The sequence below is a fragment of the Cornus florida genome, unplaced genomic scaffold (genome assembly GCF_030987335.1).
Source record: "Cornus florida cultivar Cherokee Brave unplaced genomic scaffold, ASM3098733v1 CherokeeBrave_3.0.0_Hap2_Chr05, whole genome shotgun sequence".
Classification (NCBI taxonomy): Eukaryota; Viridiplantae; Streptophyta; class Magnoliopsida; order Cornales; family Cornaceae; genus Cornus; species Cornus florida.
The window spans coordinates 59916027-59988115 of NW_026775575.1; the positions used below are offsets into that span (position 1 = coordinate 59916027).

A 72089-nucleotide genomic window follows, 5' to 3' on the forward strand; every position below is an offset into this window, starting at 1 on the left:
TGGCAACATATAAGTGGGAATTAAAAGAGATATACAGACCCAGAATAGTGTTTGGAAAGAAAAGTTCCATCGAAGCCAGGAATCTGTGTGACGAGTGCACTTTCAGGAGCAGATTGTGTTAACACAAAGGTGAATAAAATGTAAGTGAGTATGATTATGTGGATTGAATTACCAATCTTGGCCATGGTCAAAGGTTTCAGATTTTTCCTGAATCTTATGGAACTGTTAGAGAGAGAGACAGGAGGAGGCCTTTTTATAGTAATGGTACCACATGAGTGTTTTGGCGTGGGGCTAATTATTGAGTGGCAACCAATTTGACGTGTTGTCTTCCAAGGTAAGAGAGAGAGAACAAAGAGCTCCAATAAGGGGAGAGCAATGTGCTCAACTGACCACAAAGCGGCATTTGAGGAACTAAAGCTGAAATGCTGACTGGAGCATGTTAAGGTGACAATGCTGGGCACCAAAAGATGTTTGACGGCCCAATTATGACATGATCCAAAAATGGAACCTTTTGAAACTCTTTTCCATTTTAAATTTTGATGGTTGTTCATGGAGGGAGGATAGAGAGAGGTCAATAAAAAATAAAAATTATTGACGAATTAAACTCGTAGGTACGAATTTTACCTTATTGGCTTTGTTCGTCGTTTAATTCGTGTTTATACTTTACTACGATAATTTAATTATCTACCGTATTTTGTTTGACACAACCCATTCTCTTTTACACCATCAAAATAATACTATCTCAAGTATTGTAACTCTAACTATGTGGAGGTATTTCAAGAGTCAAATCATATTTAAATTATCCCAAGAGGTTTCAAGCAGTTACATTTTGTTTTTATTTTAGGCAACATAATTGATTATTTGAATTATAATTTTTTCATTAATTTTGTGATGAATTGATCATGTTATGGACCTATGATTATTAATTAATTGTATTTAAATAGTTTATTTCTTTTATTGTGATAGTATTAATTGGAATATATTTATTTTATTATTTGTTACATATTCTTTATTGTTCTTACAAATATATGATATATAAGAAAATAATAAGTTGTGTATAGGCGAATTTTTTGTCTCGAATTTTTAGTGCATATAACGTATTATACACATACGTATTTGTCTTCATATTTTTACGTTTCCCTTTTTAAAAAATATCAAATTATAGTTTTCGTAACCATATTTTTTTTGTATCATATTTTACTAACTATGGTGGTGATGGGTACAGAGAGGGGATTTTGGACCAAAATAATATATTTATTATTGTATTTGATAATTAATTTTGTTTATTGACTCTTTCACTCACATATTATTTAAATATTGTGGTATTTATAATATACTACGTAACAAATATAACTTGTTATTTATTAAATAATTCCCAAATCAAATTGAAAAGTAGTTAACAATGATTCATTAACCAAACGGTATAAAAAGTTTATCAAATATTATATCTTTTCATTTTTATACTAAGAAATATATATATATATATATATATTGTTTTTACTTGATACAGAATATTAAACTGATAAAGAAGTTGAACCCAAAGGATAAGATAAACTTCAAGGTTGTTGAAATTAACTATATCCTCCAAGATGGAGAAGGTAATGGAATGGAAATCAAAGTTGGACACTACTTTGAAGAACTAATCATTTCTTGATTTTGTACTTTACAGTGTTTCATTAGTAGTGCTTATTAGAGGATTAGAGATTTGTTAGTGGAAGCAACTTTTTCAAAATAAAAAGTCATCTGATTATTTACCATCTTATTACAAACTAACAGTTTCAATTTCAAAATACGAAAGTTTTAATTTTTCTTCAATTTTGTTTCAAGAAATCAATTTTATACAACCAAATATATCATAAAATTATATTCACCATCTTCAAAAAATAACAAAATTATTGCATAAATTTTATGAAATTGATAAGTGAACTTTGAAAGCGTACAAGACAATTTTGAAGTAAAAAAAAAAAAATACTCTCTTTGTCCCGAAATTCTTGAGTGTTTTGGGAATTCAATTTTTTTAGATTTTTAATATTTTTGTATTGTATTGATAAGAGTAAATTCTCAAATTTATTCTTGCTAAAAACAAAAACAGTATTTTGAAATTAGTGTACTTGTTTAATACTATATCTGTCCCAAAACGAAAGTCTCTTTTTGAATATTTGTGAGTTAAACTTCTCCAAAAGAGACATTTATTTTGGAACAAAGGAAGTAGTACGTATTAAAGTAAATGTCAAAAAGGTAGTTTAGGAATGTTATAAAAAATAAGTCCAATCTAAACCAGTCCTATCTATTTTTTTTTTAGGTAAAATATATATATATATATATATATATATATATATATATATATATATATTATTTTTCAATATTTATCAAATATTTAGGTCGAGTCCATCCGGTAAAGTGTATAAAATTTGTGAATAAATTATTTTTCTTAGGTTTTAATTTTTTTTCCGTATATATGTTACAACAATAAACACCCAAACATAAAAATATATATATATATATTTTTTAAAAAATATTTTACATCCAAACAAACTATGGTGAGAATTTTTTTTTTTTTTGGTAAAGTACAGTCACGCCCCCTGAGGTTTGGCAAAAGGACACTCAGAATAAACTTACATGTTTTTTGGATAGAGACACCCTCTGAAGGTTCAAAAATGGACAAAGACACCCTTTTACATGAAAAATTGACTAAATTACCCTTTTACCGTTTATGAGACTTTTTTAATTATACAATTTAATAAATTGGACCAGTCTACCCTCATAAATAATTTATGCATAAAAAAAAGTAAAAAAAAGACTTTATATTGTTCACTTTTTTTTTTTTAAACTTTATAAATGTCCCATCTTCTTAAAAATGTAGACGTCTAAAATGATTTTTTGATTCAATATATATATTTCAAATAAATTATATTTTGTTATTACTTCTTTTCTTTTTCTTTTTTATTTTTAAATTTAAATGCTTAATTCTTTCATCTAAAAAAATTAAACCAATCTATTTTCCTTAAAAATAAAAAAATATAGTACCAGTATAATTTTATGCATCTTAAATTATATATCAAATATTATGCATTTCCCAACATAAAAGAAAATAGGTACTAATATAACTTTATGCATCTTAACTTTATGCATGCCTTTATTTTTTTTTTTTCCCCTTTTGTTTTGTTATTATTTTTTCCCTTTGTTTTATTATTATTTTTTTTCCCTTTTATGTTGGGAAATGCATAATATTTGATATATAATTTAAGTTGCATAAAGTTATACTAGTACCATATTTTTTATTTTTAAGGAAAAGAGATTAGTTTAATTTTTTTTAGCTGAAAGAATTAAACATCTTAATTTAAAAATAAAAAAGAAAAAGAAAAGAAGTAATAACAAAATATAATTTATTTGAAATATACGTATTGGATCAAAAAATCATTTTAGACGTCTACATTTTTAAGAAGTTGGGACATTTATAAAGTAAATTAAAAAAAAAAAAAAAGTGAACAATATAAAGTTTTTTTTTTGTTGCTTTTTTTTTTTTAATGCATAAATTGTTCATGAGGGTAGATTGGTCCAATTTATTAAATTGTAAAGTTAAAAAAGTCTCCTAAATGGTCAAAGGGTAATTTGGTCAATTTTTCATGTAAAGGGGTGTCTTTGTCTATTTTTGAACCTTCAGGGGGTGTCTTTGTTCAAAAAACAGCTAAGTTTCATCTGAGTGTTCTTTTGTCAAACCTCAGATGATGTGATTGTACTTTATCTTCTTATTTTTTTTTTGACAAGTTGAAGTTTGACAGGTGGCATATTCTGACTGGAGGTTGGTGATAATTTGGTGACAGGGTGTTAGGTATCTCTGAAGAGTTTGGCTATTTTATGGTGCAAGTTTGAACAGGTGAGTGACCCCATTTGGCTATTTTATGGTGCAAGTTTGAACAGGTGAGTGACGCCAATCAACCGTTCAGTTACCTTGACGTAAAGGAGAAATTATATATATATATATATATAGAGAGAGAGAGAGAGAGAGAGAGAGAGAGAGAGAGAGACCTGCATCAGAGTCGGTTATAGGAAAGTTGAAACGTGAGGTCATGAACCGAAACTTGAAACAAACTAAAGTATACGAGGAAGAGCTAAGGTTTGAATGTTTGATGTCGAGTCACAAGTCCTACTTTTATTTCTTTGAAAGATAAATAAATTTATTTTATACTTTTAAAATTTATATATTGTCCAAGTGATGTTAATTAAAGATTAATCGGAGCGAATTAAGTTTGATACTTAATTCAATTCGTTTTAACGAATTAGATAAATCTTAATCTGTCTATTATTATTTTTTATAATTAATATTATTAATTTTTTTTAATCTTTTAACCATAACTCAATAAATAAAATATTAATTTATTAATATTAATTTATATATTTAAATAATTATTAATTACAGAGTCCATTAAATTATCATTAACTAATTAAATTAATTAATATATTATTTGAAAATATATATATATATATTTTACGGATTGAATTGGATTGGATTTTTAACAGACCAATTCATAAGCCGATCCGTAAATTACGGATTCAATTTTTTTGAATCCGCCACCAATTCGCAGGTGTAACAATCCGATCCGATTCGTGCATCGGATTAGATTCGCGGAGTATTTGCCCACCCCTTGTCAGAAGGGAATAAATTATTACTCCTACACATACCTACTTTACTCATTTGAAGATTCCAACCTTCACTATCCATTTTAAAAGGCAAAAAAAAACACCACTGAACCACAAGACACTCAGTAATTATTGCTCATACATGATTCATATTATACATTTGCTTAAAAAATAAAAAATTGTATTGTACGTCCAATTTTAGAATTCCTTTATTATCAAGTGACGTACAAATAGAACACAAACCAAAATAAACACTGAAAAATACTCGCATTCATTAAATTCATTTAAGTGTAACTCAAGTGAGTCCCACTTTAATACATTCAGTAGTTAAAAAAATATTTATTACGGATTAAATTGTTGTAGATAGATGAATCTATTGTACATTCAATTTTAGAATTCCTATGTTGTCGAGTGATATACAAATAAAATACAGACCAAAATAGGTGGTGGAAAGTCTCCTATAGATTGAAATCATTCAAATGTGACCACCTGAGTCCCACTTCACTATATGCAATAACAAAACAGATATTTATTAAATTGTTATGATAGAATTATTGTACATCCAATTTTAGAATTCTTATATTACCAAGTGATGTATAAATAGAATATAGCTGAAACGGGCGAGTACTTATTTATTTATTCAAAAGTTTAAGCGTATCGGATTATAGATCCGATGTGGAACAAGCTCCCCCTTATAACATTCTTCATTATCTGAACTCGCAACGAGTTCGGGTCACCTTGCCTATCCGGGGTAAAGACACGGACACCCTCTAAGTCGGGTGTTTGGCATGACATCTGATCAAGGACTAGGTCTAGTTCCAATACCAACTATAACGGACATACACTTATTCATTTACTCAAAAACTTAAATTATTAGTTAGTGTTACATACCAAGCCATTTATATGTAATCATTTTAAGTTTCATCCGAATTCCATACGGAGAAGATCCCTCTTGTAACAACAGCCCATTAACATAGATAGTGGAAAAACCTTACATCCATTGAATTCATTCAAGTGTGACCAAGGTGAGTCATACTTAAATACACATTCAATAGATGAAAGACTTTTGGGTGGGTTATAATTTTGTGATCTGTTTATTGATCACATTTGTATGCCTGCATTCTTAAAAAATACACTTGTTTGTCATATAACCTAAAAAAATTCAATAAAATGGTTAAGTTAAATGCTAAAGAATTTCTACTCGGCATAAATTACTAATGAACAAATCTACAAAAAGGTTTACTAATATAAATTATAACATAATCCGATATCTTATAATTTCGACCAATCAGAAGATACCATGTAATTAAACGTATCAATTGTATTCGCTTTTTAATTACATGACATCTTGTAATTAATTAATATCTAATAATTTCTCCCGTAATTGGTGAAGATGTAGTAACTTGTGCTCATTAGCCAAGAAAATACCCATTTGAAAGAATTTAGGCTGCATTTTTTGTCTGTAAATGTAATATAGCGTAAATTATTATTCTTATATATATATATTTATGGACGCATATTGTTATATAGGAATTATCTTTTTTAAAAAAAATATTAAATAGGTGATTGTATTTAAAAGGGAATAACAGAGTTATCATTTAATTTACTTTGAAATTGAAAAGAGTTCTTATTGAACAAAACCATTGGATATATATATATGGATATATCTAAACCTAGTTGTGTATTCAGTTTTTACCTACGTTGCTATCCCGATGATTATTACACGTTTGTTGTTGTGAAGCGAAGAAAAGCTCAAGTGGTGATTGCATTGCAGGCAAGTTAATTCTTGCTTATATCATGTATATAATTATGTGATTGATAGTAGGATGATTATCTATGAATTAATTATAGCACTCATGATGTTTTATTTTGGTTAGAGTAGTAGAAATTGTATATATAAGTATTGAATTTTGAAGTGACTTTTCTTAAATTGCAAAGCTGCTATTTGTTTCATCTGCAGTCTAGATCTTATATACAAAAATAGATTGTTTCTTTATTATGGGTTTTCCTGTAAAGAGGGGTGATGTTACTAGTTTGATTTATGAAATATGGTAAGAGGGCTAGTTGGTGGACTACTTAATATTATTTAGGCGAGAATCTGATTGATAAAGCATTATTTTGATGATATGAATTAACGATCTGGTGTAATTATATAATATAGTGATTAATGAAATCTGATCATTGTGTGTGGGTTATAGTTGAAGGTTGACCGAATATATATATATATATATATATATATATATATATCACATGACAGATTGTTTACATGGGTGAACTCATCATTCTATTCTAGGTAAAGGTGCAAGTTTTTGTTAAAGTTATGTATATATGTTTACATAGGCCAGTAGGTGTTGAAAAAGGTATAGGTACCTATATATGTTTACATAGGTCATTGAATAATTGCTCGTAATGATGATGCTAGCCATTAGGAGTCTTTGCCAAAATTTCTTGCACGTAAATGAGGTTGTTGATTGTTAGATAAATGGGTAATGATGTGGCAAACCCACTAAAGGACCATGTGATCAAATTAATTGTGTGTGTCACAGGAGTGTTTATATGAATTCTGTCTTTGGGTTAGTTTCGTTACAGAGGGTGGATTTGGGGTCACTTGTGTGTGTACAGACTACAGACAGAGTTATATATATTTTGTATGTTTGGTCAATTGGGTACTAAATGGTAAAAAATCGGCATAATAGGATAAGAATGGCAGAACAATTTGAATGATATTGAGGTTGAAATTTAGAGTATAGGTTTGCAATTTATTATGATTAGGACTATGAGTTAGTATTAATTAATTAATTATTAATTAAGGTGTTTGATTAACTCATGATATTATGAGTAGGAATTATTTAAATATATTCAGTGTTTAATTAATGTGATTAAACCAGTTAGAGCAGTAGTCTGGGACTTACCCAATGATGAGTTTGTTGAGCGCGGTCGAGTGAATTACTCTTTTGTTATGACCATTGGGCTAAAGGTGCCCTTAGTATGTGGATGTGGTTAGGAGCCATCTGGGTGAGTAGACGTACAACCCAGCCACATGTGTGTATTTGATAGTCAGAGACTATGCAATTTACACCATTTATTCGGAGTGGAGCCAGGGGCTCATGTGAGGTATTGGCATTAGAACGCCAACTGGTTAAGGGGAGCCAGGGGCTCATGTGAGGTAAGTGGAATTTTAGTAATTTAAATTCTAGATGGGTTACAAGTTCATAGTTTGAGTTAAATGTTATAGAATGACGATGATTAGTAGATATTTCGTAGTCACTTATATATGTATATATATACGGATTTTAAGTAAGGATTGACTAGCTGAACGATGATAGTGTTTAGCAATTTCTTATTGAGCTTGTGAGCTTACCCCTTTATCACTTTCAGGTGCACATGGTTTTAGCTTGCAAATGAGGCTCAATGGGAGATAGAGATTTTTCGGATTTTCCACATATTGATTTTATTATTGTTTCTTAGCAAACATTTTGTAATAAGATTTATTTTGTTGGTGGAATTTTTATTAGTTGGGGATGTAATAAATTTCCTTTGGATTAATGGATTTTTAAATAAAATGTATTCTTACTGATTTAATCATGGTTTTTGGTGGATGTTTGATGTGAGTCACGCACAAAATTTTAGTATAAGACAATAGTTCTTGTGCTAGAATTTTTGGGGATTAACTTGCCTCGTTACAGTAAAGCTTGGATTGACAAGTGTCAGCACATGGTTTGACCTAGAGAACAATCATTTTGTAAGCTTCAAAGAATTTAGGCTGCATTTTTTGTCTGTAAAGCTTGGATTGACAAGTGTCAGCACATGGTTTGACCTAGAGAACAATCATTTTGTAAGCTTCAATATTTTGGATGCGAATCTGCTCCGGTGCACCTCTCACTGGAGCAAATCCAGTGCAGATCCAAGGAAACCACCTCAGCCCATTTGCCACATCACCCACCTAATCAGCGTCTAGGCAGCAACTTAGTCAACAAAGTTACTTATGTACTCTTTTTTTTTTTACCACATGTACTAATACCCCATACAACATACACTTATACGTTATACGTTATACAATATATCATATACAATATTATTTTATTCCAATATACTTCACTTTTACCTTCTCAGAAAAATTACAAATTATATTAAATTCTTCATCTTCTCATTGGCATCATTTTTGCTCTGGTTGTTGTGCTTTCTTTTTCCTCCCTCGAATCTAGTATATTTTGTTCTGGTTCTTGTGGAAAGGTGAAATCGTTTCTCTTTGGTTTCCTTTTGTTTTGGTTCTTGTTATATCTTCTTATTGCATCTAAACTGTAGAGTAACCACCATAAACCCTAGATCGAAGAGAATATCATAATTTTGGGGATAGTCTCATGTGGATGAATATTTATGAGGGAATGGAAAATTGTTGCGTCTTTTGCTGTTCTGGGTCAAAAATCAAATCCATGACTCATGTCACTGTTTTGGTCTTCCCAATTTCATAAACGCCATGGCTGGACAGAGGTTTTTGTTTCTCCATTGATGAAAAAGCGAACTAATTAAATGCCATGGTGTTCTTCTGGATTTCATTTTCCTACAATCCAAACTCATAATTTTTTTTTTAATTTCCCCTGCTATTTTATGTAATTGAATCATGTTTCTTTATTTAATTGATTGATTTTTTGTTTTTCAAATATTTGTAAGAACCATGTTGATGGCTTCTCTGCCGGTTTGATTGACGAGTGCTACATGTTTGGTTTGAATGGAGCGTCACCAATATTGGACTACTTGATACTCTTTAGTATGCATTCATTACCTTTTGTATTTTAAATCAAAGATTGTATCTTTTATCAAATTTTAATATCTTCTAAAGTTGGTCTTATTACTTGTTGTTGGTGATAATTTTGGTGATTTATTCGAGGGTTTGAGATTGTGATGATGCATGATTTTTCAAAATGGTGTACAAAATTAGTGGGTTATGTGTTTTTTAATTGATTGTAAATGATTCTTGATCCAATAATGTTGTAGCATAATTTATTTATTTTTAATTGTGTTTGCTTTATTAAATTGGTTTATATAATTAGTTAGTGGGTTCATTGATCGGCTAATTGATTGTAGATTGTTCTTGATCAAGTAATGTCGATTGTAGTTAGTGGGTTCACTGGTAGGTTGTTTCAAATATGTTATGTTTAACAATGATTGAAATGATATAAAAGTGAAATCCCGTAAGCGAAGTGAAAAGTAAGAATGTCACAAATATTTTACATTTAATTCATGTTACTTATTTCATTCGATCAATATATATGTGAAGTGTAAAATTAATCGAAGTCAATGAAAAACTAAGCACATGTTTATAATAAGATTATAACGATTCAAAAGTACAATCACAAAATATATATATATATATATATATATATATATATATATTCAGTTAGTGTAAGAACACATTTATAACAAATATCACAAATTATTTCATTAAATATATATTTGAAATTCATAAAATGAACCAAAGTCAAAGGTAATGATTTTATAACTAACATCACAACTAAATTTCATATAGTGTAGAAACATATATATTTGTAACAAATATCACAACTAATTTCATTTAATGTACACGAGATTTGTAAATTTAATCAAAGTCAAAGGAAAACCAAGCACGTATTATTACTAACATTATAACGATTTCATAACTAACATCACAACTAAATTTTATATAGTGTAAGAACACATTTCTAATATAAATCATAACTTATTTCATTTAATATATATATTTATGAGATTCGTAAAATGAAACGAACTCAAGAAAAAACCAAGCATGTGTTTAGAATAATATCATAACGATTTCATAACTACCGTCACAACTAAATTTTATATAGTGTAGAAACATGTAACGACCCACTCCACCACATGGCATGATATTGTCCGCTTTGGGCCTGAGCCCGCACGGTTTTGCTCTTGGACTTTACCCCAAAAGGCTTCATACCAATTGGAGATGACACACTTACATATAAGCATTTTACCTTTCCTCTACCCAGGCGATGTGGGGCCGTGCACCCGTAGCTCACCAGTGTGGTAGCCTGATAGTGTCTCGCACCCGCCCACGGCACACTCGCCCACAAGGTCATCACAATCCACCCCCCTTGAGGCCCGACGTCCCCGTCGGCACACTTCCGGCTGGGTCAGGCTCTGATACCATTTGTAACGATCCGCTTCACCACAGGGCATGATATTGTCCGCCTTGGACCTGAGCCCGCACGGTTTTGCTCTTGGGCTTTAACCCAAAAGGCCTCATACCAATTGGAGATGACACACTTACATATAAGCATTTCACCTTTCCTCTACCGAGGCGATATGGGACTGTGCACCGGTAGCCCCCCTTGACTACGGGTGCACAGTCCCACATCGCCTGGGTAGAGGAAAGGTGAAATGCTTATATGTAAGTGTGTCATCTCCAATTGGTATGAGGCCTTTTGGGTTAAAGCCCAAGAGCAAAACTGTGCAGGCTCAGGCCCAAGGCGGACAATATCATGCCATGTGGTGAAGCGGGTCGTTACAAATAGTATCAGAGCCTGACCCAGCCGGAAGTGTGCCGACGGGGACGTCGGGCCTCCAAGGGGGTAGATTGTGATGACCCTGTGGGCGGGTGTGCCGTGGGCGGGTGCGCCGTGGGCGGGTGCGAGAGACACTGTCAGGTTATCACACTGGTGAGCTATAGGTGCACAAGTCCCACATCGCCTGGGTAAAGGGAATGTGAAGTGCTTATATGTAAATGTGTCATCTCCAATTGGTATGAGGCCTTTTGGAGTGAAATCCAAGAGCAAAACCGTGAGGGCTCAGGCCCAAAGCGGACAATATCATACCATGTGGTGGAGTGAATCGTTACAAAACATATTGGTAAAATATATCACAATTGTTGACCTAAATGTTTTGAACTAAAGGAAATATAACAACTTTGACGATTATAAATCATTAATAATGTTTAGCACTAATGTCTATATTAAGTGTTGTGCTAGATATGTTCATATTTTTAAGATTCGATTGTTTAAGTATTTTTTAATATATTTTGAAGTTCACTTCTATAGGATCATGCATATTATTCATATCTTACATTTTGATTCTTATGCAACCTAGAAAAATGTCACGATTCTCATTTATACATATGTAAATGACCTAATGAAACTTCAAGGCCAAAGAAACCTTTAAAATGTCTAAAATTAATTTCAGACCTCAACCAGTCGATTGGCTTGGATACTTGAAGCTCTTGAGTTTGAAACTGCTACCAACCGGCTGATAAATGTTGAAATTTGAGTCCAACGACTCTTTTTGCTTTAATGCACTCTCATCTACCTTTAAAAGAGAGAGTTTAGACTCTTTTTTTTTAATTGTTGTATTATAAAGTTCATAAATGATACATGTTATAATTTAGTTAGAAAATATCATATAATTGATATTTGGAACATGATATTTTTAAGTTGTGATGTCGTTATGAAGATATATTTGTTTAATATTATATTTGATTTATGTTACATATTTGATACAAGTCATATAAAAATAACAAATAATACATGTTAAGAGTAAGTTGGGATGTCGCATATAATTTTCGTTTCAAGCATGTTACATTTAAATTGTAATGTCCTAAAACAATGTTTATTTGATTCAATGCTTGATTCATATTACGTATTTAAAATAAGTTATATAAAATTAATACGTGATACATTTTACGAGTAAGTTGGGATATCATCTATAATGCACATTTGAAACATGTTATGCCAAAATTGTACGAGTAAGTTGGGATATCACATATAATTTGCCTTCAAAACATGGTACATTAAAGTTGTAATACTATTCTAAAAAATATTTGTTTGATCTCACACTTGATTTATATTCACGTAAAAGTAACATGTGATACATATTGCATATAAATTGAAATGTAGAATATAATTCGCATTTGAAACATATTACATTTTGTTTGTAATGTCATTCTGAAAATATATTTCTTTCATAGGATGTCCAAACAAGTCGCACTAGATAGTGTATTTGTTAACATGCTTATATCATACGTTTTTTTAAAGTTACTTTCCCTAGGGCAACATCCATAAAATTTTAGATATTAGTTATCGTTACGATCATAATACCTTCCCAAATTTTATTTAAATCACAATTCCATAATTAAATTGTAAAGCCACACATGAAACATCAAAATATTTATATATAGTATTTGAAGAAAATTTAACATTCATTGTCTAATATTAATATAATAACAATAATTGAGCAAGTCACTGATTATTTCAAATAAGCAAAATAAAATAATTCAATAAACAAATCACAATGCCAACGACTTTGGACCTAGCATCAAATGGGCAACTTTATGGACAACTTGTCCGTCTGTTTGTTTCTGCATTGGTAATTTCAATAGATTTCTCTGTAACAATTCCATCAAAATATCAGTATAACTTAATGCTCACAAAATTTTAGAACTCTTGGATAATTAAATTCAGTTCTCGTAAAAAATAGGGGATGTTGCACACAATAATACATTAAAGTGTCAAATGAAAATATAAATTCAGTTCTCATAGAAAATAGGGGATGTTGCACACAATAATGCATTAAAGCGTCAAATGAAAATATAAGCATATTGGCTCATCTTATCTTGGAAATCAAATAATGATTTAGTCACATACATGGAAATAAAAATCAGCATTACTATATGTAAAAGAATAAGAAATCACCCGATCTTTAACTTATTATACTTCTATTGAATAGCTATTAGCTCACATAAGGCTTCATTTTGTTCATCCTGGTAAAAGCAATTTTAAAAAGAGAAGGGACAAATAGTTCATCCTTATTGCATAAACTTTAATCCGAAATACATTAAGATATGAAATTTGTGTACATACAGATTCCTCTCGTCCCTTATCTAAGTTATCACAATATTCAACAAGTTCAATAAATAAATTAAATTAAAATTAATATTCAATGATGAGTCCTTCCTTCACTTATCAGATCTATTGTTTTCCTTAATCTCCAAAACCCTAGTTGCCTATAAATTTAACAACGTTTGGAAGCTCAAAACCTTCTGCCTCATGACCCATGAAAATTTTATTAGCATTATTACTTCTCAATTTTTTTGCACACCAGTTTCTACAAACAATAAGAATATTCTTACAAGTTCAAAAATTTCTTTAATTTCCAATTTATGAGATAAGAGATTATGTTAAGCGATAGATCCTTGGATGTAGAAATAGAAAGTCAAATATCAGTTGTAGCATATAAAAAATTATTTAATATTCTATTTTTCAGACCATCATTGAGAGAGAAGACAATATTAAATACGAGTTTGGTACCACCAAAATAATAGAAAGGAATGTCAAAACTCCATCATATCAAAATATAACATTTTCTAATATAATTACCACAAATAGATTTGTTGGGAAATGTCCAAGTTTTAAAAACTTTTCAAGGGATTTTGATTCATAGTTCTTAATTCATCACATAGAGACAAATTTTATACAAAAATAAAATATGATGTATCATTCAATTAATAGATTGAATACTTACATCAAAGGTCTGAGTAAACCTTTAAATCTTTCATCTAAAGTGAATGTTCTCACTTATTGTAAATCCCTTAGTAAGATGCCTTCTCCTTGGATCTTCATCTTATTGGTAATTGTTTTGACTTTAGGAATCACTCATAAGCTTCCATAAATGACCTTGGAAAACTAGGCTTGTGGGTGCCTCCATTAGATGAGAATATTAACCTTAATTTTCTAGAGAGAGAAAATAGATTCCTTTTTCCTTCTTTCAAAAAATAACCCCTAAAATATACATAAACCATGTATATATATAGGCAACATAAAAATAAAGAAAAGGAAACAATAAATCCTTCTTAATCTCTAATTCACATGTCTTAAATCTAATAGGATTCCAATATCAAGTTGGGCTAGAGTAAGAATCATTTGGACTTATTATTTTATTGGCTACAATGAATTAATAATTGGCTCAGTCCATGGACCCAATTTAATTAATTCATAAATTAATTTCTACTCCACTAAAAGAAATTAATTAAACTTCAATTAAATAATAAATAACCTCTAGGTCAATGTTGCACTTTGACCCCTCTATGCATAATTAGTTATCGGATAAATAAAGCTATCAATTCGACTACTTAATTAATATATTTATTTTGGTAACATTGATTATTTCTGGCTCGGTCACAATAAAACATTTGTTTGACAAAAATAATTATTTAAATAAATAAATATATAATAAATCATTTTGTCTAAAAATACACGAATGCCTTCGAATTTACTTTGTGATCAACCATAATCAATACAAAATAAATACAAGTAGCAATTATGCAAATATTGAAAATATAACCCTCTAACTATTAATTACACAACTACTCAAAGTGTCGGTCTAAGGATCCCGAAGTATCCGCTGAACAAATCAAAGTAATTATTAATTAACAAAAAGAGTTTATACTTTTCTCATGCTTAAGTCAAATGTCATGACGGTGATAGGAAACAATTACATACGACTGCTCTCGTAATATATCTCAACCTAACGCGGATCCAGTTCAAGTCTTAATTAATTATGAGTCCATCCATAATTACCGACTATAAACAATTTTTGATTACTATTTATATTCATGTATTAACCGCCATCACATATATATATAAATATCTCTTGTAATCAAGTGTGCACTATCAATTTTATAATGAATCGAAACATAATACATTGAATTCACCAATTGTATAAAACATAAATATTTCAGAAACGTCAGGAACATATGTCACTATAATCCAAATAAGAATTTGCTATGTCAGGGCAAATAAATCCCAACAACTCCCACTTACCCTCATAGCCAATTCAAATTGCATCTAACTTCAATGTTATCTAGGCGATGATCAAAACTATTAATCGATAACACCTTTATTAATAGATCAACAAAGTTGTGTTCCAATGCAATATTCTAGCCACGAGTACATTTTCTTACCGGACAATATCATGTAGGACATGATACTTTCCTCTCAGTGTACCTTGTTCCTCTATGGAACATTGGGTCATTGGTTTGGACTACTTCTGTACTATTGTTGCAATATAGCTCGATAGGCAGGCTAGTATGCTCCACAACCTCTAAATCAGTGAGATCAAACCAAAAGGCTTCCTTTGCTGCCTTTAAGGTTGCAATGTACTCCACCTTCAGGTTTGAGTCAGCAGTTGAAATCTGCTTAACAATCTACTAACTGATTTCCCCTCCATTGAGTGAACATACACTAAGTCATGATATTTTTCTGATTCTGATTTGAAAACAGATTTACAATTAGTCCTCTACTTCTGATTTGAAAACAGAACTATCATACCTGACTGGAACCACATCATCACATCCATAATTGAGTATAAGATCATTGGTTCTCCTAAGGTACTTTATGATATTTTTCACAACAGACCAGTTATCAAGTCCGAGTTTAGACTGATATCTACTGACTATTCCTACCATATAGCAGATGTCTTGTTTGGTATAGACCATGGCATATATGAGACTCCCATATGCCGAAGCATATTGTTCCAGTCTCATTTGCTTAATCTCCTCTGCTAGTCTTGGAAAACTACTTACTAGAGAGAACAATCCATATCAATCGAGCAATAACTCATTCTTTGAGTTATGCATACCAAACCTGGTCAAAACTTTATCAATGTAGGATTATTAAGATAAGCCTATTTTCCTTTTAACCTGATCTTGCAAAAACTTGATCCTAAGAATATAACTTACATCTTTAAAATCCTTTATTTCAAAATAATTGAACAACTACCTCTTTACTGATGACAAAATTTTCCATAACATTTTAAATGAGTAGGATGTCATCAATATATATAGAATTAGAAAAATAATGACATTCCCTTATACACTAAGAAATCTTCTGGTATCCTTTTGTAAATTAACTTGCCTTCCATAGGTATCACCCTACTAGAAATTTCTACAAGATCCCAGATTTTATTAGAATACATAGATTCCAACTCTGATTTCATAGCAACTTGCCAAAACGATCTGTATCCATATCAATTCACGCTTCCGTGTAGCTCATTGGGTCCAACTCTTATTTGATAGGGATATCTATAAAGGTATCACCTAAAACCATGATTCTGTCGGATTGGATGATAATCCTCCCACTACATCAATGTACCGATGCAGGAATCTGTGTATTAGATGATGCTGATGCACCAATAGGGAATTCATATATAATTCTTAATCTCTATAATAAGTGTGTTCATATGTGGTACATCTTGTACTCATACCATATTCTCTAACATTATTCTACTAGGTATATGATCCATAATATGATTCTCCTAAAGATAAACAGTGAGTGTAAACAATCAACTTTTATCATTGAGATCATAAAATAATCCATCCTAGTGTTTTTTAGAGTAGCTATCAAATCTATCATGCATATGATTTGTTTCCAACTTACTTGTCCATATCAAGCGCACATGTGCAAGACTACCCCATATGTGCATATGATTCAAACTAAGATTTAGTCAAAAACACAGCTCAAACGGTATCCTTGAGACAGACTAAGATGGAATGCAGTTCATAATGTGTATCGATATCATCAAGCTAAACTCTAAAATGAAAGAGATAATAAATCATAACTGATCATAGATCTAACCATGTTAAGCGGAATTCTATTATTCCTATTTGACACCTAAATCTATTTAGCGTCAATTGCGGAAAACTGGTACACAACACCCTTATTGATCATATAGTCTTTGCACTATCCCAAGAAATACTCATATCCACGATCAGATCGAAGTGCTTTGATAAGTTTACCAAATCTGTACTCCACATCAATCTTGACACTTTCGAAATATACCAAAAGTTTAAGACTCGTGTTACATCAGATAAATTTATCCAAAACGTGAGTAATCTTGCTTGGATGTTCATAAGACCATACGTGTCTGTGTGTACCGACTCCAATTATTCTTTATGTCTATTTTATTTGGCTGATTAAGCCCTTAGGGTTATCTATCATTCAATACAGGATTCACAAGTTGGTTTAGGCTCCCCTACCCACTAGGTTATAAACCTTCTCTGACTAATCTTTGAATCTCATTTTGACTGATTACAACCCAAAAATAGATACTAAAAATCAATGAGTCAGGAATAACAAATTTTCTCTTAACATTCAATCTAGAAGATGCAACATTAGTTTTTACATTCTGCAAATATTAAGAGCTCGTGGTTATAGTATACTGATCATCTTTCAATGCACTAGAAGCAATCGCACATCTAATCAATTTTATAAAACCAATTTTAGAAAACAACAACACAGTTTTTATAAACCAAAAGTGAAATAAGAATTAGATTGCGTCTAACATCTATGCATAAAAATAGTTCTCTAATACTAATATCCCCATACTCTCTAATTTCATATATAATTCTCCCACTGACTTAGCTACAACCTTGAAATCAGGTCAAGTACAAATATATATCCATATCATCGAGGCTTCTGGATTCCTGAAATCCTTACAACGAATTACAAACATATTTAGTGGCTCAAGAATCTATCCATCAGGAATTAATAGATACAACCAAATAACATGGCTTAATGATTAAATATATATTCCTATGTCACGTCATTATTTAGACAATTCGTCTTTTAGTGTCTTAGTTAGCGGCAAAAGAAACAGTTTCATTCGCCCTCAACATACACAACTTTATTCCCTTTAACCTTTTGAATACCCATGTTTTGTGCTAGCCTAGTCCTATTATCATCATTCTTCTCTCCTTTGCCCTTCCACTTGGGCCTAGAAGAAGATGGTATAGACTAGGTTAGATTGATAGGAATGCCTATACTTTTGATTATCCCTTTATCTATTACCAATTCTATAAGAATATCAGCGAGTGTGAACTCAAACTGGTTCCTTATTTGGTTCACTCTAAAAGAATTAAACGAGTTTGGTAACAAGGTAATAATCATGTCAACTTAAAATTTACCACCCAAGTCAGCCTTATTGAACTCCAGTTAAATTTTTAAATAATAAACAATCATTTTCAAAATACGATCTCTTACTGAAGTTTCTTAGACTATGTCAATGGTAATCAAGTTTGACACAGTACTAAGGCATAAACTCTATCTAATCTCACCAAAACATCTCATTGATTTTTAACATGATGCTTGAAGAAAATAAAATAATGCAAACGTTAGCTTTGGAGCGTATTCGAGATAAACTCTAGAATATTGCACCAAGTCCTATCATTTGCCTTATTTCACTTATTAAAAGCATTAATGTTCACTTGGGTATCTTAAAGTAAAAGGATTAGGTTTAGTAGTAGTAAATATATTTTGTACCACTACGTTGTAAATAAAATATCTAAGTTCCTTTTCCAATCAATATAAATGATGTCCAAATATATTGAATATGTAAGCAAGTAGATAAAATGGATTAGACATAATATCCTAATATAAATGCATTCATACAATATGCAATGTAAATTATTAATACTATCATGCATATTTAAAATTAAAATGAGTTTGTTAACCACATAGTATAATAAATCTCAATAGAATAAGATTTCATTATCACTATTGGTGAACATTCCCTTTTAATTAATGTGGGTTCCTCAACTCCGTAGCATAATAAATCACACAATCAATACGTCAATAACTTATCCTGATGGAGGAGTTCATTATTACTATTGTTGGGATTCATTTGCTATTAGATAAGCACTTCCATTAAAATAATAATATGTGGGTCCCTTAATGTGACGACCCTGATTTTTAGGCCAGTGTGTCCTGTGATGAACCGTAAGGATGATCCGATAACGGATCCGAATGCGGAAGCGAAAACAGAAAACAAGACTCTAAGAAGTCAAAGTGACCTTCCATGAGGTCGTGGAACTCAACAAGAACTGATGCGGAAGCAAAAGATCAAAAATATGACAAATAAGCCCCCAGGGGCAAAATAGTCATTTCTGAAAACTGTAGATTCGGGTGCCACTAAGCACACCGTTGGAAGGACAACGAAAAACTAATCAAGATGGACTCAAGAATCGCATGATTCGGAGTCCGGACGAAGGAGAAGGCAAAAAGAGTAAATTGGTAATTATCTAGGAAGAACCAGGTGCAACCGAGCACACCGTTGGAAAGACAGCGAAAAATTAGTTAAGTTCAAAAAAAAATTCACTTGAATCGGAGTCTGGACGAAGGAGAAAAGCCCAAAAGAAGAATTGACGTCGCGGCGGCCCGACGAGGGGCCACGACAGCCCCATGCGCACGCCTATGCGCGCGCCCACGCACGCCGTGCACGCGCTGGTGCACACATGGCTGGCAGTAACAGCCCATAAAGCTGTTGTGGGTTTGTTTTTCAGAAAAATCCGGAACATAGGGTGAATTTGGAGGACTAGATGAATTTTTTTGCAAAAACACAAAGAAGAAACCCCCCTCAAAATTGAGTTTTCTTTGTGACTTGTGAAAAAATTCAAAAAAAACACAACGTAAAATGCCCAACATGCCCTTCCAAGAAATCTGGTCCAGAGGGTCAAAAAAGCTGCTAAATAGAAAATTAAAAGCTGAACTTTGCGATCGATTTCCGGTACCAAAACGACATTTTCTGGAAAAACACGAAACCCCCCCTCCCCCCCCCTCCCCCCCCCCCCCCCCAAAATTACGTTTTCTATTTAACCATGTTGAAAGAAGGAAATAAAACCACCGTGAAAAGTCTATAATGCTCCTAAATCAGAATATGCAAAAAAAGTGCGAAATGAATTCACAAGAGGCTCAAAACACAAACGATAAGGTTTTGCCCGGAAACGACCATGCACACAAACGCAACTTACCTATTTGGACATGCTACAATGGTCTACGACTTAAAAATACCACCGATACAAAATTCGACCCCCCAACGGGCAAAAAGACAAAAATGGAACTTGGAATGAAAACTCGGAATCCAAAAATACAAAACGGGATCAAATGACCGTTTGGCCCTTGGCCACACTTCAAACATGATTTATGAGACCCTATAAAAGAATGAGAATGGAATTCCCACACCCGATGCAACCAAGGTGAAGCAATGACTTGCGATTTTTTAAGATTTTCACAATATTTCTTGAAGTTAAAAAGTACATAGAATACAATATAATGGTCATTGGCCTCCGGCCTCATCTCATACATATCAAATACATTGAAAGGAGTGTACTTAAGTACACATTATATACATGGAATCAAATATACATATTTTGACATATAAGTCTACAAAATGACATTTCATGCTAACATTTGCATGAAATGGAAACTTGAAAGCTACACGATATCCAAGGAATGCTAGGCGTCATGAACCAAGTCTTCGTACCTGAAATATGCCCCAGTATCGTAGGGGTGAGTAACATAAAGCTACTCGTAGGAGATGAGCATGCATCGACCTAGCATTTTACAAATTTATCACCTTAAGGTGAAACATGTTAAAGGGGTTCATGCGACCTAACGTCTATATCGAAATGAGACTCAGGGAGCATCCTAAGCTACCTTAGAGTGTTTCTAGCATAAATCACATCATCTATGCCATTTAAACAATATGGAAGCACGTTATACAAAGCAACAAGATATAGGGTCTTAAAGGTATTAACTTGCAATCTCGAATACAGAAACAACTAAAGTGATCATGTCACCTAACATCTATGTTCTAAATAAGTTTAAGGAATCATCCTTGGCCATGCTAAACAATCAAAACGCAATTTACAACTTCAATGCAATCTAACCACATAAAAGCATATTATACAAGGCAACAAAATACAATTTCTTAAAGCTATCAGCTTGAAATCTAAAGTACGAAAACAACAGAAGTGGGTCATGCCATCTAACGTCTAAGTTATAAATGAATCAATAGGATCAATCCTAAGCTTTATTAGAACGTCAAAACACGATTTTTAATATCGATGCAATTTAACTAACATTGGAACTTCTAATACAACGCATAAAGCACAATTTCGCAAAGTTAACATCCTGTAACTTAAAACGGAACGACAATTAAGAAACAACAAGTTACAACATCATCTAGTTATCAACTTGAAAATGAAATGCGAAATCAAACAAAGTGGATACTCAGACGTAACGCCGGATCAGACCGACAACATAGTTACTTTAGGGTTACTAGCCCATGGGTAACCTCCCTATGTGCGCACTACACCATATAGAGGAACTATCCCCCGTACTAGAACCACGTCCTAGCCATAATCAAACAACAACATCCCCAAGTTTTCAAAATCAATAAGTTGTGCAACAACGCATATATCAACAGGAATATGCAAGATAATCAACTATCTACCAAACACAACCAAATTTGGAAACCTATACAATACATGCTCTAAATTCACAACTAATATGATATGAGGAATGTCGAATCTTCAGTGTGCGATTCGTTACACGCTATGCGTGAAAGATGTAACACAAAGTGTAAAAATCATTACACAAGGCAACAATATATTTAATAAGGAAAACATATTCTCATGAATACAAACATAGCAACTACGTTATCCAATGTTCAAAACATAACCAAATGAATATACAACAAGTCTAAGTCCATAATTTGAATATAGAAACCACTTCTAAAACACAACTAGATCATGGAGCAAATTGATAGAATTTAAATAGATAAACACAATTAAATTCTCTAGATTTTTTATTCAATTTCAATTAACCTCAATTTAATACATGTTAAAGGGTATGGCAAGGTCATCACCTATATCCATTCTAAAACTCAATTAGGTTGTTAGAACAACAAAGTAGAACTTTGATTTAATCATGCTAATTTAAATCCCAAGGTTCTAAAACAATTTCAAATAGTCCCAAATTAATATATACTAGTAAACAAGTCATGGCCAATACAAACATCAAGTTAAGACCTTAATTAAGCTAATGGGACCACAAAATAGATTTTAATTAATTCTTTTAATTAAAATCTCTAGATTTTCAAACTTAACTAAATGCTCTCAAATTAACCTATGTTGGAAAACATGCCAAGGACTAATATAATATCACATTACAAGTTTATTTCATTCAATTTACGACCATGCGAATTAAACTTTCACTAAAGTTAAATATAAAACAAAAGTTGCAATTCTCATGCAATAAATCCCAATTTAATACATGTGAACAACCATACCAAAACTTAATTTTCTAGCATGCCACAATACAATTCCAAGTTGTATATCACCATGAGGATCAAATCTTAGACATGGAATTTAATTAAATAAAAGGCTTTAAAACCTAACCGAATATTCTAAATCAAATATACGTGAAGCTATATGGCATGTAAATCAAGAATATCAAGTCAGAATTCAAATATAGTGAATAGTGCACTCGAGGCATTAATTAATAATTACTAATTTTCAAAACACCTCCAATTGCTTTCAAATTCAACTATGTTGGAGAGCATGCTAAGGTCTAATTTAATATACTAACACATATCGATTTCAAACTAGTTAAGGCCATATGAATTAGTTTTTCACCTACGATAAATATTAAATAAAATCTTTAATACTTATTCAAATGTTCCAATTTTAATACACGACAATGAGCATATCAAGGGGCAATATAAAATCATGCTACATGTTTAAACCAAGTCATGAGCAACCGGGAAAATTAGATCCCGTACAAGAAAAATAAATAATAAAATCTCTAGATTTTATATTTAATCAAGCAAACAAGTAATATAAGCATCACAAGCATGCTATATAACAAGAATTTAAACCTAGAACATCTCTTACCTCAATTTGAGATGAAAACCTCAAAGGCCCACCGAAAAAAAAATGTTCCGAATCCGCCGAAACCGAAGGGTTTTGTCGGGGACAACACCGTGAACAAGAATCCGCAAGAAGCCCCATGAAAATCTCAACTTGACTCCAAACCTGAACTCAAAAAATCATCGAAAATGGATTCTAATAAGGGCAAAAGGTAGAGCATGTCGAGGGAAGCAATAAATGCTAAGGCCAAAGGATTTCTACCAAGGAAATCAAGTGGAGGAGAAGAAAGAGTGAAGGCAGCCCCTTGGGCTCTCATGGCTGCCAACCAAGAGGAGGAAGGTCTGAAAATCTGATTTTAAAAATTAGGGCAACCTATTTATAGAAATCTCAAAAAGTGCCCCGAAAGGGCCCCGCCGGGTCTGGAAAAGTGGATTTTGAGCAAACGCACTCAAACGACAAAACTCCATGAACAAAAAAGATTTAAAATGATAAAATATGAACAACGGAAGAAATGGCGTCAAAAACTGAGTCCTGATCAGAAAGTTATGCCCAAAACAAGTTTGATGAAAACCGGGGCTAGAAACCCTGAAACTGGAAAACATCGACCAGGAGAAAATTCCAAGAGTACACAACTCGACGAAATGTAAAAATGAATCCCGTACGAGGATTCAGGCTCAAAACAAGACATTTTGTAATAACTTTCATTAATTGCACAATGGCCCCTCCAAAAAGTGAAAACTGCACTTATGGCCTAGAATGAAAATATCTTCCAAAAATATTTTCTTAAAAATCCCTGAAATAAAATATCTTCAAAAGATATTTACGAAAAATACCCCAAGAAAAGAAAATAATTTCAAAGAACTTTGCATCCATGCCCCTATGGACATCGGGAGCAACCAGAGTACTTTCTTGCAAAAGTAAAGATACGTATTTCGTGGAAACCACTCAAGATGAAGGCACGTGAAGTCAAAAACCAACTCCGAGTATGAAAAGTGAGGTTGTGCCAAAAACTGACAAACGGAGATAAGACATAATAGGGAAAAGGACGAAATAGCGCATAGTGTCGAAAAACGAAAAATATGAAAATGACTCGGTCCTCAAAGGAAGTTGTCAATCCACGGAAAAGAGTCTTAGGAACCAATTTCGAGCACTCGAGATGACACTAAGTGACACGAAACAGAGCTCAAAAAAGAAAATTAAACGAAAAAAATTCATTCGTAAAATTTCAGGAAAAAAGAAAGGAAGGCAAATAACCGGGTCGTTACACTTAACCACTGCATGAAAAATCGGAAAACCAATACGCCAATAACTTATTCGGTTGGCGAAGTTCATTATTGCTATTGGCGGGCAAATCCTATCATTTTCATATATATTAAGACAATGCCTTGTCTATCATATGAAATAATTCCCGATTTCGTTTAGCCTTTCTAAAATCACCTAGTGTAGACCACTCCGTTGGGGAGCTAACACTATTGATTTTAGATTGAGTGTATAACGTTATTAAAGCTCTAATGAAAAATAAAACATTAAATATCTAGCCATTATAATCTAGACTCTTCAAATCATGCGTAGGGCCTTATTTTTGAAGATCTAATTGCAATGAACATTTAATATTTTTATTTTCATGAGACAACCATTCTTGTACTATTAAGACTCTTCAAATCATACGTGGGGCCTTATTTTTGAAGATCTAATTACAATAGTTATAATATCGAAGGCCATGGGGTAATGTATAAAAATCCCCGCTCCCACTCAATTTTTAATTACTCATAATTAGGGTTTTCAATTTATTCATTTACTTGATATAATGCATGCAAAACGCCTTGATCTTAATCCAATTAAATTAAAACTATATTTAGACTTTTAAATGATTTACTAATATTTAATTTGAAGCACACTTTAAAAATAATTTACAAAAATAATTTTTCATTTCCCAATAGGTGCCCTCAAATTAATTAGTAATCAAATCCAATTAATTTTCATAATTTAATTAATATAAATCAAGTCATTTAATTAAATATCATGGATCCAATGTATGAATAATAATTAATAAACAACTATCTATTCCATGCATCACATACATCAATAAATGATAGATAAAGCAAATAAAAATGGCCAATGGAATCAGCTTTTAACATTCAATTGCTCTAAGTATTGCGTGAGGGTCCTTCGTCGACTTGTAAACACCCGCAGGAGGTTGGTACGCGCCTGAAGAGGTAAAACAGCACATAAGACGTGTCCAGAGAGTCTGCATCACGTCCCCACGCGCTGGCACGCACTTGGGGAGTGCGCAAAGAGTCCTTACGCGCTCCCGCGCTCCCACGAGCTGGAGGGAGGTGGCGGCGCGCGTCACGCGCTCCCACGCGCCTGCACGCACACATGGGAGTTGCCAGCCCGTGTCACGTGCTAACACGCGCCTGTTGGCGCGTGCTGCATTGGATTGGGTGCTAATCAACGCGCACCGTAAGTGCGTTTCACTGGATCTTTTCCCTTGCCTATGCTGATCTAATGGTTACAGATCCGGTTGCATGGAATGTTGGTGCACCGCATTGCATCGGATCGGCAACCTTACTCCGGCGCCACCCTTCGCCGCCGACGGTGCTCTAACCACCGGAAAATCGCCCAAAAAATATTTAAAAACCCATAATATTAAATTAAGCCCAAAAAATTCCAGAAAAATTCTGAAACATTCCGGAAAAATTCCAGAAAATTCCTGAAACCTAATTTAACCCTTTTGGACCTTCTTGAAGCTTCATAACATCCTTTAATGAAGATTACATAGCTTTAAATAAATTTACAATTTGAAATACAATGGGAAAAATTAAATTACATCATTGAACTGTCAAACGGCTAAATCAAAGCCTTAATTACATTCATCCAAAGATAAAATTACATTCAATCAACCTATAAGCTTCATCCATGACCCAAACATACATCATCATTCATTCACAATTATACATACATGATCATGTATTAATATATATCAATATATTAAATCATACATCAACATACATTAATAAATTTATATTTATGCATATATAAATTGGATCCATGAATAATGATTTTGATAAAAAAAAATATGATCTCTAGTAATGAATCAAACCATGCTCTGATACCACTCAAGTCTTAATTAATTATGAGTCCATCCAGAATTACCGACTATGAACAATTTATGATTACTATTTATATTCATGTATTGATCGTCATCACATACATATATAAATATCTCTTGTAATGAAGTGGGCACTATCAATTCTATAATGAATGGAAGCATAATACATTGAATTCACTAATTGTATAAAACATAAATATTTCAGAAACGTCAGGAACGTATGTCACTATAATCCAAATAAGAATTTGTTATGCCAGGGCATATAAATCCTAACAAGATCATATATGAACTCAAAGAGGCTAAGAGCCTAAGATATGAATCCAATTAATGAGCTTAAAAATATAATTATTGGCTCATTTGAAATAAATTGCTTAAGATATTTTCATCCGAAAAAAATGACTGATAACTAAAAATATGAGAGCATAAGTTATTTGTCTAATGATACCTAATAGAATAAGGGGTTTTGAAAAAAAATTCATTAAAGATCTTGTATCAACTTGTTACACTCAAGTAACAATATATATATTGGTAAATGCCACAACCATAGCCCTATATTCCATGTCAAATTTATGTTCTTCTTGGCTTCGCCATTTTCGCTTAACACTCCTAGATGAGGATACCACATTCCCAACATTAATCAATGGGAATTTTACAGCATATGACTCCCACAAACCCCAATCCAATGAAGAATTTAAAGAAGACCTATTAGAGATTTTAGGCTCTTGTTGCTTTCCACTCCATAACCACCAAGACAAATAAGTAAATGCCACAACCATATCTCTCATAATCCAAAATTTTCAATGTACTTATGCTTTGATAATTTAAAAGAGACAAAATATTCCAAAGATGGATTCTATTTCTGCCAATTATGGGAACAACTAGATAAGAAAATTGATTAAGTAGATAGAAACAAATAGTAATAAAGGTTTAAACCTAAACAAACGAAGGATGATATTAGTGTCTATATTAAAAATATTCTTTGTTTTTCTCAGGTTCTTTGTTAGCAAACAAAGGAGTCATATAACATCTATTTTAAACATTAAGTGGATTGACCCTTCATATTTGATCCAGAAAATATAGATCAATAGCTTAAATATAATTGATATCACAAACTAAACTGAAAAAAAAAAAGAAAAAAAAACTAGAACCTGAAAAAGTGAATATATTAATAAATCTTCACATTTTTAAAAAATAAAAAAATAAAAATTGATCCAACATTGAAATGGAAACAATCTGTTTTCAAGCTCAAACTTTTTTAATGTTAGAGAAAATAAATTCCACCTTTAATTGTTCCGATCCAGGTATCAGAAAAAAAAGAAAAAAAAAAGGAAGAAAAAAAAAATCCTAGATTTTGCCTTCTCTCAGAAATTTGGAATATCAAAAGAAGATTTGAAACAATAAAAATAGTAAGGGTTCTAAAGAAGATTGCAAGAAGAAGTAAAAAGAAAATAATTTGTTTTCAAGCTCAAACTTTTTTAATGTTAGAGAAAAAAAAAATTCCACCTTTAATTGTTCCGATCCAGGTATTAGGGGAAAAAAAAAAAAAAAAAAAAAATCCTAGATTTTGCCTTCTCTCAAAAATTTGGAATATCAAAAGAAGATTTGAAACAATAAAAATAGTAAGGGTTCTAAAGAAGATTGCAAGAAGAAGTAAAAAGAAAATAATTTGAGCTTCATATGTATAAGGGATAGATATGAAGAGAAAAAAGAGGACCACACATCTTCACAAATGGCGAGTGAATTGTGGCTTCCACCGACTACAAAAGAAGATTGCAAGAAGAAATAAAAAGAAAATAATTTGAGCTTCATATGTATAAGCGATAGATATGAAGAGAAAAAAGAGGACCACACATCTTCACAAATGGCGAGTGAATTGTGGCTTCCACCGACTACAAAACGGACATTTTGGGGCTTGAGAGCTTTCATTGTGCAAATCCATTATTTTTCTTCACTGTTGTCTTTTCTGGACTGCAACTTCTCCAGAGCCCCTGAGAGGAACATAGGAAAGGAAGATAATATTAAACTAAAATCAATTTTTTCGCAAACAAAAAACCCAAATCCAAACCCTAAAAAGCTCCTTTACGACCCAACATATATAAAAGATCAAATCAATCCCAAAAAATTATAAAAAGGAAGGTAATATTCGAAAAAAAAAATGCTTAGATGTGCTATTCTTGTTCGTCAGATACAAAACCCTAAATCAAATTTTATAGTTAAGAGACAGAAGAAAGAGCTCACTTTTGTTTTGTTTGGAAGAGCTATTTGGAAGAAGATGATGATTCGGGGGAATTTCAAAATTGAATCTGAAATTTTCAAAAAGCACACCAACACATTAATAAGTCTTTACATGATGTGGGACCCAATAATTAAGTAAATAAAATAAATATACGATGTATAAATAAGTATGTACAGAATTGGTATAAGAAAAACTACAATAACTATTCATTTTACCACCTCTGCCACATCAGTCGTGGGGCCCACCATTGGACACTTTCCAGTGAGATGCAAATGAAGAGGATTTTTTTCCCAATACTTTTTCCCTCGGTCATTACCCAGTAGCCTACCAACGAGCGACTAACTTTCCTATCGGGTGGATCCATGTTTGAGCCTCTCACCTCGTAGTTTGCCAAAAAAAAAAGTTGATTTTAATTATGATTAACTCTTTTAATGACCTAGATCTAATTATTAGGTCAACTTGCTCAATTTATGATTAATTAAATTATATGATCAATTTAAACATCCACAATTACAAATATATGTAAAGTAAAACAAGTTAGAGTTAGAGAGATTGCACCAAAATTTTAGCGAGGAAACCCCAGTTGATAAAATACGTCAATTATTTGCATGAGAAAAACCTCGTGGACTATTTAGTCCAAAGTAAACCGATTCACTATGTTTGAAATAAAGTACACCGAACTTTGACTCTAGCTCACACCCTATCGTTCTACACGACACCAACCGGTGACGATTCTCTGGCTTTGCAACTTCCCGTCCAACCGCAACTTGACCTCAGGCTTACACTTGATATTTGTAAAAGAGTAGCAGGTAGATCAGACAGCACTCCTCGAATGCTCCAATCCTTTCAAAGTGTGATCGCTTTTACTTCTGTTCTTCAAGATCTGAACTTGATTGTAAAAGAAATAAATCCTGCTGATCATCTGGAATATCAGAATCTTCAATACAACTCCAATTCTGATGAGATAGAGAACAACACAACTAAATCACTCATGAATATATGTGTGCTCTCAAAAATAAATTCAGAATAATCAGATTTGATTTTCTGAATTTTTCTCTCTCTAAAAGGTTTTCTTAAAATATTGAATTGATTTTCCCTAAAGCCATCAATAAACCTAAAAAAATTTCGTACACAGGACTTGGAAAGAAGTTGGGATCAAAAAGGAAACAATTAGAACAGGAAACTGAAAGTTCTAATGCTGTCAAGACTCTTGCTACCTGTTCCCAAATTTGGTACCGGTTTAAGAAGGACTTCTGCTACCGGTTCCCAAATTTGGTACCGATTCAAGAAGGTCAGAAGCCTTTTCGACGCACTTTGGCTACCGGTTCCCAACTGTGATACCGGTTCAAAGTTGGTAGTGAACAAATCTTTTATGAACCAAAGTTTGCTATTGGTTCAAAGATTATCCTACCGGTTCCTACTAGGCAGAATTGAATATTTCAATTTTCTTCAGTCTTCTAAACTCCTTAAGCGTTCTCACTCACTCACATACCTTCCCAAAGCATTGTTCTCATCATCGCAGAGTGTAGCAACTCATGAACATTTGAACTTCTTCAAATCCGCATCCGATCTTCAATTTTTGAAATTTTGAACAGAAAAATTACAACTCAATTGGACTTGTTTTAACAACGAAATTAGCCAATTATAAAATTTATATCTTACATGTCCATGTTCGAGTCTCCCAAAAATGGGATAAGGACCTTTTTTTCATCAAGTTGAAGGCAATAAAGAAAATTGTAGCCAAGGCTTGAGGCTTACCAAATCTATTTAGACATTGGAAAATAAATGAGCATTAAAAAATAATAATAATAATAATAATCAGTTGGGAAAATGAACTAGACATTTTATTAGCTTTTTGTTCGACGAATATATATACCATTAGCTCAACCAGTTTCCATTCCAATGACTAGTGTCATACAAGTCATACAAGCATACCTCAAAGTCATGGCATACAATCTACGGATGCACAATAAAACAAGATGATACATATTGATTCAACATTGATACAATTTTCGTGGAGACAAATAGAGCCCATAGCTTTGAATATGTCAAAATCGCGTTCCATCAGTGATTTGAATTACAGTGCTTGCTGATGTTTAGTTGCTAAGTGGATGTCAAAATCGCGTTCCATCAGTGATTTGAATTACAGTGCTTGCTGATGTTTAGTTGCTAAGTGGATTCCTGATGAAAGTTCCAAAAAAAGCTATGATAAATGCAACCAAAACTGTTCTCCTTGCGTAAACAACAGACGGTGCATCAGAAAACTTGCTCTCTTAGCCTGGTCTCTGCAAGACAAAAAATAAATCGTATAAGAATTTGAATGAAAATTGAGATTAAACCCAATCCTAAAACCATTCACATTGGTTTTGATGGAAAATAGTAGCAGGCAAGTTTTCTTCATATACAATGTTTCATTCCCAATAAAGCATGGAACTTTTGTCTAGATTTCTTTGTCCAATGGAAAAATAAGAAAATGATGAATGCAAGTGAAAATTTCATTCTAAGGCTACGTTTGTTTGGATGTAAAATATATATATTTTTTATTTTCTGGTGTTTTGGTTGTCGTAAAATATTTACGAAGAAAAATAAAATAAAAACAAAACAAAAAAAACTTATCCCTCATTTTCGGCAAGTTATTTTACACACCACGCCCCAAAGGACTCGACCTCAACCTAGACCTTTGCCAAACACCTAAAAAGTAAAAATAAATCTTTTCCAAAAAATATATTTTACGTCGAAACAAACAAACGGAGCCTAAATCAATTTGATATATGAAAATTTTCAATCTCAACTATTTCCTGTCAAAACAAAAAGGAGTAATTTCTTGTTAATTGTAGCCGTGTAGGTGAACATCTTACTTCTGTAAGGATGAGAATGCACCACAATAGATGGCATTTTTGGGCTAAGGAAGCTCAGTTTCTGTCTGTGTTGGTTTGGTTCTTGTCTTTAGCAGTTAGTAGGCTTGTTGTTAGGTTTTGTTTTCTGCTGTAAGCTTGTTTCTGTCTGTATTTTCATCATTTTTTCTATTTCTTCTGTAAAATTTAATATCTTTTTAAAAAGATGAAGAAAAAGGTTAAAATGTTATCAAGAGATTACTCCATTATACTTTTTTGTCTCATAACCAACTCACTGATTGAGCAGGCACTACTTGGAACTGAAGTTTCTTGTCCTAAACAGTAGCCAAATAGGGTTTTCGTGTGCTCTACAAGCAGAAACAATCAAACACCAAGACCTTAGGAGGTGTTGGGAGCTAGAAGTTCACAAGCATTCCAAGTTGGTTCCTCCTTGGAACTTGAGCAAGGTATTGATCAACATTTGAATTCAGTCTGCAGGAAGAAAGAACCAATAAAACAAAGGATCATCCACACCATGCTCTATACCATCCCAAAACGTCACATAAGCCCCTATAGTAACAAATAACCCGCAGAACTAACAAAAATGATCTTTTTACCACTATTTTGTGACCTCCATGGTTTGATATTAATTTAAGGTTTAATATTCTGAACCCCCTATACTATCCAAAATCAATCATATAACCCCCCTACCATTTTCCCAATTCCGTTTTCTAATTCTATTATCTTTCTAACTATTCCTTAAATAATAATTTATCGTTTTCTAATTCTATTCTCTTTCTAATCTTTTATTTATTTTTAATACACCTATACTTATTATTATTCAAAGTACAAAGAGTTTCAGATCATTTATTTGTTTATTTATTATTTATAATGTATTTTAATAATATAAATTTACCCTTTTTCCTAATTCTATTGTCTTTTAACTCGAGAATACTTAGATAGAGAATATAATTAGGAAAAAGGTAAACTATTTTTATGAAGGGTTAGAAAGAGAATAGAATTAGGAAAAAGGTATATTTATATTATTAAAAAAATCATAAATAAAAAATAAATAAAAGAGCCAGAAAGATAATAAAATTAGAAAAAGATAAATTATTATTTAAGGAAGAGTTAGAAAGAGAATAGAATTAGGAAAAAGTAGATTTATATTATTAAAATAAATAAATAACAGGTCCGTCACGAAATGGGGATAAAATGATCACTTTTGTTAGTTCTGAGGGTTATTTGTTAATATATGAGGTAATGTAATCAAATTGGATAGTATAGAGGGGTTTAATGATTTTAACCCTTAAAAAGACATCTTGGTCATTAAGGGGCTAAAAAGGCATTTTGGTCATATAATATTTAAAAATTGGCAATGACAGGCATGTGCTAGTGTTCGGTTACTTTTTAACGCCAAACAAATGGAATTGGGGTAATATGATGGATTTGCGAAAACTAATGGAGTTTTTAGATAGTTTTCTTTAGTATAGATGGTTATATGATTGTTTTGGGATAATATAGGGGGTTTTATGATTTTACCCCTTACATCCTCAGTGTAATTCAATGATACATGGGAATTGCTATATCAAGGTCATTCTCCCATCAATGATTACATATACTCTCTTTTTTTTTTTAATTTTTTTTATTCACTAGTCATTAGACAGGAAAAGTAAAAATAAAAAAATAAATTACCATGCTTCTCTTTCCTTCTCTCTAAGTAGCCATTGAAATTCTTTCATATTGTCTTCCCTGCCAACCAACGGCTAGAAAAGTCCAATGCTTCACGCGGTTTGTATTCTGGGACGGTATGTCCAGAACCCTGCACCAAAGACATAAAATAGCATGCAAAACTCAATGCCGAGAAAGAGGAAAAAGAATAGGAGAAAGTATTAAGTGGCAGCATCCGCAGCCCTCTGTACCACATGTGGAATCCACATATACCACGGACTGTGGAAAGACAACATCCAAATAAATGAATAATTACAATATTTGTTATAAATGTGGTTAGGCTATGTTCGGTTGTATGAAATGTGGTTACAATATTTGAACTAATATTTTCTCCAATTCCAATTCCAAAGCTCCAATTCCATGCAGCCAAACACACCCTTAATTTATTTGAGACAGATTGACAAGGTAAGTGTACGGACCTTTACAGTGAGGAATGTGAGATTGTTATCATATCCTTGTATATACCTGAAGCCAAATAAGATATAGTTAGTGGGTGTCGTTCCATAATAATGAACTTTTCATGGAACAACATTTTGTTGAGGACTGTTAAAGACGGGAAGATATAAATTGGCTTGTTTGGAAAGTTCAGAAAATGTTCTTATAAATACCAAATAATGATTAAACAATAAAATTTATAGAATATTAACGCTTCTTCATGATTAACAAGAACAAGTTCCATAGTAGTAGTCTAGTAACGTACCCAGCAACTTGTCCATTGGAAATCCAAGGCCTCCATTCATCCACAATTTTGTATCCCATGGATCGTGTCCATGCTGCACTTCCAGTGTATGGAATACACATATCATGGTCCCCGCTGCAAGAAATGTAAAAATGCATGAAATTAACATAAAAAAAACTATCAAGGATAATCTAAGCCAAACACAGAAGTGCATAGCAGTAGTCGTAAGTAGCATATCATATAATAATGCTACCAATAAAGATGCATAGCAAATGAAGAACATAAGGTACCTCTGGGAGCAGACTGTTGTCTAAATTATATATATGTGTGTGTGTGTGTGTGTGAATTTCTCTTAGATTTTGATGTCATAATAGACATTTGATTGTTATGTTGAAATTGAATATGATATAAAAGAATATTAATATATTAAACTATATTCATAAGAAACAAAAAGTTGGAGAGAGAAGTATCACAAGCAGGTTGCTAGATTCACTAGTTTTCTCAATGCGGTCACTGTTTCACAATTGAAATCACTTTTTATTACTTATTTATTTATTTTTTGCACGTAGACTTTGAATAAATGGTTATATGTCCCTGATCTCTAGTTTTCAATGAACTACAGAACGTAGACCTAATGTAAATAAATGGTTCATGCTCTCATTATAGAACATAATATAGGCTCTAAATATTTTTAATGGAGAAAATTTTCTACAATTCTTAGTAGATTCTCTACAGCACCAACTCCAGATGAAACTACAGAGGAGCAGAGCTAAATGTGGCATATTGTTTGACTTGTGAACTTTTAACCATGAAAGCACTTCCATCATAAACTAAATCAGTTTTTTTTTTTTCCTTTCTATTTCCTTGAAAGTAATATACTCCAAATTAGGCAATGTAAAGAGAGACTAAAGTGAAAGCAATTTTGGAATCTTACAACCAAATCAAGCACCAAATTGTTGTAGGATTTTGAAATTGTTTCACTTCCCTATGAATCATTAAGGTTTACAACAAAATATACAATGATATAGCAAAAACAGTAGAGCAGTAAATAACATTATAGATGCTGATCTACCTGAAAATGAGTGCCCGATATCCTCGGGATGTGAGGTTCTTGTGATACTTGATCATGCTTCCAGAATCATGATGAAATAAAATTCTGCCTGTACATAACTCCCAACTGCCTGATACGTTTTCCTAATGTATCATAGGGATGGTAAAATCAAAGTTCTTAAAGCTTGTAGAAACTTATGTGCTGAAATATTACCTGTTCAGCATGAATTGCTTTCCGAACTGCTTCATTGTTCAGCCATGCAGTTGCAACTTCATCATCCTGCATGTTGAAATTCGAACACGAATCATAAGAATGCTAGTGACTGATTTCCATAAAGTGGAAAGTGGCCAAGCATCACTGGCCAGATAAAAATAAAGATAGCCCCAACCCACATAACAAATTACAAAGATGCCGTGTCAAGATAATGAAAACAGGGAACATGCATATGCAGAGTTTCAAAAACCGGTTCATTTTGCACTGAGACTAACCAGAAATCAATTGCTGGATTGCCATGAAAGTAGACCGTTGCTGAAGAAGAATGCATTTTTGTTCAAAGGACATAACAAAGTCATATGCAACACCTTTTTTGGCATTTTTCTTGCCCTTGTAGAGTGCTCTAGTCACACCAAATGTTTGTCACACCACTTGGTTCTACCAATGAGTGATATTAGATAGCTCACTTCCTAATTCCAATTATATATCTAATCACCATCCCATTTGAATCTAATTAACCAAGCTAAGCTTACTGTAAGGGCAGATTTCTTGATTGCTCAACATTGTTTACCACATTTTAAAATTCAACAAGGCTGACATTAGGCTCATATTTATATGCTCAGTTTGATCACTGTGCATGATTAGACAGCACCGCAAAAGAATCTCTGTTTGTAGTGTCTCATAAGCTTATATGAAAAAGGAGAAAAAAAAAAAAGTATGTCTAGTGATGGTAGGTATCCCTAGTGAAGCTAATGTTAAATGTTCAACCAAGATGAAAAAAGGAAATATGTCAAATTTTGAAAATGAATGTAATAGATCAAATGATTTTACTGTGGCAAATGCTGCAAAGATAATTTTCTTTTTTGGTAAGGAAAGCTGGCAGTGTGGACATACAGCTTCAAGCAAACTAAGTCACTGGAAATCACCTGAAATAAGTTCAAGAAGGATAGGAAGTTGAGTGACTTACAGTGCATGGAAGATTGTTACTGTTGAGAAGCTGTGGCCAAGTTGGGACAATTCCATCTCTTACGGAAGCTCTAAGAGGCCAGGCACGACCAAACATTCTTGTTCGTACAGGAAAAGGTCTTTCAGTCTCGCCTAATTTCCTGAAGCTAGATGGTAACCGCATGTAAACATTTTCAATGCCTCCCGTTTCTGGGCTATGATAGCATGGCTCTAAAATGTTGTATATATTTAAAGCTTCAATATCCTGAGTTTAGTCAGAATATAAAAGAAAATAAATCACATGTCTACACTATCTGAAAATTCTTTTATGCAATGGTAAAAAGCACAATCTTACTCTGTCAACTTTTGCAAGCTTGTTTTCACAATTGGTGCTGATTGGATTATAATAATGTCCTTGACACTCGGTAGTAACTTCCTGCAGTGTGTGGCATTAGCAGAGATGTGTTGTTGAGAAAGAAGAGAACAATGGCAATTCATAGCCTCCGATTCAACATTTAATATGAATCTGGTTGATTTTAAAATAAAGTCCCAAAATTTAAAAAATCCTTGAGTTCAGAGTCTGAAACTAACAGTGAACCTCCCCCTCCTCTCTTCTCTCTTGCAAACTAAAAATAAATAAATAAACCGACACACTTTGAAATCATTTTTAGTCTTGGCTTTTAGTTATGTTGGTTTCACTGAATTATTCTTGGACTAAGAATTAACACTGAACCAGCAAACAAAAAGCTGATCTCAAGTTTACGTAAAGGCACCCAAATGCAGCTAAATAAAGAAATTAAGTACCCCAAAGCTAAGTAAGGCCATCCTCAAAGTAATGTGTTACCATTACACTAAGCAATGGCCCAACTCTCAATAGCAATAAAGAAGGAGAAGAAGAAGAAAAAAGAGAGAGATATTGAAATAGGTGGAAGCCTCAGATGTAGTTAAAACTGGAATGGCCTTAAATGGAACAAAATGCTAAAATTGATAAACTCTGCGTTGTAATGTGACTTCAGAGCAGTACTTTCACTTATACATTGAAGACCTAATAGTAAGATCAATAGGCACAAATATACCCTTGATCAAAATGAGAAGCTCTCTACTCACCTCAAATAGGTCATCTGGGATAAGGCCCATTCCGTGCGCAAACGGAATAAATGAATTGCCATCAAACTCCAAATCTGTAGCTCCATTGCCCACCATGTAACCCTATATTCCATCTACTTAATTTGCAGCAAAAACTTTTGGTTATAAAAAAAGAAATCCTAGAGAAGACATACCTTGAATTTGAGAATGGGTTTTACGCCAGCATCAATTCCTGCGGAAGATCCAAAATTAGATCTTAGGTTCTCATCCCAACATAGAGTTTAGAAATTAAAAGATATACCTTTTGCTACTTCATAAGCCAGTGTCGGCACATATATTCCAGCATATGACTCTCCAGATAAAAAAAATGGATTGGAAAAGAACTCCGGATATAGCTCAAACCACTAGTTATATAACAACAGTTTGGAAAACATTTTAGGATACAAGAATGCATATATATATATATATATATATATATATATATATATATATATATATATAGGTGTGTAAACATATCTGTGCTCTTGATTTTATTTTATTTTTTTATATTAAATGATACCATGAGGAGAAATGTGTGTGAATCAGAAGCAGTCTTTAGGTCCCCAGTATCATAATCGGATTTATTTCCTGAATAAGAAAATCCAACGCCAGCCGGAGAGTCCAAATATATAATGTTGGAAACCTGAGAAGCAAATATCCATAAAGGAGCTGATTTCACACGATATGGGAAGATAATAGTCGAAAAACAATTATAATTAAATCCCACATATATGACATACATTGATGGAGAAAATAAGTCCTATATTTGTATAATCTTATACGAGATTAAATTAACTTATAACCTTGGACCAGCTGTACGGATTGAGATGCAGCCGAGGCATGCTTCCCCGTGGTTTTCCTAATTCAAAATTGAAGGGTCCTGCAAAATATGATTGAAGATTCTTGTATAAATTTGTGGGAATGGGGGGAAAATTTTCTTTCTCTTTTTTTCTTTAATTTTTTATATGATAACTGAGAAAAAAAAAAAAAAAAATCCAACCTTACAAGAAATAAATGTTCTCACAAAATGGATCATTTGTACCATTTCTAATTGCAAGAACACCAATAATGTTACATTACAGTAACTGGACAATAAAACTAAAACCAAAATGGAACCACTTTATTCAATTTTGCTTGACATAACATTTGAACCAGGAAACTGTTGAATTTGAATAGAATCACCAAAATGATAATCTTGGTATTTGATGAAGAAAGGTATATATATATATAGTATGTGTGTGTGTTTTATGTGATTCCAAAATGTCCCTTAATCCACTCACACAAATTCAAATCCCTCTGTGTTTGATCCTAATGATCCAACTAATCTCACAGGTACACAAGATACAAAAGAGAGCTTTAATCAAGGGTTTTATTTTATTTTTTATTTTATAAAAATCCAAAAAGAAAAAGAAAAAAAAAAAAAAAACATATGGGATTCACAAAATTATCATTGAATTCTTCAGTGCATAAACCAGGGGCCAGTTATTCATAATAAAAATTAAATTACAAAATCATTTTCATAATCTTGGAATATAAAGAAGAAAAGAGAGTTAATCAAATACCATGCTCATAGACGAATCCATCAAAGCTCGAGCACCCCGGTCCACCATTGAGCCAGAGGACCACAGGGTCCTCTGATGGATTCCTTTCAGACAACACAAAGTAATAAAACAGTTTCTTCCCATTGTTCTCATCTATGGTCACATACTTGCAAACCCATGTACAGAAATAAAACACAAAAAATCAAATAAATGAAAAACCCACAAAAAATCAAATAGAATTAGGTTAGAAAAACTAGAACTGACAACAAACAAGTGTAAAGATATTATATATATATATATATATATATACATACCCAGAATAGTGTTTGGAAGGGAAAGTGCCATTGAAACCAGGAATCTGTGTGATGAGTGCACTTTCAGGAGCAGATTGTGTTGACACAGAGCTGAATAGAATGTAAGTTAGTATGATTATTATGTGGATTGAGTTACCATTCTTGGCCATGGTCAGCGATTTCAGATTTCTTGAATCTTATGGGAACTGTGAGAGAGAGAGAGAGAGCTCCACTGACCACAAAGCGGCATTGGAGGAACTAAAGCTGAAATAACATAGAATATTAAGGTAATAGGCGACAGCAAAAGATTCTTGTCAGCGCCAAAACTGGGTCCTTTTGAAACTATTTTTATTTAGGCAAAAGTGCAAAAAAAAAAAAAAAACTATCCACTTTATTACAAATTCCTCCCTAAAATACTAAAGTATGCAAATACCACCTAGGACTCATCGGATCAATTTTTCTGGCGTGTGTAAAGTCACGCGTCTGGTGAAATTATGATAATGTCCAAACTGCCCTTTTTAATATATATATATATATATATTTATTTATTTATAAATTTATTTTTTTGTGATATTTATATGTTTAATGGTGTATTTTCCTCTCTCTATATATAGAGAGAGAGATTCAGTAGTATAGAAATATATATAGAATATAGATTCGGTAGTATATAGACATGGAATCTTTGATAATACAAAATAGGGTCTTCTTATTATTATTTCTCAAAATCATTCTACTGCCATTTTTCATCAAACCTGCTAGAATACTAGTTTGTGTCAGAAAAGATCAACCGGAATTGAACCAGTGAAATGATAATTAGATAAATGTAGGGTTACTAAAAAAGGCAACCAAGAACAGATTTGTGTAAGAATTGAACCGGTGAGATCGTTACTGGAGAGATCGAGAGATTGCAAGCTATGACAGTAGTGTAGAGACTCCGGAAATTCGCCGACGAGATGCATACCGCGAAGCCCGAGGTTGAAGAGACGGTTTTCAAAATCGTTCCAGCATGAAACTCCGATGAATTTACACAGAACGCGGACTGAATTGTTGGTGAAAGTCCATGAATTGAGCTTGCCATGAGGGTCAGTGAGAGAGTTCTTCACACCTTGCAAGCACTTCACATCGTCTTCGACGATGGAAACAGAGACAAAACAGAGAAATACAATGGAAATATAGCTGAATAATCTGAAAATTTTCATGAGATTGTTGTTGATCAGAGATGTGAGATTGGTTTTGTTTTGTTAGGGCTTAGGGTTTTAAAATTCAAATTTGTGTGTGTATAAATGAAATTTAATTATCAAAATTTAGACATATAATGCAATGCATCACTCTTCCTTCACAGTCAATCCAAGCCATTTCATTCAGACATATAATTATCAAAAAAATAAATAAATTTGTATATATATAAACTGTGAAGCCTTGGTCGCTGTTCTCAAGGCCGAGTCATCCACAGCCGAACCAGCCGCCACCAACTGCAGAACTCACCGCTGTTCCACGCTCTCTACCGCGAGCCGTCCCATCATCTCTGTTGCCGCCGTCGGGAATCCTCTAACGTCGCTCTCACCACCACCCTCTGCTGCTGCCCAAAGCCCACAAACGCTGTCGACATATTTTCTAGCCGTCTTCCTCAACTCGCCGTCCCGAGCACATCCTTACTCGTTGCGGTGGGTTATACAAAGCTCTCTACACCGCAGAGTCCTCCAATCTCACCGATATTCCCACCTCGACAAAAAATAATTTCATTGTCACCGGCAGTCCACTTTTTTCATTCATGATCTCGTGATTGCCGTTCATGGTGATGATTTTCCCACCACTCCTCTCGGTTTCGTACTTCAATTTCTGGATGAAGTAGAGGATCTTGATCTCATCTCCACCACGGTCGAGCATGTCACCGACAAGTGTCAGGGCTTGCTTTGATTTGTGGAGGTTGCCATGGAGGTCGTTGATTAGGCCGGCGAGTGTCAGGGCTTGCTTTGATTCAAAATTTAGGGCAACTTAAGTTAGTGGGGGGTATAATTGGTATTTTACAATTAGTTTTTTTTTTTTTAAGGGTTAAATGCAAAAAAAACCCCTGAACTATTAGTAAATTTGTAACTAACTCCCCTGAACTACCAAAATTGCAAAAAAAACCCCTAGATTATACAATTTTTTTGCCGATCACCATCCGGCCACTACCCGTCCAAAAATGGGCATGTGAGAATTACGCGATAGACAAACTAAATTTTTTGGACAATAATGCCCTTCCATATATGAAAATACCAAATTGTCCTTCTGTGCGGATGATTTAGGTATGAATTTGTTAGTCTTTTTCCGTTCACATTTTTTCACGATTCCAATTTGATTTTCTTAATCTGTTCCATCACCATCAAAACAAACAAATATATATATATATATATAAACACACATATATATAAACAGTAGGAGCTGGATCCGTATGAATCAACAACCTTCTCCAATCTGATTTTCACGATGCTGATTGCGGAAGTGGGGAAAGTCGTGTGTGGAGGTGATGGTGGTGTTGGGGCGGCGGCGGCGGCGGCGGCGGCGGCGGCGGCTATGGTCAAAGAAGAAGACGTCGATCACCATGGACGGCGACGATTCCCGACCGACTGCCACAAATTCCCCGCCGCTGCTGCTGACGACGACTTCATCGTCGAACACTGCCTCCACTTCAGCCGCAGTTCTTCTACATGCCGATTCAATCCATCACCGCTGCCGCCACTTTAGCCCATCGCCGTCACCAAATCGGAACCAAGTTCTGGGAAGTGGTGTGCGTAGAGCACATGATGTGGACAGCGTTTGATCCGGACCATACGACCAGGTCTTCCTCCCTGACAACTTCGTCTTCAGCTAGTCCGGTGCCGGCAACAATTGGGCCAAGCTCATCGAATCCGGCCGAGCTCAACAATTGGACTGTACAGACCGGGATTCTCTCGCCACAGCCGCCGGATCCGTATCGCCGGTTCACTGCCGCCGTTCATCCAAAGCGTCCTAAGAAATATTCTGCTCGGCGGCATATGAAGTGTCCTAGTTGTGTTAAAATGTTTTGGCAAAAAAAAAAGTGAAAATTACATATACATGGAGTCAAAGTTTCATATTTACTTAGAGACTGAGTCAAAGTTCCATATTTCTCTAAAATGGATTGCTGAGGTGGCACATGGTTTTTTACTATTTAGAAAATTATGGTGCCTAAAATGCCCTTTCCTGACAAAAAAGTAGTACTTTTAGTGTAAAAAAGTAGTACCTTCAGTTTAAAAAAGTAGTACCTTCGGAGAAAAAGTAGTACCTTCGCGGGTGTTTAAAAAACATGGTACCTGGACGCCAAAAAGTAGTACCTTCAGTTCAAAAAAGTAGTACCTTCGAAGAAAAAGTAGTACCTTCGTGGAAGGGTATTTTAGGCACCACAATTTTTAAACAGTAAAAAATCATGTGCCACCTCAGCAATCCATTTTAGAGAAATATGGAACTTTGACTCAGCCTCTAAGTAAATATAGAACTTTGACTCCATTTATATGTAATTTTCCCAAAAAAAAAAGTAAGAAGGGTATAAAACAACGTAGTGTATTATTATAAGGGCAAACTGGTCTTTTAAATTTTTCGGCTCAGAAGCTGACGTCATGGGGTAAATTGCAACAAAATCATAATTTAGGGAGTTTTTTGTAGTTTAGGAGGGTTTGTTGCAAAACTCTAATAGTCTAGGGGAGTTTTTTGCATTTAACCCTTTTTTATATAATGAAATAAGTATGGTTATTTCGGTCATGGAAAGCTAATCCAGTGAGTTCCGTGCGAGGGGAGGGTATTTGCACACTTCGATACTTTAGGGTGCGATTTGCAACAAAATGGATAGTCCATAGATTTTTTTGCACTTTTACCTTTATTTATTTAAATAAAAATTTACTTTGGACCAAAAAAATCCACCGAACTACTTAGAATCAGAACCAGAACTGTTAGACCCTCAATCGTAAAAGACTAGAACAGTTTAATTATGAAATAGAGTTTTAGGACTTCAAAACCTCCCCAAAACAAAATATATATTGTAACAAGATACGGTTAAAGGTCTCTCCATGCCACAGTAGTTTGGTAACTCACTGTTAATATTTGAATCTAATACTGAATGTGAAAATGACAGTTCCAAGCCACAGTAGTTTGGTAACTTACTGTTAATATTTGAATCTTGTTATAGAGATATATATATATATATAGTGGGGCCCAAAACTATATTACTATATATATATATATATATATATATATATATATATGCAAATTGTAGGCATGCAACTTGAAAAAGTAATGATAGCAGCAAAATTGTATTGACGAAGGAATCAAATGTAATTGGTGCACATGACTGTCTTAATCGGCATCATCTCCTATAAAACCCACAACTATATTTTATGCATATTGTAGACATGCAACTTGAAAAAGTAAAGATGGCACCAAAATTGTATTGACGAAGGAAGCAAGTGTAATTGACACACATGACTAAATTAGTCGACATCATCTCCTATAAATAGGAGTGATGCTGTATTTTATCAAATGACTTGAAGGAAGAGAATTGAATCAAAACAGCTTCCTCTCTCTTCCCTGTTTGTAGTTTTTCTTTTACTTTTATGACAAATCTAATATTGAGTGTAAAAATGAGAGTAAAAATTTTACAACATATAATATTGAATGAACACCATTAGGTTGTGTACCTTACTTATAAACACTGTTAATATTAGAATGTAATATAATTTTGCATAATGGGAGTACAAAAAAGTTCTCCTCGAGGCTCACACTTATTTTCCTTAATTTCTTATATATACAATATATATATATGTGTGTGTGTGTATATATGTGTGGTTTAAGGTTTGGTTTGATTTGGTCCTAATGGACTTAAAACCAGAGCCGAATCGTAAATTAATGGTTCCTTATTTTGGAATCGAAATCGAATAGTAGATTTGATTCGTACCAATTTTTTGATTTTTTTATTATGCACCTCAAGGAGATACCATTTAATTTAATACTCGATAGTGTAAATCTTTTAAATTTTAGATACAATTACAGATCATATCACTCATTTACACTGGTACACCCACTCGAAAAGCTGAGTGTTCTGCCACCACTATGTAATTTATTAGTAGTGCTTATTAGAGGATTTTTCAATAGTGTTTGTTAATTTATTAGTAGTGCTTATTAGAGGATTTTTCAATAGTGTTTGTTAGTGGATGCAACATTTTTAAAATAAACAGTCAACTGATAAATTATTATTTTCTTACAAAGTAAATTAAGTAATATATAAAAAAAAAAAAAAGCACTAAAATTATACTCAGCATCTTCTAAAAATGCCAAAATTGTAGCACAAATTTGATGAAATTGGTAAGTGAACTTTTTGTCTGAATGTAAGACAATTTTGAAGTGAAAAAATGTGATCATAAAGTCCATAACTTTGATCTAAACCCCCAAAAATAACTATTTATTATAATTTCAAAAATAATATCAACAGAAAATATTTTGAGAAATCGAGTTACCCCATATATCATTCTTGTTTGGAAAAGATAAATGAGAGAAGAAAAAAACTACTTTATACAAAAGTACTATCATGCCCTAATGTTAATAATATAAGACCCAAATGTCTTTTAAAATTTCTTCTTAAAAATATTAAAGTTATTTTTGGTATTATGAAAGTTTTACATAAGTTGGTACTTGTTCTCTTCAAATCTTTTCACTTTTGAAAGAATAGCAAATGAGATTTGGAAAGTTGAACTATACCTCCAAATATTTCCTTGTCCTTTCTCCCAAACCAAACATGAAAATGATTATCCATCAGTTTCTTTTATTTTCCTTCCAAATCCAAGAGCTGAGCTATGAGTCACCACAGTTCCACGGGAAAAACAAATGGTGGGAAATGCTATACGTTATGCTCTAATCAATTTTATTGTTAATTGAACTCATTAGAAGGGCCGCTCTTACTGAACTCAATATATTGTTAATTGAACTCATTAGCCAAGATAATACACACTGAAAGAAATTTGTTTTTATTTATTTATTTCCAAAAGTCAACAAACACGCACACCCATAACCACAACATGTCTCTAGCAATGGCAGAACTGGAAGTCCCAACATTTTCTTTAAGGTGGAGAGACCATCATACCTAGGGATGGCAAAAATCCCCACTTTGACGGGACCCGTCTCGTCCCACCCCGTTTGGGACAATTTTGAAGAACCAATTATGTATTAAGGGACGGAAATGAGGGCTACTTTGAAAAATTCAACGAGTTTTGAGAGCGATTTCAGGGAAGGGCTACCCCACCCTACCCGAATATATTATAAATTTATTAAATTACCTTTACATATTATGATAGATTGCTAAAATATATTAAGTATATATACACACACATGAGGAAACCATAACCCTCGTTTTGTTTCACATCGTAAGTCTAGTGAAAAAAAGAGAGGCACAAGTAGGGATGGCAAAATCCTTACCCCGGTGAGAGCCTGCCCCATTTGGAGCGGTTCTGGAGAACCAATTATGTAAATGAGGACGGAGATGAGGGCTGCTTTGAAAAATCCGACAGGCTTTGGGAAATTTACAGGGGTGAAAAAATTAAACAGGAATGAGGATGGAGAATGAGATCCTCACCCCCAAACCACCTATTGTCATCCCTAATCATACCAACCGAACTAGTGGCCGGGGGTGCCACCAAAAGAGTTAAAGCTACATTTTTAATCACAAATGTAGATTTTGGATTAATAAGTGCCTAGACATGGATTAGACTTTGAGAGCAATTATTTTGTGGATATATAATTGTCCTTGTGGAGTGCTCTTCCTTTGGCATGATAGCATGAATAAGCCAAATTCATCATCCTCCAATTCTGTACAGGCTGACATATAAAGGATAAAATGAAAATTTTATGTTCTTTCTTCATGTTGCTCAAAATTACCAAAATATATTTAGACATAGGAAAATGGATGAGCATTTAAAAAGTATAAATTTCAATCAGTTGGAAAAATGAACCAGACATAGGCTGCTGAGTCCCATATGATGAGATTTAAGGCCTCTATTTATTAGCTTTTAGCTCAAACATTTTCCATTCCAATGACTTCTGTCATACAAGTATACTTCATAGTCATGGCATGCAACAATGAGATTACATATTGATACATAATAAAACAAGATGATACATATTGATTTAACATCGATACAATTTCCATGGAGACGAATAGAGCCCATATCTTCGAATTTCTGCTATTTTTGCTTCGAACTACGTCACAAGCGCATTCCTTTAGTGATTTGAATTACAGTGCTTGCTCATGTTTGGTTGTGAAGTGGTTACCTGATGAAAGTTCCAAAGAAAGCTATGATAAATGCAGCCAAAACTGTTCTACTTGCGTAAACAACAGACGGTGCATCAGAAAACCTGACTCTCTGAGCCTGATCCCTGCAATAAAAAATAAATCATATAAGAATTTGGAATGAGAATTAAGATTAAAAACCCAATCCTACAACCCATTCACATTGATTTTGATAGAAAATAATAACAGGCAAGTTTTCCTCAGATACCCATCATACCCTGTTTCATTCCCAATAAAGCATGGAGATTTGACAATTTGACTAGAGGTTTTAGTCCATTGAAACAATAAGAAATTGAGGAATGCAAGTGAAATTTTCATTCTAAATCAATTTGATATATGGAAATTTTGAATCTAGAAATTTCTGTCAACTATTTCTGGTCAAAACAAAGAGGAGTAATTTCAGGTTAATTGTAGCTGTGTTGGTGAACATCTTACTTCTGTAAGGAGGACAGTACACCGCAATAGATGGCATTATCAGGCAAAGGAAGCTCAGTTTTCTCTCTGATCTCTGGATTTACCACACTCACATAAGCTTCTTGACCCAAGTACCACGAGTTGAGGTTCTGTGCACGGAGGTTCCAAATCCCAGCATTGTCAAGAGAAACTAAAATTGCTGTCCAAGATCCAGGAAACACCTGTAAGCAAATGAGAACTGAAGTTGGTGGTTAAGGCACCATCAAGACACGGTACTCAGAAGCTTCGTAACAGACATGAACAGTAAAATAGCAATGTAATCGCCAATCCAGGGCATAGTTGTTGAAAAAAGGTTACAAACATACTCCGCCCTCTAACACACAAGCAGAAAAAATACAAAGGAAAAACAAATCATAAAATAAACAACAAACCAAGACAGAAAGCCAGACTAAAGGTACATCAGAAGAATAGTACTTTGTGGTTGAAGTACAGCAACTCCTCAATGAAAATAAAGAAAAACGCGCATTCAGTAGAAAATTCTACCATCAAACTCATCCTTAGAGCACTTTCTGTCTCCTTTTACGTAATTCCTTGCATACAAACACTAGGAGAGCGGAGAAGAGAGAGAGAGAGAGAGAGAGAGAGAGAAGGGTGATTAGGGCCATTCCCCCCTCCACATTCTTGGATTATTGTTACTCCTGTACTTGTTAGTTACTTAAAAGATCTGGGAGTTTAGAAGTAATATGTGGCTCCGCCAAAGTTTCAAACCAAGAGTTTTCAATGCCTCAGATAACCTCAAAGTCGGCTATAAATATTTCAAATGAGCCCAATGTAAACTCTTAATGTTTCCGAAATGAACCCGGCATAAACTTTTCATGGTATCAAAATGAACCCTGCATCAACTTTTCACAATTTTATAATGCCCTCTACAACGAATTTATTGGATTTCTTAAATTAACCCGCTGTGAACTTTCCATATTTAAAAAATGACCTCTATTTGACCTCTGGTACAAAATGTTGTGAATTTCATATAGAACCCAGGAATCTCTTCCAATATTTTCTTAAAAAAAAATTTATAATTGCATTCATATCGTCAAACATTTGATACAATAAATTAAAAGACTTTTTTACCATAAAAAACAAAAAATTATATCTAATTTTGTGCCTTTCTTATCTTAAAATTTTGAACTTCTATAATATAAAAAAACTAAGATAGACCTTACAAATGGCATAAATACTTATAATATGTGGATTTATTAAGTTCGAATTCTATTTAATTTAAGTACTGATTTTGGAGCTTTCAATAAATTTATAATAACTCTTTGATTTGTTGGAATATTGTGAGGCTTCTTTATCAAGCTGCTTGGCTAGATATACTACTTTTTGAGATGCGTCCAGCACACTAGACGTATTTCTCTCATCTAATTGGAAAATCTTCCTTTTGCTATTGATGAAAAGTGCATTGGAGGCTTTCCGATACACACACACACACACACACACACATATATTAATTTAACCAGCTTCTTCATTCAAAAGCCCCATGAATTCAAATTTTGGAAAAGAATAACCTGAGTAGTGCAACGAGCAACCCCATCCCATTTGTTGTAAGTGCCTCTGCTGTTCTCGGTCCATACACCAACGTCCATGCTACAATCCAAAATGGAAATTACTTAACATTCTTCCGGTTTCTCAAATTCCATGGATTTGGAATAGAGAGAGACATCAATATATTAAAACTTAGAGCTTACCCCACAACAAAGAATGCATAGCCATCCATGTGGTAGCTCTGAACAGTCGTATCATTGTTTTGAAATATGATTTCCATAAAACCTCTGTAAGTACCATTAATTATAGATGTGTCAACTTTTGCTCGCTCGTTCATCAGTCTATTTGGGAAATCAAGCTTGTAAACCCCTGGAATGTTAAACTGCTGGGCAAGCTTCAGGGGTGTTGAAGGTGTGAAGTATGAAATACCATTAAGGGTAGTACGCCATTTTCCATCAATAAGCTCTGCAGGCCTATTGAGAATCACATATACTTCGGTCACGGTAATGTCACCATATCTGAAAGATCCCTGTGGGTTTGGACGAGCAGCGCCAGCAGAAACGTTCCATCTACAGATTATAATGCCATCACAAGAATGTGACATAGTCAGCCCAGCATTTACTAAAAACATCAACATTAGCCAAATAAACAATTACAACTACATGACAATCATGGGAAACAAAAAGATTTAAAAAAAAAAGAGTATTAAAACCTTCCCTCTGAAGCTTTCTTGTAGCATTATTAACATCCTCTCTAACAGAAATTATAAACTTCAGCAGTTAAAAATACTAGATATCCTGGTTTTAAGATTTAACATTCAAATCATTGTTGTCAATTTTATAATTGCTAAGGCGACGAGATTCGTATTGGAGGATTGTATATTATTCTACATCAAAATCTATGTAGAGGCCAGCAATACTCTGAGGAAAACTTGGTTATTTATTTATTTATTTAGTTTTCCAGGTAAGTGAAAACTTCTGATTATCCAATAGGAATACTGGTTTACTACAACCTTATGGATCTTGCTTGATTCATTGAGAAATATGTGTCAGATCCGTCAGGGGGATCTGGAAGAGGACCTAAAGCAGGCCCCTGAGAATTGGAGTAGTGCAAGATAGCAACTCCTGTAGCTCTAGCCCAGGCAGATGAATTGACAAATCGTGAACTGGCAACGATGTAATAATCACTGCTAGCACTTTGATCCATTGTCACCAAGAATGAGTATGACTGACCAACATGAATATCCATGTTTGTGTAGTTCTGCTGAACTGTGTATGATCCTTCAGTTTCAACAAGAAGCAAGTTATGATTTTGGATTCTAAAATTCAAGCTAGTAGAGATGCCAACATTGTGTACACGGAGGCGGTATGTTTTTCCTGTTCCACATGAGACACAAACCCATAGTCATCAATGCATGTGCAATACAAAAAACTGAGTAAATGTATTTTATATTATAAAAACAATATGGCCATAATGTAAATGCTTTTAGGAAGGATACGTTAGAAGCTCCTTGTGATTTTCTTCTTAAAAATTTATTGACAAGAGGAGTTCTGGAAATCCATAAATATAAAATGCTATTCATGCTAAATTTAAATTGATTAATATCACTAAACACCATACATGCCGGCCAAAAGGTTACCTGGTTCAACATTTATCGTTGGGTAAGCAATACCATCAGGAACAAGTGTCTCATCATAGCGATAAGGACCTATTCCATTCAAGAGGACACCGTCAGGAGCTCCAAGGTCAACTCCACTTTCAATATCTTTCCTAAGTTCCTGTTACTCCCACAATCATTGGTCAATACCCTAAACGAACAAGAACATGTATAGTATTAACCAAAAGCAGAGAGCAAAGAGCATCTACACAGACCTTATGGCTCTTTGTGTACCAATCACTAATAAAGATCGTGATATCTCCATCTGGTGTTCCAAATGGTACTGGTATGACGTCTCTGTTATTTATGATGATTCCCCCATATCCGCCTGCAGCTCTCTGGAGGCTTAGGGAGGGAAAGTAAAAGAAACTCCCTATTTGATCTTTAACCTGAAACTGATATGTCCAATTCCAACCAGCAGGGATAGGACAGTTTGTTCCTGAGACACCATCCTGCCACGAGTTCTTCCTATGCTGTATGCCATTCCTGCAATTAGATTAGCATGATCAATATCATTATTGTCATCACTTGCTATTGTATTGACCTTTCTTTTGTCTTGATAGAATCATACCATGTGAGAAGCAATGGTTCGTCAAGATTATTTTTGACATTGACAACAACATTCCAATTTGTAGTAACGTTAAGAATGGGTCCCGGAAACTGCCCTTCAATTCCAATCACCTAAAATAGATATAACTCATTATCACTTGACGGCACAAAATTCATCAGTAAAGTAAAATCAAAGAAAAACGAAGCATGATATTAAGGCAATAAAATAGATCAAAAACTTTAAGGATGTAACAAGAAAGGATAAGTAAATAAAAAGATAAAAAGAATAGTCAGTAAAAAGGACAGAAAAAAATCTTATATAAGTAGATGGGTATAGAGCCATTTTTCATAATAAAAGCACATTTTAACAGGTATAACTCTACAATAACACAAATTAGAATAGAAAATCAAACATTGGTATAAAGAAAGATTTTCATTTCACCCAGGGCTTGTAGTCTAGTGGCACTTCCTCATCATCCAGAGTAGAAAGTGGAGGGTCAAGTCCACAAAGGAGCAAAGTGGGTGCGTGAGTTTCAAATAATAATAATAATAAATAAATAAATAAAAATCAAGTAACCTTCAAATGTTACACAAAGTGCAAGACATGAAAAAATGGTTGTTTGAGCAGTGCTTTTAAAGTCTTGGCAAATGGCGAAGCTGGTCTTAGCAAAACAGATTATGCATTAAAGTCAAGTTATCTATGTAACTATGTCATTGATAATATGCTGATGGGGTAAGGACTGAAATCCTAAGCTCTGATAATGAGTTAGCGCAAGGTCCGTAATCAAGACCTTGATGGGAATGAATAGGTTTTGAATTCTAACTAACTAACTGAAAAATCAAATTTAAATTAAAACTAAATATCAAATATCATTCAATCTATCATGCCAATCATAACAACCATTCAATTAAAAAATAAAAAATAAAAGCAACATAAAGCATGCACAACGGACACCAAAATTTTTACTTGGAAACCCAAATGAGAAAAACCACGAGACCTTGCCTAGTCAAATTAAATTTACTACACTAGGTTAACAGTTCAATAACCCCGAAACTCCTAGTTACCTCTTGATACAGACTGATCCACCAAACTCAAGCTTAGTTTCCAGGCAAACAGTCCAGAACAGACTTTGCTCGTCATGAATCTACTTCTTCAATAGAAATTTGGATCTCCAAACTAGTTGTCCACCCCAATCACAGTTGATTGACTTTTGTGTGGTGTTGAGCTCTTCAATTCAGCTCTGTAACAATTCTATTGTCAATACTTATATATGACACTCACCAATCTAATGCAATATGATTGATGAATGCTTAAACAAAAATATATATTGCCTCAATTATGCTTAAAATCAATCTAGCTTATGTATCTCTCTGCGTATCTAGATTCTCTGAAATAATAGGGTATTCATAGACTAAACAAAGTTGTAAAGAGAACAAGGGTTTTTGTATTTTAATCCTAAAAGAATACTACTGTTTCAGACAGCTCGATTGATCGACATACAACCGGTAGCCTTCGATTGATCAATCGATCGATCGAAGTGCCCTGTGCTCTATACTTGGAAAACTTTCAGAATTAGCAACTTCTCAAAAACACTTGTGCAGATCAATTAGGATTTTCAAAAATCAAAACATGCAATCATGAAACCCTAATATATGAATGCATGAACCCTAATATTGGAGAGTGCATATGTGTCTCAAATTACCTTTGTACCCTTGGCTTTGGAGATTACACTTTTGCCCTTGGTTGAAACTTGAATTCCTACTGTGACCATGACAAAGAGGTAACTAAATTGACACTAACTTTCTTTTTGAAATTCTAGCTAAATAAAAATATAGACTCTAGTGTTGTTTAACAAAATATGTCAACCTAAGTCTTATTAACCTAATAATACAAGTGAAAAAATAGGCACAAGTTTTGAGCTTAAATTGTGAAACTGATAATCCAATATCTCTGTGAATTTGAATGGTTCTTATGAGTCATTCATGCAACATATTATATCATGCGTTCATGTTATGTGCTTTATGACCACATGACAAGTCATACCAATCTCCCAAGAGGAGGATGACCTACACTAGCATCTCAGTACGTGCATTGGTCTACAATTCCAGCAAAATTAATTAAAAAGAAAAAGAATGTATTTACCTACTTCAAACAACTTTTCTATTAAGCTCATAATATTATAATGTATGCGATCTCAAATCACATAGTATAGCAGAGAAACACATGCCATAATGGATGTTAATCAAACTTCTTTAATTACAATTAGGATCAAACTTCTTCTAGTACTACAATTAGGATCAAACTTCTTCTAGTCGCATATCTTTTATCTATTATTTTTTCTAGCTCTTAAATCTTTGCCGCTTGTTGAGGTTAATCCTCCTTTGTGATGATTCATTTGAAAAATAAGGAGTAATTTCTCCACAGATTCTATATCTATCTATATGAAGAAGAAATGAGGGGATTCTTATTTGTGCAAATGGTACTTCGAACTTGGAACGAGCATGAAGAAGTTAATGATAATTCTTTATCTTTTGAGTAGTTTAGCAGGATGGATCAGGTGTTGTATGTTCTTTAATGGTCACAATTCTAACTGAATCTTTTAACTTGTTAAGAAAGAAGAAAAAACTTATAAGGATATGGCAGATATTGAACCAGTGGCAGCCAACTCCACTTACTTGTATCTGACAAAAACCCAGTATACCAACATTCAACATAAAAAAGGTATGTCAGAGATCTGACAAGACCATAAGGCTCTTGGACAAGCTACATCTGTGTTTTGTAGACTACAAGTGGAATGGCATGATCACCTTTGCCTCAGCTGTTGCTTTACTGAAGATTTATGGCATTAAGTTTAGGAGAAATGTGGCCTAATCTGAAAAGCTGGTACTTGGGATAAGTTACTGACATGGTTGAGCATAAAACTTAAAGGTAAGTCATTTCAGCAGAAGATCCATTACACTGTCAGTCAAGTTTGGTTAGTCCAAACCTCAAAACTCTCAAAGTCACACAAGCTAAGCACAAAAGCCATTAAAGATCCAAGTGCAACTATGAGTTAATTCAGCATAATCTTCCTTGAAAATAATAATAATAATCCCTTTCTATTCATCTACTGATTCAGACTACTAACAAGAAAATGTCTATTAGTACTGCCAATCATACAATTTGAAGGTACCACAACAGGGGAAAAAGCAGCTACTAGAAGGGTTACATTTCATAAGATGATTCGGCACCTCTAAGCCCCAGTTCTTGGAACAAAGTATAATTTGAACACATTTTAGAAGAATATCATGACGCATTGATTTTTAATATTCAAATTTAATATTCCTTATACCCCTAAAAAAAAAATTGCACCTTTACCAATAGGAAGAACAAATCTCATCTCCATATAACGAACATGGAGTCCCCCAACCCACAAACATTGAAAAAAAGCATAATTTAGTTCATTATATATAATATTCTATTCATACAACAGAAACAATTGCAGAGAATTTATACACTATAAATTCATTATAATATATATATATATATATATATATATATATATATATATATATATAACAAGAAGATAGAATTGGAAAGAGTAGAAAGAACCTGCTGTTTAACTCCAAGGGGAGAGGCTGTGATGTATGAGACAGTCCAATCATAGAATACAAACGGGTCTCCCCCTAAAGCCCCAGTAAACAAGCAGAGAAGGAAACAGCAAGAAATGGGTATGCCGGAGGGCATTGGATTGGATACTATTCGCTACAACTGCAAGTGAGTTCTCACTTCTCAATTATGATTCTTCTCTCTCAGCCACCGACACCTTACAGTTTATTTTTTCTTCGATTTCTTTTGTTTTTATTTATTTTTGAGTATTTTTATGGATATGAATGTCAAATTATCAATAATTGAGAAAGAGTGAAAAAGGATATTTGGGGATCTGTGCTCTTTCGGCAGTGCTCTGTGTGTGTGTGTGTGTGTGTGTGTGTGTGTGTGTGTGTGTGGTGCTGTGCTGTGCTGTGCTGTGAGAACGCTAGAAGGTGGCCATGGAGGACAGCTTGGGTGCCTGACCGTCTGAGACTCCTCCCGTTTTGGGCCCCATTTTTCTATTGGAGCCACCTTCTGGCTTTCAAATTCTGCAAACTTTTTGTGCATAAAGGTTGCAACTTGCACAAGAGAGACTAGTTGTAAGCAAAATTACCTCCAATTTCACGGTAACTAGTTTTCTCTTTTTGAAATAAGTGGCTGTAAGAATACCGCGTAAATTAAAATCACTGAGTAACTAATTTTTCAACGCACCACTAGAAGGTGTATTCCAAATACATAAAAACTTTAAACATTATATTTAAAATACGATATGACTTATTTTAATAGAGAAAGTGGGTCCGGTTTAATATTATTTAACTCTCAATTTTATATTTTACGTCTTCTTTCTCCCTTTTCTTGTTCTATGGTATTTTATTTTAGGGGTTCTAGTGAAATTCTTTTGATTATCATCAAATTTGTTCCATTTGTCTGAATAATTATTTATTCATTCCAAATTCATATTGTCTACGTAGTTTAAATTGAATTTTTCTGATAACAGTCAATTTTCTTCACTTTGTCTAAAATTTGTTAGTTTATTGATTTATAATTTATTGTTCTAGAATTGAAGAAAAAGATAAGTTTGTGTTGGTGTTCTTCTCTCCGTCTTTTCGTGTTTGTTCATAGTCTTTTTCCTACTCAATTACTTACTGCAATTATTCTCTTTAGTAAAATTTTGTTAGGATTTTACATATAACATAAGCATGAAATAAAGTACGTACTGTTTTGGATACAAACTACGTATTGCTTTGGATGTTAAATAGATTATAATTTGAAGTAGTGTTTCTCCAATTAAAGTAAATAACTATAATTCAAAAAGTATGAAACATTTTTCCTCCAAAATTATACAGGTTTATCCTCTCCAAAATAGTGGATCATCCGGTGATTATAATTTGAACTAGTATTTCTCTGATTAGAGTCAATGACTATCATCCATTAGCAGTATGATGTTTCTCTGATTAAAGTCAATAACTATCATCAAGTAGGATTATGTTAGGATGTCGCGTACAACTTATATTTACTTAAATTACAAACTGTTTGGATGTTAATTACAAATAATCCATTAGGATTATGTTGAATATTGCGTATAACTTATATTGACTTAAATTACAAACGGTTTGAGATCTGCTTGGGATGTTACGTAGTACACAAATAATTAAACAAAAAAATCATACCAGTCCAGATATTGCTTTGTTAATTTGGAATAAAATGACCTAGTATATGAAGAAAATGAATGAGAAATTTATAGAAACAAGTGAATAGAGATCTACTATTCGTTTTGGAAACAAAAATCAAAATATGTTTATTTCCTAGGCATTGCTTTGTTAATTTAGAATAAAATGACTTAATATACTAAGAAAGGGAAAGAAAAATTTATGGAAACAAACGAATAGAGAAGTAAATCTGTAATTCGTTTTGGAAACAAATAAAAATATGTTTATTTCCTATGCCTGCAGTGGCTTCCATAATAACCGATGATAGCTTCCATGACAACCATATATAAATAAAATACAAAATTTTAACCTTTCATAATTTTTACTATTCATTTATTATACTGGAGGAACTGGATGCACTATGCTATCCGGCTAGTTGTTAGTTATAGTGGTTTTTATTTTTATTTGTTTTTTAAGTGGTATTTATTTATTTATTTTAAGTGTTGTTGGAGCTCAAACTAGACTATCAAAATTGAGTGCAATCTCAACTCAAACTCATATAATAGCATGTATACTGGTTCAGCTTCACTCATGATTTAAAACTCAAACTCAAGCTTATATTATAATATAGGAAACATAAAAAAATAATAATGTAATATTTTATTATATATATATATAAAAGTAATCATATTTATTCATTATGTCCACCTCCTAATCATGAAAGAACTAATTAGGAATTTAGAATTAATTTTTTTTATTTTAAATTTTATATTATTATTTGTATTAGTGCATAATTTATTTTAAATTGTATTGAATTTTATTCTTTTAATAAAAATAACTACAAAGTCACGTAGTCGTATTTTGGAAATATTTTGACCGTGTCCAACAAAAAAAAAAAAAATCAAATATTCAAATTTCAAAATACTTTTAGTCATATATGACATGTGTTAGGATCATCTCAAGTATCTGACCCAGCTACAACACTGTTAGGTGGAGTGTCAACACTTCCTAGCTTATTAGTCTTGCATTTTTTATTTGTTGGTAATTGTGGAAAGGGCGCAATAACTGAAATATATTTAATGGGGTCAAATGGAATCCGGTTCTAATACCAAGATTATTGGGTCAGACATCTCAATTGTTCTCAGATTGGGTTGGATTGCTCGGTTTCATTTTTCCTTGTCCATCATTCAATTAATATATCCTTCTTTTAAAATAAAAAATTTGTTTGCCACAGTGGCAAGTTATGAATTGTTTTAGATTAATTTTTTAGTAAATAAGTTTACTTAAGTGAAAAAATGAGTTTAAGTTAAGCTTTTATTGAGTTGACCCGAGCTACTTCAATTGTAGTAAGTAAACTTAAAATTTTTTGTGAAAAAAAAAAAAAAAAAAAAAACCTTAAAGTCCTTTTTGTTCAGAAAAATAATGTAGTAATAATTCTTCTTCTATTGTTTTTTTTTTATTTATTATCTCCTTGAATTTGCAGTAAAAAGTTTACCTGAAAGTATTTTTACAGTAAAAATAATTACTTCTGCAACTAAGGAAAAACATTACCTGCATTTAGGTGGGCTAACCTTGGTTCTTTTGGGCCCTTATTGGGCTTGTAGTTGGTGTGTCCCATATGTTTTCTTGATTTTGCTGCCTTGGGCCTATTGGCTTGCCCCCAAATATACTTGTAATTATTTTTATTTTGCTTTTATTTATACTTTAAAAAAAAACATTACCTGCAAATCTGCAATCAACTAGCATCTCTTGTGAATTGTGAAAAAAAAAAATAAATAAAAAAAAATAAAAAATAAAAAAATAAAAAATCTATAAAAGATTAGTTCAAAATTGGTGATAGAAAACCTTAATTCGAACACTTCGTACACAAAGACCATGGGGGACCCACTTATTGAGTACGAGCTCAGAGGAGCTTTGTGAGAGGTTCAATAGGACAAATTATTAGATACTCTTGAATCATTTGATATTTAGTGAATCAGTTGAATTCAGATTGTTATTAATATTTATTTGTGATATATTAATACACTTAAGGTAACAAAATTTGACATGATTTTTTAACACGATACGAATACAACACTAATTAAGCGGGTTTGGATTGATTTTAAACAAGTTCGGATCATAAACAAGTGAATATAATTAATCCGTTTATTTAATCGTGTCATGTTTGGGTTGATGGTTTAATCCGTGTAACTTGTTTATACCCGTTTAACTATACGATTATAAACAAATTTCTATTTAAGTTTCAAAATAACATCTAAACTTATTCTACTATCTTATTATTTATTTTTTTGTAGATTAGGAATTATTTAGTAATATGGTTGGATTGAAACTTATTATTTTATAATATTTATTGTTTGATTGAGCATTATTAATAATTTAAATAATATAATGTTTCGTTCGTTTAATAAATAGGTTGGATTAGTGTAAAGGATTTCTGACATAATTATTAGACGCATCGTATTCGAATTGAGCTGTTTAGTAAAATACTCTTAAATCAACACGACATAATTACAACCGGCAAACATCCCCTTATTCACTCTTGCGAGCCTGAATTCTTAGAAACCTTTTGCCACAGTTCTGAGTACTCCAAGCCTTCTGTGTACGCTTCTATAACATCATTCTTGTACAACTAATTTTGGCAGAAATGAAGTTGATAATAAGCAAGTTACCATGACTTGCTCAAGCATTGTTAGTCGAAACTTGAAAGGCAGCCAAGTTTATTCTTTAATTTTACTCTTAAGCTTGTTTGCTTAATCATTCAGGGTTTAAGCAACATGGTCGCCCATTGATAACAACCCTAATTAAACTCATGGAAAATTGAGGTAATTAAAATTTGAATAACTACAATGATTTAATTCCTCAAGAAAAAACTTATCCAAGAAAAAGAACTATAATTAAAAATTGGGCTAAATTCATAACACCCCCTTTTTGTTTCCAAAAACATCATATAATCCCCTCAATTATCAAACAACCTCCTAAATTAACAAAAGCTATCAACAAAGTTGATATCTTTTCGTAATGAAACCGTTAAGTTATTGTAAAATGACAATAATGTCCTTGATATTATATTAATATTTTATTAATTTGAAATTATAGTGTGAGAAGGACAATTTCGTCATTACGAATTACAAAGTTATTTTGGTCAACAAAATGGTGCACTTGTTGCACGTGATTGTCACGTGATACGACCTTATTAGTTTTAGACAAAAAACTAAAGGGGAGGGGGTGATATGATATCATTAGTTTTAGATAGGAAACTAAAAGAGTAGGGGTGATATGATAGACATTTTTAAAATATCAAGAGGTAATATGATAATTTATTTAATTGAGGGGCGTTAATTGATAGTTTTTAAAAATAAGAGGGAAGTGTTATGATTTTAATCCTTAAAAATTAAGTAACTATAATGAACTCTTAGTTTTAGAACCCTCCCATAAACTACTACTTGACACGTGAAGTTCTCTTGTCCCATGTGCATCAAAAAATTAGTAAATTTTTTTTTGTTTTTTTTTTTTGGAACGGTACAGGTAGATATTCTTATATTGTTTTCATTGATTTAAAAGCCAAGTTAATTACTTACAGTATTTTTCTGTGTTTCATACTATGTATGAAAATGTTTGCATTATGTCAGCATTGGGCCAAGGTTCCTATCTGTTGCCAATGAAGCCTTTTGCTTTCATGGGGTTTCACTTTCCGCATTTCACTCTGTCCCATTATCATCTATAGTTATCCATTAATTTTGTGTTCCTACTTTGGTTTTAAGATTTGATGTTTGAGCTGTCTCCCATGTGAATTTTTTTAAAAAAACGATATCAAATTAAGGTATCGTATTTCTTTTGTGATTGATTAAATCATATATATAGTCGCTACAAGATACGCGTCATTTCACGAATGAGATTGAATAAAGTTGCGTTAATACAAAGTTATATATCTATCATTCTGTCACGATCAAAAAATTCAGAACACAACAATTACATTAATAATCTCAATTACATCAAAATTCTTTTAAGATCATACAATGCAGCCTCAATGATATATAAATCAACAACTAAAATACACAATCAAAGGAAAAAAATAATAATAATAAAAAATAAAAAAAACTTCAATTTGACAAAATAGATCTACCGCACAAGCTCATTTGCTTAAGTTGCACCTAACAATCGTCGAACCTCTTCGGTACCTGAAATTGGGAGTGGTGAGACAAGGGTGTCCCAATAAATTATGCACATGACATGAAATAACAAGCAAATGGTCTCAATAGACGCGCATAATAATCATAAATCTAATTTTCAAAAAAATTCAATTTACCTCATTTCGATGAAAATTGAATTTTACATGAATTGTTTTGTAACTAATGCGCATATTTCATTGTAAGAAAATTGCTATCCCATTTTCCATTCAACTTCTTTCGTTTTCATATCGTGGAGTATAATAGCATATAATGTATTCAAGATTTTTTATGCTGGAATGTTGTTAATTGATACATCATATTTACCATTTCTAGTATAATGTAAATATTTCCTTCATACTTATAAAGCTAATAAATTCTTTTAAATGAAATTTAAGTTGATTTGTCATTATCATACAGAACCAATTAAATAATTCAATAAAGGATTTTGTTCAAAGACTTAATCATGCATTTAAATGAAACATTTGAATTTATAGCTAAATAAACTCAGAGACCAACAAAGAATTTCCTAACTAGGGTCCACTCTTGCATGTGTCTTGTCCCTAAGTCCAACATTTTCTTGGGTCCCACCAATTTCTCTTAATCATTTGTCACCTTATGATTGGTGTGACCTTTTCTTTTGGATTTTGAATTCCTCTACCATTTATAAAAAAGTTTGTTGTACATTAAATACAATTTTATCTTTATCTCCCAAAAAAAAAAAAAAAATTTTAAAAATTGTTTTTAAGATATGAGAAAATTGACAAAATACCAAAAAAAAAAAAAAAAAAAGAAAAAAAAACCTATATATTCTATGTCTAAACTTTGGCAAAATAAGAGCAACTATATATAATGTGTGTATATATAGTAAGAAGGAAAAATATGTATGTGCAGTTAATTATTATTATTTTTCTCTCTTCTAGGCTAAGTTTCTTTGAAATTATTATAAATGTAGAGTATACATTTTTATTTCATGATTATGAACTTCACGCGATAATAAACAACAACAACAACTAATCAATATGAATTTATGTACGGACATCTAATGAGACCAATCTAATAAGACCATTGATGTAAATCCAAAGCTAAATAAATAAATAATCCGTGTCTCTCTTCTATGTGTACCTCTTACTTTTTAGTTATGAGTGTTGATTATTTAGTTAATATGAGTGGTTTTGTTTTATTAACGTTGTAGTGTGAAACATCTTTTTTATATTTCAATCATTTTTAGTATATGTTTATGTATTGTTAATAATAATGTTTTCTTCCATCTTTCAACGTAGGGACTAAGAAAAGAAACATGAATTTTGCTTCATCATAGTGCCTTTAATGGGGACACAATTCAAACACTGTCAATACACAAAGTTTGCTTGTAATATTGGCTATGAAATTTTGATTTGTAGTGCCAAAATTACGGGCAATTATGTCATTTGGGATATGTAATTTGATAAAGGCCCCTAGAATTATTCGCATTGTGTGAAAATGAAATGCAAGAATTCAAAGTTTTTATTCTCACCACATTCACAAGGAATTTATGAATTGTGAAAACGAAATGAGACAACCGATAACTCTCATCCGTGTTGATTATACATTCAATCATAATTAGGTCTGTCAACGGATCAAATCGATCAAATTCATGTTTGATTTGTAAGTAAACAGATTATCGGATCATTAACGGATTCTCGGGCTGGATGTCCCAATCCATATCCTATTTAATTCGGACTCGAATCAATTCAAATTTGGATTTTAATTATTTGAATTAAAATCATACTTACTAACATGTATAATTATAAAGTTATAAAGTTAGATGAAACAGAGAATTGTTAATATACTGAATGTTACATGGTATAACTATGCAACCAAATAAATATAACAATAAATAATTAATATATATAAATTTAGTAGTATATAACTAATTAATATATATAACATTGTTATATATATATATATATATATATATATAATCCAATCGGATTATTATCAGATTGGATTACTTATAATTCATATCTCATTTGTTAAGGTAACATATTATCGTATTGTGTTTTTTGGATTATTGGATTATCAGATTGGATAATTATTATTGAATTATCGGAATTTTTTTTTCTTCTAATTCATATCTAAATAACCAGGGATTCAAATCGAATACCAATCTATTGATAAGTCTAATCAGAAGTGTGAAGAGAGAATGCGAAAAACAGAAACTCCCATATGTGCTGAATCCCATTTAATCGACTGTAATATTATTATTCTTTGATAAAACAATATTTAAAAGAAAATTTTCAATTCTAACTCAAGTTGACAGACACAAAACAAGTTGTGGAACCTACGAGGCTACAACTTAAAAGAAGAAAATTCCAAAAATTAGCAAAAATACACAAAACAATTGCTTATCAAAGTTGCCAACAATCTATACACTTGCATCACTCATAGAATAAATTATGCCAAGACAAAATCATAATTATGTTATCACGCCAGCCTCACTCTCGCCATCTTCACATGCTTTCTCTCTCTACAATTATATATATATATATATATATATATATATATATATGTATGTATATAAGTATACTACTATTAGTATATACTTATATAGTAATGTATATATTTGCAGGCTTGCAGCTACATTCATCGTTGGACCATTTATCCTTCTCCTCGTAGATGCTAACCTGTGACACCCTTCTTCAGATCCATCTGTCAAAAATACATACATACATATATAAATATATTATATGTACGTATACATATATCTGACTTCGGTTGCTGTATATATACGATTACTATTATAATATATCGTACTTATCATCTACCAGTAAACCTCTGCGATTCCACGCGCTAATTAGGTGCGTGGTAGTTGACTACCTTGAACCCGTGGCAATACATAATTCAGTCATGTCCAGTCTGTATCATAAAAAGTCCAAACAAGACTTCAATTACAGATATACCCCGAACAGGTCTCCACGTGGCGGCTAACTATTAGTTAAAAATAATACTATCATAAACCCGACGGCAGAGGATACAAATGTCCCCACTCTCACCACCAATAATTGGTCATTTCTTCTATTAATCGTCTCTCTCTGTATTTGTTGCTGGCAACAATGTCTTCTTCTCCTCCACCTCCACTCTCTCTCTCTACTTCACCACTTTCTCTCTCCTCAAAATCCCTTAAACCCTTTCCCCCAATTTTCTCTCTCTAAAACACATCCAAATTGCTACAAATGCTCACAATTCCCATGCTCTAACACAGCCCAAACCCAATCAAAACATGTTCTTCCAATTCCTTCTCTTCTCTCTCCTCTCACTCTCGACCCATTTCAGGGTTTTTGCCTCCGACCCATTCTCTATCTACGAAGTCCTTCGATCCCATGGACTACCCATGGGTCTTCTCCCGAAGGGTGTGACGGACTTTCACTTGGACGACACTGGAAAGTTCGAGGTGTATTTGGATCAAGCTTGCAATACCAAGTTCGAGAATGAGCTACACTACGATCGAAACGTTTCGGGTACTCTCACATACGGGCAGATTGCCGGGTTGTCGGGTATTTCTGCCCAAGATTTGTTTCTCTGGTTCCCGGTCAAGGGTATTCGGGTCGATGTGCCGAGCTCGGGCTTGATTTACTTCGATGTGGGTGTGGTTTTTAAGCAGTTTTCTCTGTCAATGTTCGAGACGCCGAGGGATTGTATGGCTGCTCAGTTGCAGGGTCTTGGAGATGGAAGGGTCATTGTGGACACTGTGTCTAAGGTCTTGTTTCATATCACTATTTAGTACTATTTTGTGCTTGTAGATTTTGAGGTATATGTGTTGGTTATTGAAAATGTTTTGTTTCTTAATGCTGATTTTTGTGAGACAATTAATGAGATTTTTTTGGGGTCAAATTTGATAATGTTTTCGGTCAAATTTGATGATGGTTTTGGTCAAATTATGAATTTAAAAAAAAATGCAATGTCTGGTTTTGTAGGATTGGATAGTTCATGAAAAATTTGATCATATAAATGTATGTATGCACATGTTTAATTGTGTTTATATCTGTATATATTATGTTATTTGTCTCGATTTGAGTTTTTGCAATGTGAAATATCGAAGGATGAGATAATTTCTGATGAATCTAATTCTTTCTTGTATTTAAATTTTGGAGATTTGGCAATGGATGAAATGATCATAAAAAAAAAAATATGAAGAAATTTTTTTTCATTATAAGGCATTTTGGTCTTATTGGTAGTCTTTCAGTTTGTTGAATTGAATTTGTCATGTTTATAAGCAATAGGAGTAATGTTATTTGTTGTGTGTCATCTACAGAGCCTATCGGGGAAGCTTCGATACCATCTTGATCAGGAAGATTTTGTTAATGGTGTTTGGTAGATTGTGCAAAAAGAAGATGATTCGAGTTGCGCCATAGCTGAATCAATTCATGGATTTTCCTTCCGCCATATGTACATATCTCCGGAGAGTCTGGTTTAACAGGTCCTATCTTCATTCATGTGTGCTTGCTTGCTTGCGGTTTTGTATAATGCAGTCTCTACCAACAATCATGCCAGCTCCTGTCTATGCAATAATGGGTGGTAAATTGGGTTGAGGGGACAGATTATTAGGAGACAATATGAAATTCATTGGGTCTTATACACAGAAAATAGAATGAGACAGGAGCAAGGTGATTTCAGGTGATAAGTCTGTGTAGATTTGTTTTTTATTTTTATTTTTTTATGTTGAATTCGTTAGGAACTATGAACATAACCATGGTTGCTGGATCGAGTTTCTCTTTGTAGTATAATTCTTAGTTGATGAGATACACATCTGTGATAGAAGAATAAGAAATAGAATGGCTTTCATTTATTATTTTTTGTATAACTGTAATGTGATTTTGTTGAAATAATTTTTGCTCTCTTTCTTAATGCTCGTCTTTCTCTCAACATCAATACCTACTATGTGAATAAAATATTACTGATATATACCTAATATTCTGTAGTATGCTGTAAGTTTATATTTAATTGGTGAATAAAAAGAAAAACAAGAAAGAAAGAAAAAATATTTGGGGATACAAAAGAATTCAATATCATAGATTCTCATTTGTTGTTCTTATATGTTAATTTTATTAATATGTATCATTCATTGGATCGCAAATGAAAAAAATTGCAGGGTTTTAATGTATTAGGAGTTACTAGTTTATTTACTTATCTTATGAAACTACATGTACCAATCAAACACTACTGACACTATATTGGAAAGGAGTTTCAAATCATGCCTTAGTGATATTTATTACTACTCAAAATTTACAAATGAGTCCCTCACCCTCTTTATATCCCTAAAGATGGCTTAGATGCATTACACAACTCCCTAATAGAGGGCTTAGATGCATTACACAATCAATGGCTAGGAGTCGTTATCTAGAATAATCTTATAGATATTTATAACTCTATACAAATCTATACTTCTCTAAACATTTTCTACCCTACACACTACTACAACCTACTTCTACGCAATTCTTTACTCAACTTTGAAAGAGAACTCTAGAACCCAATTCTGAACTGCTAAGCAGTCGCCATGCAGAGTCCTCAACGCTAGCGTGTTGCTTGCGTGGTGCAACATTCTTTGACGGGTTGTGAAAAAGGGCTTGCTTGCTGTTAGAAGCAAGATTAGTGTCTTTTCTTTGCTGGATACCAGGATAGTTGCTTCACCATGATGGATTGATTTTTTTTGTACCCTAGTTTAGTAGGCATTGTCGCATATTTATTTGGATACATGATTTGATTTAGAACTTTACCAATGAAACACTAGTGACACTATTCTGAGTTGGATCTTCATTGGACTTTTCATGTAAGTTATACAAGTAGTCAAGCACCTTACTGTCTTCGTTGACATGAACTCATATGGCTTGTGAACTGTCAAGCATATTTATAGATCATAATGGTGATCTACATATAGGCTGGAGAACAATCTGCTGACCGATTCATCCGATTGAATTTTCACCTTCTAGTTTAACAGTCGAATTCATCCATTCTCTAGCATTATACCTCCTTCACATGCTTCATTTAAGTAGCAATTTATATCTAAAGAAGTATGGAATACTGCACAATAATTGCTACATTGATCCCCATGCCCCTTGAGAAGTGTTACAACCTACTGGATTTCGAGTTTATTCTTGGGCAATGAATGCCATTTTTCACGATATGATCGGCCGGTGTATCTGTTAGGTTTGTGCTGGTTATAAGCTAATTGTTCTTTTTCTATTTGTATGTGGTTTGGCTACTATTATGATCGACCCAAGTTCCTCCCTGTGTTGTCCATGCTAATGTGTTTTCCTTTAGAGTCTCACAACCTCATATTCGAGCTTTGGCCTTGAGAGACTCGCATTCCGACAATCAGACATTTTTTTTGGGTGAACATTGTCGGCAACACCAAGGACTATACATGGACTGTGATGGAGCTAGTAGACTGATATGGCCCCAGTATAGATACATTTACCTGCTGCATGTCTTATCACATAAGACCTTGCAAGTGCCATTTGTTTCATTCTGTATTTGGCTAATGTGAATGTCTCTATTCAGATGCTGATAGGTTTGAGGATATTGTTGGGAATGTTTTCCTGTATGCTGTTACTTTTCAAGTAAAGATGGTGCCTCCGCAATTTTTTGATCGAAGTCGACGACTTTGATTATAAGTTCAATATTCTTAGTAAGCTTTCATATAGTTTGTCCATATCAACTAATATATATATATGTATGTATGTATGCATGTATCAATATGTTCTATTACTGGGGCTATATATGATATATCTATATGTCAATATCGCTCTGATGCCATCTTCTTTCAGAATATCAGAAAATATAAATGGTAGCTTACCTCTGCTATTGATAATCAGACAAATAGCAGGTACTAGGTGATTTTTTTAGCATTGTTGTTAAGGCGAAAAAAGAACTCTTTGAAGCAACCCTCAAGGTTTCATCTGGAATATTCGGAACTCTGTTTCGAACCACCTTGTTCTTCTGCGAAGCTGCACTCAATGAAGATTTGGAGAATGCAGGTGATAAAAATTTCATAAACTTTAGTATCCAATTTACCTCTATTACTTGCCACAATAAGCTATTGAGAGTAACACACAGATCCACCAACATATGAACTTAGAGCCATTCTTACAAACAGCCACAATTCTATTTATAGTTCTCGTAGCAGCGCAGTTGAAAAAGAAACCTGAACTTTCAGGGTCCGTTAGGTTTGTAATTATAAAAATGGTTCTCAAGAACTCAGAAAACAGATAATTATAATAGATAGTTATTTGAAAACAGACTTTTTATTACTGAATTTTCAAAAATTTGAACCAAACGGTATTTTTGTACAATTTTTTTATTTTTAATTTTTTTTAAATAGAAAATTATTTTCTAATTCTTCTAGCGTCCAGATTCAACTATTGAATTCTATATTTCTGCATACAAAAATTTTTATATCTGTTCAACTCAAAACTTCTTCAAATTCAGCCTTAGCCAAAGCAACTCTGATAGGGAGATCTCCATAATATATACTATCAGAGTTGCTTTGGCTAAGGCTAAGAGATAGAGAGGGATATATATATATATATATTATCTCTCACCTTTTAATATATATATTCATATGAGAATAGCTCAAGAATGATAGTGATAATATATAAAATCACCCATCAAATTGTTTTCGCATAATTTACAAATTCTGAATGCACCCAATGCTTACAATATATTTATGATTTTCTTTATTCATATCTTTGAGCTACTTCTTAACAATACACCTTCAACATGGGAGAACCTTGAATTCGAGATCCACACATATTTGAAACCAAAGGCAAAGAATTGTCATTTTGAGCCAAAAGTCAAAGAATTCGAAAGGTCTGTTTAGGTTTAAGATTAGGATGATTGTAAGATAATAAGAGTATAATCAGACAAAAATAATAGGAGTACCACTAAGACCCATTACTTCTGCAATTTGGCAAATAAATTGCATCCCGTATGTATTTCAAATCATTATACTATTACACCTTAGCCAGTCAGCTGCTCTCTCCACCTTGGACTTTTTCGACCATTTTTCCTGAGTATTGAACGGTGCACAAAGTGCCATGTCATCAACCAATACAACGTTGCTCGTGTCCAACCCCGTTAGTTAGCTTAGCTATGAAGCACTTTATTAAACGGTACACATGGTGACATGTCATCAACCAATACAACGTGGCTGTGTCCAATGAAGGCCTGGGTGGCTATGAAGCGATACAATATGGATGCGTGCCAGCGACACAATATATATATATTTTTAAAGGATCTAGCAGGAAGACGGTAATAAAATAATATATAATTTTATTTTATATATATATATATTTTACTCAAATAAGAATATATATATATATATATATATATATATATATACTCAATTTCTAATGTGTATTTATAAACAAACCTAATTAAATTAGGTCTATCAAAGAGCCCATACTTCTCTTGAAAAGCCTAAAAGTTTATAGGTCCAAATTTTATTAAAATACACTCTATGTATAATTGTATCAAAAAGGAGAATTGCAATCTTTGTAACTAAATATCGAAAAAAAAAAAAAAAAATCTCGAATAATACTTAGGTCTTCACTATTGAAAATTTACCCCATACTTACTGCTGATGTGGACCAATAATAAATTAACATGTCATCTTTAATTATCAAATAAAATATGGTAGGTACAAGTAAATACCCACTTACCAAATAAGAGGTGGTGATTTGATTACCATCTATGATTTGGTAATTAAATTAGAAAGTGTTCATTTATTATTAGTCCATATCAACAGTGAGTATGGTGTAGATTCTCACTAGTGAAGACCTAAGTATTGTTCATCTTTTTTTTTTTTTTTTTTTTAGTTGGTACATATACACACATGTCTCTTCTGAGACTTGAACCATTGACCTCCCTTTGGGAAGTAAGAGGTTGATACCGCTAGGCCACTGACCCGTTGGTATCTCTTGTCTTTCTTGCCCACATTCATTTGCAAATTGTCACTTACACACCTCGTGTGGATATAACAACTTCCTCCAACAGAGCAACAATTAGAAAAGTCGTAAGGAGAGTTAAAGATAAAAAAGAGGTAGTGGCAACATAAGTTCCTCTCTTCACTACATATTTCATTGGGTAAAGAATAGGTAGTGGCAACATATATATGTGTATATATCTCTTCATTCTCTGTCAAAAAAAAAAAAAAAAAAAAAAAAAAAACTGAACATCTTCATCCTCCGGCATATCATGACGTGTTCTCGCGTGTCCTCTAGCGTATCCGACTTCTTAAAAAAGTTTAAAAAATGACACTTCTAAGGGGTGACGTCGGACACGTGTGTCTGTGCTTTAGAGTTTGGAAGTAAAGAGTCTCAAAGATGATCCTTATCTTATTCTTCATTTATTGGTAGGAGGGAAAGTTGAGAAAAGAAGGAAAGAAATGAGGGTTGAAATAAGATTTTATTATTTTTCAAGAAGGATACTTAAGGGGAAAGGAAGGGAATGATGGAGGTATGAGCCACCTCTCTTAGCCCAAAAAGTGAGAGGAAGATGAGGGAGAAAAATAAATTGTTAGATAAATTTGAAAAGACATCATTATTTTCATTTAATGTTTTAGTTTATATTTAAGAGCATATTAGTAAAATAGTAGTAATATCTATTACTTTCGTTCCATCCAACCAAACAAAAGGAAAGATGAAAACCATTCTATCCATGGGATGCCTTCTCCATCCATCCATCCCTTATCCCTTCCATCCAGTTTTCCATCTCTCCTACTAAATGTAGTATTGGTAAACTTCATTTAGATCCCATGTACTTTGTATATACATTAGATAGACCCCCTAGGTTTACAAATATTTAGTCAGATTCCCTCATTTCTTTGACACATATCAGTTTACCCTCATAAAGTGGTCATGGTCAAAGGTGCCTTTTGTTGACATCATCAAAAAATAATTCATAATGCCCAATTTGCCATCCCCATTCCCTTCAATTTCATTAACCAAACAGTACACTTTGCTCATATCTATAGAGCAATTAAGAAACAAAACCAACACTCCACTTTGCACATGTCGGATCGCATCTATGTGAAGCACTTCACCAAATGGAGTTCTAGTGTAGCAACGCCACCAACATCTCCCTGTCGCTTCTCTTGTGTCTCAACATGCCCATTGTCACCAGATCCAACATTTCCACTGAAAATCTCACCCATGCTTCTTACTTCCTCCACTTTGACAACCTCAATTTCCTCTTCACCACCCCTTACTCCCCACACATCGCCATTGCTACTGAAAACAACCCCTCAATCCCCACATTCTCCCACTCTGCATGCCACTACTTCTCTGCCTTCCACGGCCTCGTCGTCCTTTCTATCGCCATCGAAGTAGAAGACGTCGAGGTCGGCTTCGCTGCCAGTGTCACTCACGACACAACGCCCTTGTTGACCTTAAGGATTTCATCCAACGACAATTTAGAGGTTTTGATGATAACAAACCATTAATGGTGTTTAAGGACTAATGTTTACATTGAGTATTATAGATTATTCACATTCAAAGGATGACCTCAATAATGCACATAAAGTCAATTCCAAGTATTCCATTACTCAAGATCACATCTATGGAAAGCAAATGAGACAAAAGGAACATGAAGTTGCAAGGAACCAAATGCAAAGTCCATCCAAAGATAGCTTGGACTACAACGAGCAAGAAAACAACTCAAAGAAATGAAGAAAGCAAGTCTACTTAAAAGCCTACAAGATCATAGACAAAGTGTGAAGAAAGGGGTAGATAGGATGGTGAGTGTTTATGATTCAATGTCAAAGTATTTATGAATCTATTTGAAACTCATCTCTATAGGACCATGCATATCATATCATCATTCATATGCTCCTATATCCATTAGCAATAGACTCTGCACTTCATTCATATATAATTGTACATGAAATCATTGTTAAAGAGAGAGTTAGTTCAAGCTTACATAAGTTTTGAAAGAACTCTTCACTTGAACTAGAAATGCTAAGACCATGCACATTAATCACATAATTAATATTGGTCAACAATTAAGGCATGAGAAGCCTTCATTACCATGAGTTGGTAACGGACATTGGGACTCAGAATGCGCGTCATGAAAAACTGTGTTTTTGGCTAAGTGTGAAAATTGGATTTTTGAAATAATAATTATTTCAAATAATTTTTCCTAATAATAACTCTTTATACTTCAACTAGCCTAAACTGATTTTATCAGAATTTATGTCCAAGTCTACATTGGTCTACATGAGGATTCATTTTTACCAAAACTGTCGGAAATTCAAATTTATACTAAAACTGAATTTCTACATTTTGATTTAATTGGATTTCAATTTTCTAGTATTTTTTATTGAATCCAAATGGGGGGTACTTCCTTATTTACATTGTAAACTTAAAGTAAATAGACATATAAATACTGTAAAGACATTTACTTAAATGTTATCAATGGAAATGTCCTGTGCACAGATTGTTTCATCTGTTAACTGAGAACAAAATTCTTGGAGCTGCAGTTTCATTTCGGCAGACCGAAATGCATAGGCAAGTTATTTTGGACGACCGAAATAAATGAGGCAAATGAATCGGACGAGCCGATTCTCACAGAATGGTTTGGAACAATGGAGGAAGGAGTTTCGGTCGACCGAAACAAAAGGTGAATTATTTCGGTCTACCGAAATAAAGAATCATAGCCAACTTAAACCATTTCGGTCGACCGAACCTGCCCAGATTCGAATCTGAACGGCTATTTTGCCTTGAACCGCGTGCACAACAACTCTAATTTTGAATTAGGTGCTGAAACTCTATAAATAGAGTAAGGGGACTTTGGGATTAAAGGTTGCTACCATAGACAAACATCATATAGCAGCCAAAGAGCTTTTGTTCTTCCATTCATACATCCCATATCATTATAAAAGTATTGTGCTTCATTGTGTTCATATATATACTCTAGAGTGAGCTAAACTTTGTACATCAAATCTGTGAAAGATTATTGTGAGCTTATATTGGCATATCAATCTTTGAGAGATATTCTTGTATGCAAAAAATCTAATCTTCAATTTGTAAGGGCTGGTGTGGCCCGAGGAAGAAGAAGTAAGC

At 33.1% G+C, this 72089-nt stretch overlaps 5 protein-coding genes across 6 annotated transcripts in view; 1 reads left to right on the plus strand and 4 right to left on the minus strand.

Annotated features, from left to right (window-relative positions):
* LOC132306590 (serine carboxypeptidase-like 20) overlaps positions 1–354 on the minus strand; it is a 10876-nt gene extending 10522 nt beyond the window's left edge. Inside the window, exon 1 of the mRNA XM_059804037.1 lies at positions 40–354. Within this exon, the coding sequence (XP_059660020.1) occupies positions 40–185 (146 nt within the window). The 5' untranslated portion in view covers positions 186–354. The remainder of the gene's footprint in view (positions 1–39) is intronic.
* Positions 355–30525: 30171 nt separating this feature from the next.
* On the minus strand, positions 30526–41148 carry LOC132306591 (serine carboxypeptidase-like 20). The gene is made up of 15 exons (XM_059804038.1): positions 39125–41148; positions 38836–38980; positions 38077–38153; positions 37794–37916; positions 37536–37638; positions 37429–37466; positions 37256–37357; positions 36504–36584; positions 36171–36413; positions 35204–35269; positions 35012–35133; positions 33961–34074; positions 33680–33725; positions 33225–33351; positions 30526–30980 (listed from the first exon to the last, which is right to left on the minus strand). Exons 1-14 carry the CDS (start codon positions 39275–39277, stop codon positions 33268–33270), a joined length of 1497 nt encoding a protein of 498 aa, XP_059660021.1. The 5' UTR covers positions 39278–41148; the 3' UTR covers positions 30526–30980; positions 33225–33267.
* On the minus strand, positions 39881–40994 carry LOC132309331 (inactive LRR receptor-like serine/threonine-protein kinase BIR2). Its single transcript, XM_059807648.1, has 2 exons — positions 40795–40994; positions 39881–40292 (listed from the first exon to the last, which is right to left on the minus strand). Exons 1-2 carry the CDS (start codon positions 40992–40994, stop codon positions 39881–39883), a joined length of 612 nt encoding a protein of 203 aa, XP_059663631.1.
* A 4979-nt stretch (positions 41149–46127) lies between the features above and the next one.
* Positions 46128–54730, minus strand: LOC132306592 (monocopper oxidase-like protein SKU5). Of its 2 annotated transcripts, XM_059804039.1 has the most exons (9): positions 54198–54730; positions 50628–50737; positions 50272–50542; positions 50039–50177; positions 49412–49775; positions 48603–48968; positions 48423–48501; positions 46876–47075; positions 46128–46526 (listed from the first exon to the last, which is right to left on the minus strand). In XM_059804039.1, the coding sequence occupies exons 1-9, from the start codon at positions 54330–54332 to the stop codon at positions 46418–46420; spliced, it is 1773 nt and encodes a 590-aa protein (XP_059660022.1). In that variant the 5' UTR covers positions 54333–54730; the 3' UTR covers positions 46128–46417. The 2 variants fall into 2 exon arrangements, with proteins under 2 accessions (XP_059660022.1, XP_059660023.1); XM_059804040.1 differs by lacking the exon at positions 46128–46526 and having other exon boundaries at positions 46898–47092.
* Positions 54731–63057: 8327 nt separating this feature from the next.
* Positions 63058–64878, plus strand: LOC132306593 (uncharacterized). The gene is made up of 2 exons (XM_059804042.1): positions 63058–63730; positions 64286–64878. Exons 1-2 carry the CDS (start codon positions 63254–63256, stop codon positions 64346–64348), a joined length of 540 nt encoding a protein of 179 aa, XP_059660025.1. The 5' UTR covers positions 63058–63253; the 3' UTR covers positions 64349–64878.
* The last annotated feature ends 7211 nt before the right edge of the window (positions 64879–72089 follow it).

Excerpts from the sequence above, each read along its gene's own strand:
- LOC132306591 (XM_059804038.1), bottom strand. The coding sequence starts at position 39,277 with ATGGCCAAGAATGGTAACTCAATCCACATAATAATCATACTAACTTAC. Across the intron at positions 38,154-38,835 it reads TGGATTCGTCTATGAGCATG|GACCCTTCAATTTTGAATTA; the intron begins GTATTTGATTAA and ends CATATTTTGCAG. Across the intron at positions 35,134-35,203 it reads AAGCAATTCATGCTGAACAG|GAAAACGTATCAGGCAGTTG; the intron begins GTAATATTTCAG and ends ATGATACATTAG.
- LOC132309331 (XM_059807648.1), bottom strand. The coding sequence starts at position 40,994 with ATGCTCGACCGTGGTGGAGATGAGATCAAGATCCTCTACTTCATCCAG. Across the intron at positions 40,293-40,794 it reads AGATTGGAGGACTCTGCGGT|ATTATTCAGCTATATTTCCA; the intron begins GTAGAGAGCTTT and ends GAAAATTTTCAG.
- LOC132306592 (XM_059804039.1), bottom strand. The coding sequence starts at position 54,332 with ATGCCCTCCGGCATACCCATTTCTTGCTGTTTCCTTCTCTGCTTGTTT. Across the intron at positions 50,543-50,627 it reads GAACCATTGCTTCTCACATG|GAATGGCATACAGCATAGGA; the intron begins GTATGATTCTAT and ends ATCTAATTGCAG. Across the intron at positions 46,527-46,875 it reads GTACTGTCCTCCTTACAGAA|GGATCAGGCTCAGAGAGTCA; the intron begins GTAAGATGTTCA and ends TTTTTATTGCAG.
- LOC132306593 (XM_059804042.1), top strand. The coding sequence starts at position 63,254 with ATGTTCTTCCAATTCCTTCTCTTCTCTCTCCTCTCACTCTCGACCCAT. Across the intron at positions 63,731-64,285 it reads TTGTGGACACTGTGTCTAAG|AGCCTATCGGGGAAGCTTCG; the intron begins GTCTTGTTTCAT and ends TGTCATCTACAG.